This window comes from Aythya ferina (assembly GCF_964211825.1).
Source record: "Aythya ferina genome assembly, chromosome: 5".
Classification (NCBI taxonomy): Eukaryota; Metazoa; Chordata; class Aves; order Anseriformes; family Anatidae; genus Aythya; species Aythya ferina.
Window position 1 is genome coordinate 56,174,840 of NC_140301.1, and position 71,862 is coordinate 56,246,701.

General features: G+C 41.9%; 2 protein-coding genes and 1 long non-coding RNA gene across 3 annotated transcripts; 2 read left to right on the forward strand and 1 right to left on the reverse strand.

Moving 5' to 3' along the window:
• The first annotated feature begins 4,165 nt into the window (after nt 1-4,165).
• LOC311437262 lies at nt 4,166-15,924 on the forward strand. Its single transcript, XR_014693393.1, has 4 exons — nt 4,166-4,594; nt 6,774-6,952; nt 14,690-14,790; nt 15,637-15,924. It is a non-coding gene; the product is annotated as an uncharacterized lncRNA (long non-coding RNA).
• Nucleotides 15,925-16,881: 957 nt separating this feature from the next.
• Nucleotides 16,882-31,932, forward strand: LOC311437261 (nutritionally-regulated adipose and cardiac enriched protein homolog). Its single transcript, XM_084520286.1, has 4 exons — nt 16,882-17,061; nt 19,614-19,740; nt 21,626-21,652; nt 24,359-31,932. The coding sequence occupies exons 1-4, from the start codon at nt 17,008-17,010 to the stop codon at nt 24,556-24,558; spliced, it is 408 nt and encodes a 135-aa protein (XP_084376412.1). The 5' UTR covers nt 16,882-17,007; the 3' UTR covers nt 24,559-31,932.
• A 3,695-nt stretch (nt 31,933-35,627) lies between these two features.
• On the reverse strand, nt 35,628-46,441 carry TMEM179 (transmembrane protein 179). The gene is made up of 4 exons (XM_084520285.1): nt 45,737-46,441; nt 41,429-41,566; nt 39,856-39,934; nt 35,628-37,554 (listed from the first exon to the last, which is right to left on the reverse strand). The coding sequence occupies exons 1-4, from the start codon at nt 46,036-46,038 to the stop codon at nt 37,375-37,377; spliced, it is 699 nt and encodes a 232-aa protein (XP_084376411.1). The 5' UTR covers nt 46,039-46,441; the 3' UTR covers nt 35,628-37,374.
• Between the last annotated feature and the right edge of the window lie 25,421 nt (nt 46,442-71,862).

A 71,862-nucleotide genomic window follows, 5' to 3' on the forward strand; every position in this document is an offset into this window, starting at 1 on the left:
AATGCTTCTGATGGATGCTGAAGGCTGGAAGTTGCCACACTGTCATTTGCATTAAGGCTGGTACATTTAGAAATGAGATTGTATGATCTGATTGCCGTAACAGGGACTGGATTTAATGTCCAACTTATCCCCATGCTCCTAGGTCATCATTCAGCAAATCTTGAAGTTTGCTTCTTCACTATCAGTATTTAGGACTGTCATTTTGAGGAAAACACAATCTTCATAAATGGTCTTAATATCCTGTAGCTCATAAGGTGCTAGGAGGAAATAGTGACAGAAAAGTTTGAAAACAGAATAGATCACTTCATGTTGGAACAAAGAAAACATCTTGCTGGAGCAAAAACAACTTTTGATTTCATTTTCATTCTACTTGCATGAACCCTTGTCCCGTTTCTTCTTCTTTATTGCTTTTATTAGTTATTATTGTTATTATATTAAAATGAACTAAGTCACCTGCACAAGCCTGATACAGCAATGGAAATGGGATGGGTAAAGGGTTAATGGAGAGAAAGGCTGATCAGGATCAGCATAACTGACGGTGATCTTAAGAGAGAGGGGAGATTTGTTATGGGAGCAGTTTGGGATCCAGGGGAGGACTGGGTGAAGAAGATAGATCCTGAAGGTGTGTGACAGGCATAGTTCAGGTGAGAAACTGCTCTCCTCTGCCTTCTGTACCATTGGTTACTAAATATAACAGAAAAGTCCTGAAGCACTTAAATATATAAATACACACACATATACATATTAGCTATCCTTGGGTAATACCTGTCTTGTTTGTTTTTGTGTATGCCTATACCAAGCAGAGAGAGTGCCTTAGCTGGGTGCTCCAGCAGACTGTCTCCCTCCTCACCAGCCATCGGAGGTCAGCAGCTCATGCTATTCAGGTATGCATTTTATGCATATTTAAAAGCCAGTTTTGCTGTTAGTCTTTCTGAAATCATATTTAGTCCAATTTGAAGTAGAAACACAAACTTTGCACCAGCTGCTTTAAGATTAGGTTAGTATCCTCTACCAGACAATGCCTTATTTACCTGTATGAAGGAAAGCTAGTTCCTCTCTTACTGTTTTCTGTTTATGTGAGTATTTTGCTGTGTGATCTTACTCAAATTCATTTTTGGAAAAGCAGGTCTAAATTAGCACTTCTCATTGCACTTAACAGGTCTACATCCATTTGTAGCTGAGACCAGATGAGGATCTGCTGAATTGCTTCACCAAAGTCCACCTCTTACTTCTAACATATGATCTTACCTCCATTTTCCATATGACTCTTTGTTAGCAAAAAAAGACCACCGCAGAAACACAGCCCATCATTACAGTGTCTGAGGTAAAACAGATGGCATTTGCAAAATTAAGGGGACAAGAGAAGCACCAGATGATTAGGACCAGACACAATCAATTCACGGGCATACACAGGCATACAGTTTAGCTGTGAATTTAGCGGCGAGAAGAAGCAGTTGCGCATCAGAAATGAAAAGAAATGACAAAAATAATTAAATAAATTACATGCTACTGGACTGTTAAATATTATTAACCTGCCAGCAGCCTGAAGTATGCAATATTAAGAGCAGTCTATCTGTGGCTTTCTATAAATGAAAAACACATGGTTTCAAGGAAACCATAGTCACTTAGAGTTATCAAGTTTATCTAAATAACAAAAACAGATATAATAGCATCTTAAGAGCAAGTTTCTCTAAGAATAAAGCAGGCCACAAATGGTTCAGTAATTCCCAAGGAGCTGGTTGGGGCTGATTGTGCTATTTAAGCGATGTGTCTCGGAGGTTACTAATGCGAGCAACAGTCTGCCTGCTGCGTTTTAAATTACCAGCCACTGCCAGCTCATTGTTTTATGCGATTCCCCCTCCGGAAAGATATATTTATTCATAAATAGCTGGCTGTTCAGTGAGTCTCCCTCAGCTTTGTCGGAGTCACTGCACAGTGTATTCCTGTAGCCAGCTTGCACCAAAAGTGCCCTATACAAGCTTGTGCGAGCTTTGCTCAGATGTACACAAGTGGGTCACTCTTGAAGCCTGAAAGAGGGTCAAGAATCAGTTGCTAAATGTTGTAGTTAGTCACCAAACCTCTGGTAAGAGAAGAAAAGCTACAGGGGTATTTGGAGGAGCAGTTTGTTCCAGGCTTCTCTCCTGTCTGAGGGCTCTGGTTAAAGACTGCCCTTGGGGATGTGGCACAGTTTGCCACAGGCTGGAGTCACAGTCATGGCACCGGCACAGTCCACGCCTGACTGCATGCTGTAAAACACCATTGTCTGAGGTCATTTATTGCACACACACACACACACACACACAAAAAAAAAAAAAAAAAAAAAAGAGAGAGAGAGAGAGAGAGACTTTCAGCTCTGAGCAGATGGACCAGGAGCAGCACCAGAGCGAAAGGCCACCTCTCCGTCATCACAGAATCCAACAGAATCCAACAGGAAAGGGGATAAAGACAGGAAGGTGCATCCATCCCTCTTCTGACAACAGTGTTATAATTATTCTGATGACTCAGGAGTGACCAAGTAATTGCAGTACTGATGAGACACTGCCAGCTGATGTCCACCACACTGACACCGTGTCCAGAGGTGAAAGCTACACAGAGCAGCAGAACACTTAACCATGGGATAAGTGTGCATGCCAGGAGGAGCAAACCTTTAGGCAGAGAACCTCACAGCCTACACCAAAAAAAAAAAAAAAAAAAAAAAAAAAAAAAGATATGACAAGACTAAGGTTAAATGTGTATTTTTTCTCTCTTACTTGTGTCCTCAGTTTGAGCAAAACTTGAAAGCTTTATAAGATGAAGACTTCAGCATACAGTGAATTTCTTAGTAGAGTTATTACCTCTGGTGCCTGGAGCAAAAGCGCCCCTTGGGGCATTTGACAGGATATAATGTCTGACTTGATGATGGCAGCAAAGAAGTCCTCTCCATGGCAGATTTAGTCTCTTGAATTTACTGATAATGCACTCTCCTCCAATAAATCATAATTCCACTTCACCCACTTAGATGTCTATTCTGTACGGTGCTGACATGCAACAAAATGTAAACCTCCCATAAAAGTAAAAGAAAATGTAAATTATAATTCAATAAACAAAGAGAGATTTCAGAACTGGGAAAAGGCCTTGGATTATATTTAAAACGAGCTCTCTGAAACAAAATTGCAGACAGAGAAAGATGTGCAGAGGTACCCAGGCAGGGCATGCACAGCTGACCTCAGTAAGTCTGCAGCAGGACTTTGCTGTGGGCGTTCACCCCAGTAATTCCTCCTTGTCTTTCCCCTTGCAGCCCAACAAACTCACCGTGGGGAACTCAGTTCAGTGCAAGATCACTCCCACACCTCCTGACAGTACCTATTGAAATATCATTCTGGCTTTCAGGAGAACAAATTCTCTGCCCAAGCATAAGGCAGGTGTGATGGGGCCAGACAGAGGTGTCAGCATCCAAGCTGGTCCTTCCCATCAAGGGGAGAGGAACAGGATGGGACTTGTTCACTGCTGAAGTGGACATTTAAATTGGGGTGGATGAATTGCTCCTAAAGGCACTCCTTTGTCTCACTTGGCTACAGTGGGAGCCTGGGGGACAGCACTGAGGTGGAGGTGACAGCAAACATCCGAGGAGCTGAACGCCAATGGCAGGGATACCTGCTCTCTGGGACTGCCCACATCTCTCTGTGAGGACTCCAGCAGGTAACCAGGGCTCCCCGGTGCTCAGTGCATGGCTCCTGGAGCTGGTAGCTAGGGCAAGCAGTACAGATTAAAGGAAACCAGGCTGCTTTAATTCATCCCAGGGTCTCGGCTCTCCTTAAATCACCAATCTGTACAGTCAACCACAGCCTGCCTGCACATTCATATAAATCAAGCCTGAACAAAATATGGACAGAAGAGCTGAGTTTCATGCACTAATTCAAGAAGCAGCCTGGATGATAGAATGTGAAATTAAAATGCATCCTTCCCCCAGCTCCCTGTTTCACCCCTCTGTCCCATTCCAGCAGTAAACTCCAGCACAGCCAGCATCCCATAACCAGGGGCAAGGTGTGATGGGTGGACCCAGGCAGCACAGCCAAAACACAGAAATGTCCCCATCACCTCCAGGCTCTTGATTTATGTGGGTGGGGAGCTGTCGTGTGAGACAGATGAGAGCTTCATGATGAGGGCCAGTTCTGTTGCGAGGGTCAGTACTATTTCGATGGCTTCAAGATGCTCTAATTATAGTGCTGGGGTGGCTGGAGGCTGCCAGGTGAGGAACGGGAATATAGAGTCCTCCTGTGGCACAGGAACCGTGTGGTAATACTGCTTATTTCTTTGTTCTCGGTTGCTTAACTGACTCAGGGACAAAACCTTGAGGAAGGAAAAGCGACTTTAAGCTTATAATTGAGCCCCAGGAATGCTGCATGTATATATAATTAGACACTTAGGAAAAAGTCAAGGAGCCTCGTGTTTATTACGCTGGCTCCATCTCCCGTGCTTTTGGCACAGGGGTTTTTCAGCTGTGCTCCAGGCAGTTGCCTGAGCTGTTAAATATCCTTCACCAGGATAAACAGCCCAGGAAGCCCTGCAGCTCACTCGAGCTCAGTGCCATTGGTGTCTCTTCCAGAGGGCTCAGGCAAGTACATGACTTTATATATACTGAGCTATTCCTCTCTGCTACCTGCTCCATGCTCTGCTTTGCCTCACTGCAAAACCACTGCGGGGTTGCGCTTTGGTGTTGCGGGTTCTCTAGCAGCTTTTCCCTTGGGTTTTATGCTCTGATTTCTCCTGGTGTGCTCTCTTGGAACAGCCAAGAGAAGCCTTTGGCAGTAGCTTCTCAGAGCTGTCCCCTGCCCCGGGGTCCCTGCGGGTTTTGGGGTTATCAGTCAGACAACCCCAGCACTCAGCTCTGCTGCTGGCTTCTGCAAGTTGCTTTGGTGACTGCTGCCTCAGTTTCCCCTGCTGGGAAAAAAAAAAAAAATAAAATAAAATAAAATAAAAAGGCAGCACAGAGCTAGCTGAAACAGGGTGAAACACGCTCAGGGACTTTGATGAAAACAGCAGTCAGCTATGGGAAACAGATTCCTTGCTATCACTAATAATCCGCCTCTCGGGACTGCAACCCCTCCCTTCCCTGCAGCAGCTTTCCCCATGCCTTGCTGCGCCAGGGTCTCCCAAATTACTCCAGAGATCCCCATGCCCTGTGACACACCTCCACCTCTCCTGTACTTAAGCAGCCTCTCCTCCAACTATCTTTTTCAGAAACTCAGAGGGGCACAATGCCTTCTCTTTTCTTTCTTTTTTTTTTTTTTCCCCCCCAAGAAACTCCCCTTAGATGCTTGCTGTAGGCTTAGGATCCCTCCCCTCCCTACCTGCAGCAGTCAGGGCACTGCTGCTGGGAGCCCTGGGAGCACATCAAATGTCTGATAAATCAGTGATTTCCCTAGCTATTCCCACCTAGGGGACATGATGCTTGTTCCTCTTTTTTATCTTCCTTCTTTTTCTTTCTTTTTTTTTTTCTGTAGTTGTCCAAACAATCACACCATGCGTTGTGATAGTTTCTTTCTTTCTTTCTTTCTTTCTTTCTTTCTTTCTTTCTTTCTTTCTTTCTTTCTTTCTTTCTTTCTTTCTTTCTTTCTTTCTTTCCTCTTTTCTTTCTTTCTTTCTTTTTCTTTCTTTCTTTCTTTCTTTCTTTCTTTCTTTCTTTCTTTCTTTCTTTCTTTCTTTCTTTCTTTCCTCTTTTCTTTCTTTCTTTCTTTCCTCTTTTCTTTCTTTCTTTCTTTCTTTCTTTCTTTCTTTCTTTCTTTCTTTCTTTCTTTCTTTCTTTCTTTCTTTCTTTCTTTCTTTCTTTCTCTTCTTTTTCTTCCTTCCTTCCTTCCTTCCTTCCTTCCTTCCTTCCTTCCTTCCTTCCACTCTTCTTTTTCTTTTTTTCTTTTTTTTTTTTTTTTTCTTTTTTAATTAGAGTAATAAGAAGGAGCTGGGAATCGATATCTGGTGTAATGCTAGTGCACTGGAGAAGTATCAAGGACACTTTGGGATCTGTTTGTTGTACCACTACTCAAGATGGAATCAATAGCCTAAAATCGGAGACACTGAAAACAATATAGTGTAAATGCAGCTAAAATCAGATACACTGATACCCTTTAATTCTAGCCAAGACTGTGTTTAATCAAAACCAGGCTAAATTTATCCCAGATGTAACTCCAGCAACTGCAGTAAACATCAGAGCAGAAAGGAGTTGAGCCCCTTTTCTCTTCCTTACTGACAAACAATTTATGGAAGCTGCAAAACTGCTGATGCAAGCACAAGTACAAGAGGGCAGAAATGCACAGCAGTCCCCTCTCAGTGGTCACCATGGCTGCTGGGCTTCATTCCAGTCTATTTACAAATTATTAAACATAGTGACCACAGCTTCATGTTTTGAAATCAGGAAGACAAAGAATCCATTTTTATTACTTTATTAACCTTTTTTATATTTAGCTGAGTAATAAAACTACTCAACTGTGTGTAGAAATCTCGATTAAAATTTGCCCTAGCTCCAAGAGGCACACAGACAAATGCTCCAGTAGTTATCTAAGTTGGTGTCCTGGTAAAAGCTTTGCTCTGCTATCAGATTCTGTTGTGCAGTACATAGATCCCTACTTTACAGGCAGCACCATTTCAGGAGGTAGTTTGAAAGCTTTCGGGCTCTCCCAATGATTGCTTTGCTTTTCTTTCACAGCAATTACAGCCCCTTCATTTAATTTCAATGGAAACTTTAGTGTTTTAGACCTTGCCCATGCAGCTGAATGATCATCTCTGGATCTTATTTCCAGTCCTCAGGAGGACCGGTTTTGATGACCTAGTCTGATTACAGCATCTTTGACAGCTTTAAAGGAATTTGCTCGGGGGAAGACGACAGCTGCTGCTCTGATGAAGGATTTTTCTGAGCAGGCCTCCCAAGCAAGACGTGTCAGCATGAGATGCTGCCTACGCTTTTCATCATGACCAACAGGTATGTCTAAAAAAGGTTTTGTGTTCTTGCCAGCTTAGGCTGGTGTGGAGAAAGCCTCTATCATAAAAACTGCTTCACCTGCTTTTGTCCAAACTCTGCAGCTTCTTGGCTTGCTTTTCCTTACATTTTATGTTCAGCCTCTCTGGAAGCTGAGGTCCAGACCTTTAGTCTTCTGTAAACTGGCATTGCTCCTTTGGTTTATAAAGTCTCTGGTGCAGGTACAGCCTCTTCACCAACATCTGTAACTCCTGTGTTGCCCTGGTCTTAAACAAGAGTAATGAAAATGAGCATATTATTTATGATCGATAATAACCACTATTAGGAGCAGCAATAAAGTTTATTTGCAGGCTTTTTTGAATAGAACCAGTACAAAGACAATATGGGAAGCTGCTCCTCTAGAGCCTGTTTTTTCATTAGTGTTTAGAATAACACAGGTAACAGTTCAGATCCCCCCCCCACACACACACCAAAAAATACACTTTGTACAGAAACGAGGTGTGAGCCTCTCCCAGTGCATGGATCAGGAAAGCTCTATGTACCTTTCCTAGAGCCATTCCCAAACCCTGTAACTACCTTCCATTTTGCTCATATAAAGTGTCTAGAGTGAATGTGTCATTATTTAGGTAGTTTTGCAATAGAAGATTTTGACAAGTATCTGAAATGCATAGTTTTATATATGCATCCTGGAGCAGCTGCTTTACCTTTGGGGAGAGCAAATTAATGAGTTCAGATACAAAAGGTTTGGTGAATCTTTTAGGTCGTGCACACTCCTTGGGCCAGAGCTGCTAGTGTATAGTCTGTTGGACAGAGCCAAGATTTGGGGAACTCATCCCCAAGGCATCACCACCCCTGATTTCATGCAAAGAAACTCCCCTGTTAACAGGTGGCTCAAAGGACTGAGGGCTGCTTGGTACATGGGACCACTGGCTTCTTCTCTCCAGGGCTAGTCCATCTCCTCTGCTAAACAATGCCTCACATCCAGCTCTGGGCTCACAAGTTTCAGTGACATAAACTACCAGTTCCACCTCCTCTAATTCCTCTTCTTTTTTTTCACCTCCCTACACTTCTTATTTAAGTTGTACTTCTCTAGAAAAAGGAGAAGCAGTGCTGTTTCTGTGTCTTGTGAGTGTTTGATTTCCACTTGGTGAATGCAAGGAGCTGAAGCTGAAGCAAGGAACATCCTTTCAAAGATGGCAGGGTTTTTTTTTGCTCCGCAAACCCCCAGCTTTGATCAGCCTGACACTTAGTAAGTAACTCAGTAAGAAGAGATATTCTCTTATTCTTGTCTCAGGGGTGCTTTTTGGATGTTCTTTAGCTGAGGGACACTTTGTGCATCCAAGAAAAACTTACAGGCTTCAAGAAAGCCTGTCTCTCTCAATTTGCTCACCTATCAGAAACAGGAGAGGCACCCAGCAGGGGGCTCACCCATGCTCTCCAGGAGCAACCAGGTCTGCAGCACTTGCTGCCACCATGGCAAGTGCCAGGTAAAGTCACTCAGCACATCCCAGAGGAACCTAGGCCAGATGAAGAGTGGGCAGGCTTCAGGGCTTAGAAATGAGAACCAGGTGTCCTTGTGCAGAGATGGCTGGATGTGAGGAAAATTCATTTAAAAGAAGGAAGTGTGAAGCAGACAGATACTTTCTTCACTCATGTACTGCAAGCAGAGTGTATTATTCAGAAGATTATGCTGTGTGTCGGTGCATTGTGAATGCCAAAATGCTGGAAATTCACTAGTTGTAATATGCTAGTGATAGCAGACAAGCCAGTGGGAATGTGACAGATGAAATTACTTGGCTGCTTGGCAGAAGCCAGTAAAGCCAGAGTTCGAGAGAGCAGAGTGCCAACCTCACAGGCAGACTGTGCCCCTTGCATTAAAGTGACTTCAGTCAGAGGAAAATAAAATTTATTGCCCTAATCAGGCAAGAAACTTGATATCTGTGTTTTGGATTCAATGGTTCCTTGCCCCAGTCTTTGTGTTTCTCATCACTTCACTTAACCAAAGAGCAAATGTTATACACATGCACTAACAAGTTTCCATTCACTGCAATATCTTTGTAGGTGTGTAAGTGGAAAGGCAGCTTGACCCAAAGTGCCCTAACAGATATGTTTTGCTTTTAATGGAGATTTATCAGTCCCACAGATGTGAGTAGCAGAGATGAAATCCTGCCTGGGTTCCACATGCAGAACTCTTAATTGGAATCAGCAGCACCCATGGTTGTACAGTGGGGCAAGATCAGATCTCCTCTAATGCTCTTTTAAAGCTGATATAAAGATTTGTAGGGCAAGTATGCCATTCAAATAGAAGGAAACTGCTCTGTAAAGAAGACTTATACCATCCCTTACTAATAGTATTTTTTGTTTTGTTTTGGGATGTCAAATACGTCCATCAGGGAAGCTGACACAATTTTCCAGCTCCAGCACTATTAATGCAGCAAGTGACAAAGCTTGCCAAATCTGGAAGCATCAGGAAAAGGTATTTCAGTCCCATAGTCTGAAACTCAGGGCTGATGAGCTGGAGTCAGGAGAGCAAGAGAGGTCTTTTTCTGGTAAGGAGGAGTAGTGGCATCACCTTTCCATCATATTCACTTTAGAGCTAGAATGACTCTTTTGTGGTCCAAAAGGGGTCTAATTTTTTTCCAGCTCTCCAATACACAAGGAGAAATATCAGCCCTAAGTAGAGAGCATAAGGGCACTTCAGCCTCCATACTTGTCCTAGAAATGTTTGCTGCACAAGGTGTAATCCATGCATGAGAAAATGCAAGGCACTGAGCAGGTTTTGCTTGCATTAGGGAATAGCTATGTTGTCAAAATCATGATAGAACAAGAGCTCAGTTTCAGTCCTTCTCCCTTCAGACACCAGTAATTCACAATCTCTATAACTGTCCTGTGAAGCTGATTCCTTTCTTTTGCATTTACCTCGATTTAAAAGAAAAGGCATTGTAATGTCCACTCCTTCATTGAGGTGCCTGTTTGAAAGGCTTATACATTTGAGATTACGAAAAATATGCTGATGAAAATAAAATGCTCCATATTAAAAATAAAAATAAAAATAAAAATAAAATTAAAAATAAAAATAAAAATAAATGAAAAAGATGGTATGTTGAAAAAGAGTTGGTTCTTAGCAACATACTAATTTAAGGTGAGAGGCTTTCTGTTCCTATCCCAGACCAAATTTCTGATAAGAATTAAGTAGAGAAAAGTAGAAAAACAGAGAGGGCTCTAACTATTAACAAGGCAGCTAGTAACAGGCTGGTAAAGCTACTAGCAAGGGCATCTTCTCATAAAATCATCAAATGGCTTGTGTTGGCAGGGATCTTAAAGATCATCCAGATACAACCCCCCTGCCATGGGCAGGGACACCTCCCACTAGAACAGGTTGCTCAAAGTCCTTTATTTTAAGGATCTGATCCAAAACTGTCAGGGACCAAGGCTGGACCCAGTTCCACACTCGCCAGTCCAAGCCTGTCCTGTTCTTAGCCACCCTTCTGTGAGACACCAACTGACCTGGCACAAGCAGGTCCCCCCCAACACTCCTGCAGACATGCTAAAGGATGCTCTGCTTGGAACAAAACCACAATTGAAATCTTCAGCTTACTTGTGCAAAAAATAGCTGGCTTTCAGCCTGACTTATATATTCTAATGAGCACAAGTGTTCTTTGATCTACTGTCTGAATTTTTCCTTGTTTAGTTTCCTTGTCCCAGCTTAAATTGAGATCCAAGTGAATATATGTTCCAGAAGCACTTGGCCAGATTTGGAAATTGTACCAATTATTCTTTGTTAAAACCGTTTGTTTTACTCTGAAAACACCATCCTCCAGGGTGTGGAGAGGTGGAGGAAAGAGTCTCACACGCTAATTACAAGAAATTAAATCCAAAACAAATATCAGCTTTAATAGACTTTAATATATTTAACATTACTGTAAAGTGTCTGCCAATGACAGCAGGATTTGACACTTGCTTTTTATATTCATCATGCAGTATCACCATCCAAGCTCCTTCAAATTCATGCATATTTCACTCATTTGGGCTTTTCTCATGCTTCGATCCATTATTCTCTCCAGTTTTCTGTTCTCCTTTCATGTCACTAATCTAATCTAATCCCCTTCCAAGGTGACACCACAAATGGAGCTCAAAAGCATTTACATCAGGGCTTTCAAATCATCTTATGCAGTGGTGCCTGTGTCTAGGTGCTTTATGATTCCCTTGGCTTCTTCCCTTCCCACCGCTGTAAGTCCCACTCGCTGCCCTTCTCAGGACCAGTCTGGCATTAACAGCTTCCAGGTTTCTAAAATCCATTCAGAACAGACCATGGGCCTGCAGAAATCAACGGGAGCCTTTTGATATCTCTTGGATTTAGACAAGGCTGCTAATCCCCATTTTAGGCTATATCCTGCAATTATCCTAGTCTGATTTCTCTGCTGGTCAAAACTCACATGAGTAAATGAGGAATCATTACAGAAAGCCCCAGTCAACACAACAGAGAGCACAAAGTCATTGCTGCTGAAATAAAGCTACTGAAGATAATTCTGCTTTTGCTGTTTCTGGGGGTTTTTCTTTTCATTATATATTTATTTATTTATTTATAATTTTTGGCCCCTCTTTTTATTTCATGCCAGCTCAGCCATCCACCTGCTGGCTGTGGGTTCATGTTTCTCAGCCATCTCCTGGCTGGTGGCAGCCCTGCCATCAGCAACCACCCAGTTGCTTTAAGGAGAGGTTTCAGTTCCACTCCTTTTTGTTGCTAAAATATGATGAACGTGTGATAAAAGCTGACTCAGAATGACCTCACTCACTTCAGCTCTGTCTCCCACATTCAGCATCAACAGGGCTGACTGATATGGAAACACTGAGCTAACAGCAGTTATTAGCATTCGGTTACTTGGTAACTCTTATTCAATCAATACATGTTTTACATTTTAGATCCCAGTGGCAGGATGAACAGAACGAAGGGGAAAACCTCAGGTGGAATAAACCTAATGGTTTATGGGATATTTCCAAAGTAAAAATGCATGTTGAATCACAAATAATGGCTTGGCTGTAATCTCAGGAGTCTAATTATGAAATGGATGTGGAATCATTCTGTAATTATTTAGAAAGTTCGTTTCAGCAGCACAGAAATTCTCTCTTTTTGCTATATATCATCACAAGTACATTGTGGTTGTTTGTAACATCTACCCAGAAAGACCCATGAATAAGAGAGGCAATTTTAAGAGATGGAGACAGATCCATGCCTTTATAAATCAATGGATTCATGCCAAGGATGAATTAAGACCAGGTTCCTCAACAGAGTTAAATCATTTCTAGCCAGTTACAGCAGAGCAGAAATCAGTCTGCCCTGCACTTGGGACCTTCTCACCACAATGCAAAATCTTGCTATGCATTTTGCATGGTGCTTGTGTATTTGCCCTGGAGAAGAGCTCAGCTGAAAAACCAGAGCAAGCTCCTGCACGCTGTAGATTTGGAACTGGTGCTGCAACCCCAGGTAGATGATCAGCACCCCAAGGTACCTGCTACATCCACAAACACAGCCAGGGTGCTGGCTTCAGAAGTAAATTTTGTTGTGTTGGATCAGACAGCTACATGTGATGTGACCATGACAAATCTAATTCTGGCAAATACTGGCAATCCATGCCTGCATTTCCTGGATAAGTAGCCCCAGGTCTGCCTACCTGCTTCAAAGGGGAATTTACAGCTATAGGTCATTAGGAAAACTGCAGGGTAGAAATATATAAATGCAGAAGAGACTGTCTCTGTGGGAGAATAACCTTGTAGTTCCTTCATATAGCACCACAAGAACTGGAGATGCTGTGCTTTGGGCTGAACAAACTGCCCTTCCTGGGGGACAAACACACTGGGGTACATGGGACTCTGAGCATCACAAGAATTAGGGATTATATGAAAAGATAAACTGATTGCTATCAGTGCACCTGGCTACACACATATGACCATTCATTGCTCTGTCTCCATTGTGCTTCATGGCTGACTTTTTTCCAGTTCCTCAGAAACACCCCATTTTGGAGTGACCATCAGAAGACAGGCTAACCAAGACCCTTCTGTCATGGAATGCATATGGAAATGCACAGTCCAAAGGACTGATTTTTGTCTTGAGGTTGGAATTTATGCAGTGCTTTCCTTTCTGGAAGGTCTGAGGAGTAGAAACAGTGCCGTATGACACCTCATGGGTGTTCTGCACATTTCAGCAGTAAATCTGCTTCTCCAGAGGCAGAAAAAAGAAGAAGGAACACAGCTAATGATGCTCTGTGGGGCAATTCACCTTTTTATTTCCTGATGTATTCCCTGACTGGTGGAAAATCACTCTTGGCAAACACAAAACTTACCTTGCTGCCAAAAGGTGCATCTCTAAATTATTAATCAAGAGCACACAGAACCACGAAAGGTGGAATATTGAACAAAGGCTCAATTGACACTCTGGAAGTTGAAGAAGATATGGAAGACTTCCTTCTAATTTATTTATTCCTTTTCTGTTCTGTTATCCTGATATGCTGCTTCCAGTTACCATTGCACCCTGCACTGTATGGTATTACGTGATTTTGTTTTCAGATTGTTGGAGATAAAGTTACTTCATTATTAATATATATGCACTGTGCATATCCATAAATATTGAATATATATGTGTATGTAAACCTACTAGAAGTGTTAATAGTTAAGATAAACTAAGTCCATTATCACAATGAGTGACTATTTCTATGACCCTATTTGCAATAAAACCAGATTCAATGATATGAGAAAATTGCTAGGTTTCAAAATAATTGAACCAGGCCAGACGAATCCCCACAAAGGCATCATTTACAAAGTACTTTGCTTGTCTAAAATATTTATTCCTGCAGAAGGAAATGGAAAAAGAGTTCATATGGTTACACAGCTATCCTCTGAGCGTAAAATTGTTTTATCATGTTATGTTTATTTCCTAGACATCTTCCATTGGGGTGTTACACGAAAATACTGGCTGTGCAGTTAGTTCCTTTGTGTGGACTGTTCGTACTTATTCACTGGGAAGTCAATCATGTTTTGTTCAGGCTTGTTTTATTTTTCTGCTGAGCAAACAGTTAAGCAACTCTTTTCTTGTAAAAACTTATTTGCATATACAATGTGAGCCATTCAAAGTCGGCACAACAGATATTTGACATGTCTTTGCTTTCTCTCTCATGTAACACTGGAAGTAGTAGAGTTTGTCCTCAAAAAGGGGAATTTGCTTATTAAGACTGCAGTATATTGGTCACGCTTAAGGGCTCCATCAGTAGTTACAGATCTTTTCAGTTTGTCTCGTATTAAAAGCCTGGATAGATTTTTACTATTAAATGGTCACAGCAAAATGCTTCCAAGCAATCTACAGACAAATAATTTCTCCCAGCAATTATCCACTGAATAAATCTGAATAATGAATATGTTCACAAAAGTCACTATGTATTTGTGAACAATTAGCAGAAAGAAATAGAGGTGACACTCCTCAGCTAACAATTCATTTATGAATTCTTTGTCCAGCTTTGGTTCTGACATGTGTTGCGAGAAATGAGATCAAAGCCTAGATGAAAAATTACTTCAAAAAGGAGGGCAATGTTAAGGGAAATTCTTCCAGCTTCCAGAGCAGAAATTGTTCCAGTATTGTAACTATTATTTTTTTACCAATGATTTCAGAAACTAGGAAAGTTATCTTCCCCGAATTCTTCACTTCATGCATGAAACTGTGCTTTATTCCTAATCTATATCCAATTTTAGGTGGTTAAATTGCAATCAAAAGCACTTAGCAGGAATGGATCCATCCCTGTTATGAGATTTGAACTCCTGACATCTTTATCCACTGGAACTTGAGTGCCCAGGTAACTACAAATTATTCAAGCATTTACAACTATCACTATCAATATAATTAACAGGTTGAGGAAAAAAAAAAAAAAAAGCAAAAAAAAAAAAAAAAAGCAAGAATGGTGCTATTAAATGATCATTCCTAACATTTAGATGGGAATCTTTCATTAAAATATTTATAAGATGCCTAATATTTTTTCAATCAAATTAATAGAAAAAAAAATTGTACTTGAGGGGAATCTCTGGAACTGAAAAGAGTTCTGACATTGAAAAGTACAAATGAGCCATTTAGAATTAAAAACAGACAAACAATCAAACAAAAACCAACAACTTTTCTTCTGGGGGTTTTAAAGACAATCTCAAAAAATTCTGATAAAAAAAAAAAAAAAAGGCCTTTGTTTTCAATAAGATCAGATTCATTGAAAAAGATAAGAATAGGGTTTCTCATTCAGGTCTAAAAGATTTAAAAGATTATGAGCTCTTTGCCTCTGTTTTCAGGAATAAGAGGCTACAAAAGACCTTTTTTATGTGACTTGATGTATGACGCTAGTAAAAATGAATGAGACTATTCATGTAGGGTAAGAGAGAGGGAGATGAATATTAGGCTTTGACTTCCCTTTTCCCACCTCCACCTGTATTTTTGGCCACAGTAGGCATATAAAATCCTTCTTATATTATTTAGTAGCAAGTGATTATCATGATGGGAGCAAGGAGGAACCAGATAAGCTGGAGGGTCACCATTTGAAAGGTTTTGTCACCTCTTTGTTTAGGATCTACCATGAGCAAAGTTTTGAAAAATGACTTTTCCCTACCAAAAGCTCAGCTTAGATATCCCAAAAATAACCGATGTGAAACACTTGCAGGACACACCAGAAAGGGGATTTTGAGAACGTTTTACAAGCCTTGCAGCTGTGAGCCGGTTACAGCATGAGGAAAAGCCCTCCAACACACCAATGTACAGGAAAGAGAAGGTAAGGTGTTTTTGTCTGGGAGGTTTTTAGACACAGTGCATTCAGTGAAATGCCCCAGGCCAGTAAAATGTGACTCCCTCCATGCTGACACTGCTTTCAGTGATGAAAAGGGAAAGGGTTGAGGACAGCAGGTCTTCCAAGCATCAAAGACCCATGCAGAGACTGGGTCTTGGTGCCAGTGGCCACATCTTGCAACCCTTGCTTCACAGGGTAGGTGAAAAATGATGGCCTGGTCTAAGCATGCACAGCTGTAATAGAGAACAACACTGGGGTCTTCTCTGCCATTTTGCAGTGAAGTCCCTTGTGAAAGGAGCAATGCCAGGGTCCCACCTTGAGACATTCCATCTAACTTGGAAAATTACACAAAACTGGATTTTTTTTAGACAGTTCACGGCAAATAAATAGCTCCAAGAAAAGAACAACAAAAAAAAATCCTCAAGCTTGTGCTTGTAGAGACAATAAACCACCATATTTCAGCAGTCATGGCAGGTATTTCTGGCTGGAAATTGTATATTTAATGATGACCAGCCTTCAGCATTTGACAAGGGGCTGTTAAAGCCTGTTGAACAGTAAATCACCTCTCTTCTCTATCAATAATCTTATTATAATATCTGTAGAAATGTCTAATGTTCAAATCTCACTTTATTACTCTAATAATGGATCTAATTTGTAAGACATATAAAGTGAGGCCATAACTGTGCTGGAGGGAGATATATGTGAACCCACTACATCTATAACATTTCCTCATGGCTTTTGTCCACATAGTTCTGAACAAGAAAAGGATTAAAAGTAGTGCCACTTGCAAGTTTTTTGAGATCAGGAATGTTTTCAGGAAAGGAGACCAACATCATCATGGAAATGCAGTAATCATTATGGAAAGAACAGCCTCGACTTTACATTTACGCATATAAATATGTAGGTGTTTATCTGTGATTTGCTCCATTCAGCCTCTCTCCAGTTGCCAGGAAAGCCCTGCTTTCCAGCTGCACAACCAGTATTATCACTGTGTGCTATTTTTGGCTGCCAAGTACATTTCAAGCCACGTCATCCTTCCCAAGCCAACACTGGCATGAAGGGCGGAAACTCATCTTTCCACTCCTCTGTCATCTGCTGCTGCTCCCATCTGGACTCTGGCATTGCCTGCTCAGTCCCTGCTGCAGAGGGTTCTCCAGATGATTTTCCCTGGTCCTCCCCATTTCTTTGAGTGAGTGGCTTTCCAACCAAAGCTTTGTGTGGGAGGCTTCATGTTGGCATCCAGAGTACATGTCCCAAATATGTCCAGACCCACCTTCTGATCATAGTGCAGAGGAGCTCCTGGTAAGTAATCTCTTGATGGGTGATAGTGTCCTTGTGCCCAATGCCCAGAATTTTTCACAAGTGTCTTGTTTTTAATGTCATATTCTTTTGAAACTAACAGTTCGGTAGGTTTCCAGTTCTTGTCATACCTGTTAACACTGGGTCTTTGTCTGAGAATGTACCTTTTTTCTTTTTTTTTCTTTTTTTTTTTTTTTTTTCCCTGACACTGTACAGCTTTGATTTCCATAGGTTGTTAAAGCCTAGTAAATATTATAAATTTCACTTCCTTTTTAAGGTTTTCCTTGGCTTGGTGCTACCCCACTACTTAGCTGTTTAATGTTTTTCTGTTCTGATGTGACATTGCTGTTGGGTGTTTGGAAAATCTCATATGGACAAAAGCGTCTCATGAAGTTATGAATCTCTTCAAATATAAGGTTTGGTTTCCTTGGATGTGCTACTGGAGCAGCCCTCTCAGACAAAGCTGTAACCACCACTAGTCTGAGCTGGGCATCTTGTGCTGTGCCTCCCCGAAGCTGCTTCCTTTTTCCACAAAATAATTAAATATTCATTATGCCAGAAAGTATGTGTGTGTGTGTGTGTGTGTATGTAAGGCTACAGCAGAGTGATTAGGGCACTCACCTGGTAGACAAGAGACCCTGTTCCCAGTGACTGCTCCAATGAATATTTAAGTATTTCACATTAAGTATTCATTGGAGCAAGGATAGGAGCAGACCTCTTCCATCCCCAGGGGAGCACCCAAACACTGGGCTGCAAAGCCATTCTTTCATTCTTTCTTTCTTTCTTTCTTTCTTTGTCCCAATGAATATTTAATTATTCCAGGCCAAACAGGATGGCTTCAGTGACAGCAACTGAGATTCCCTCAGTCCCACACATGCACCATAGCTCTGATGATTAAGGTGTGCATATAGGAGGCGTGGGTTCACAGTCCCTTGGATTTAGAAAGAAGTTGACTCTAGATCTCCCATACATTGCATGGGTCTTCCAGATTCTGATCTGCTGGATAAAATACACAGACCTCCACCATTCTGCCTCTGGTCATGAGACAGAGGTGTTATTGATGTTTGTATGACCCCAAGCTCAGAGAAAACATCCTTACCAGTGATACATGATGCTAAAATCTGGCTTAAAAATCCCTCAGGAGAAGGTATCAAAGCTGAAAACGTTCCTCACTCCCCTGCAGTTCCTGCTGTCTGTGTTATGTGTTTCCTGCTTATTGGGTTGGCTGCTGTGGATGCTTTTTTTAAACACATAATTGTCTTGTGAATTGTGTAGGAAGCCTAGGCATCCACTAGAAAGCCATGCCAGTAGGCTTGGTCTGCCCAGCAATGTCACCCCTAAATCCCTCTCTGGATCCAGCACATAGTGGTGTCTCTTCCAAGGCCAATGAGGTCAACATGTGTTTAGTAAAGGGCATATACAATGTGTGATGCACAGGAAAACCCATGGACCCTCCCTGGGCAGTCGGCCAGCCCCAAACTGTAGGTAATGGGCTTTAATCTTGCCTCTGAAGCCCAGATAGGGTGTGGATGAAGTGCTGAGTGTGGGGAAAGCATCCAAAGAGACAAGGTGTAGGGCAAGGCTATCTGACTAGATAAATGTAACAGACATTGAGGAGTAGAAGGTTAAAACAGGAAGAAAAACATGGAGAAAGGGCTCATTTTTCCCCACTGAGTGGGGAAAAGGCACATGAGGAGAAAGAGAAGGAAGAGGTGTAGAAAAGACAACTTTGATCTTAAAGTAAAAATAAAACATGGAGAATTTCTGCCACCCACTTAGGTCTTTGAAAAGTAGAAAATTTGCCATCTGCTGCTCCACTTTCTGAGGACAATGTGTGTCTCTGAACTGAGATGCTTCGGATTTGCTTTGGGGGGGGGTTAACTTTGGGAACATTCCTACACAGAACAGAGTTTTATTACTATTATTGCAGCCCTGTTTTTTTGTCATTTGGCAGAATCCACAGCAATCTGATTTCATTATCAAAGACTGAGTGTGGCTTCCAAGGAAAAAACAGAGCAACAACATAATTGTGATACCAAATGGCAAACAATTGCTTCTCATACCCTTCAAGATGTCCAATCACGAGATTGTTGCATAGCTTCAGTTGTTTAAATGGCAATATCACATCCAAAACAGAGCAGCCTAGCTCAGAACACTTCAAAGGTGCTTCCAATAATGTGAATCTTATCTTTCATATCATATTTGTGTTCTACCCCAGTCTGTTGAGCAGCTATCTTCAATAACTGTTCACTCCAATTTAGAGAAATCCTTTCTGATACCTTGCTGTCTCTTTATCCAAGCTTTTTTTTTTTTTTTTTTTTTTTTTTTTTTCCTGAAAAGACAGCTTTAGTGTACTGAAGATCTATGACAATGATATTTATATTGGCTTGGTGTACGTATTACAGCGATATGACTGTAAATGTCACATCAGATGTGTTTCATATCATGTCCTTCGAGGGATGTGGTAAAAATATAGCCACAAAAACTCAAAACTTCACCTAGATTCATTACTCTGGTTTGAATGGCCATGTGTTGTTTTTTGATCAACTCTTTAGACAGACGACAGTAGCTGTCCTCCTTCAATATTGAGGAAAAGGCCACCAGTGGACCAAGCTGTGGGGGAAAAACGGAAAGCAGAGAGAAGGGTTCGGTTTCGTGAGCCAGAAGAAGTTATTGAACATGGTATGTTCAAGCTATTAGGCTTTCTGGCATGACCTTTCTAGTTCTTAACCTTTCCCCTGTCTGTCCTCATCAGCCTCCCCCTCTGTTAGTAGTATCTGTCTTTCTGAGCTCAGCATGGAGCAGGGGACAGACACCTTCTGTGCTGTGCTCTGCAGAAGTGCACCTGGTCCATTCCCCTGCCTGCCCTGGAGGATCAGGTTAGAGCAGCCTCAGGCTGTTCTCATGGCGAACTTGCGGGACCACAAGGACCATTGTAGACCAAGGGTTTTGCTAAACACCAGGTCTACCCTAGAATACTGCTTTCATTCATAGGGGATCTCAAACAAACCAAATTTAAATGTGCTTACATCAATCTGGGTAACTAGAATGTAATACTGGGGAGGGAGCTCACCTTCTGATGTTTCTGAGCAGCCTGCATGGCAAGGGACAGAACAGTAAAGATCTGAGCCCGACTGGCCCACTGGGATTAAAAGCAGCCAGGATGTAATGTTTTCTGCAAATAAGAGTGCCCAAGGAACAACACAGCTAACATGACTTCTGGTCTTTCATTCATGAACCAAAATAACAGCTTGTAGGTAGGTCAGCTGGGAGTGACCTGAAGCTGAGGTCTAACACAAGGATTCAGTTTGCACTTCTGCACATGCTAAATGCAGATCATAAGCAAATAATTGTTTTATTCTGGCTTTTACTAACAGACCCGACTAAGACAAATTGTGTTTATTGGTAGGAAGCTAAAATTGTATGGTTTTGATACATCTGCCAGCACAAACACAGGTGACAGAAATTTCCATGTCAGCCACCTGTCTGGACTGCTACTCAGCTTCTAAAAACAAGGCTTGGCATCCACTGCTGTGTCTGTATACAGACTTCTTGTTGGTTTTGCAGTGTACTGCTTCTGGTGCCTAGGAGTTAAAAACTGTTTCTTGATAAGGTTGTTGGCACAGCCTGGGCTTTCCTATACAAACTGAACACATGGGAAGAATCAGTGAGTCAGCCCTTAACTCTTCAAAGCTCTTTTGACTGCCCAGGAGCAGGATTTGGATGAGATGCAACACCTCTTTCAGCTCCCTGCCAGGGTCTGTGCCCCCAGATCAATGCTTGGCACCCCACAGTCAGTCCAGCTTGGGATGGGGTTTTGGCACCCACCAGCTCTGACCTCAGCGCAGCTGTGCTCAAGCCACAGGAAGCTGCAGGGATAGGAAAGACTCTGACTCTTCCATGAGGACAGGAGAAATGTCACAACTCATAATTGATATTCTGTGTTACAAACAGACTGTGATTTAGATGATTTGCTGTTTGTCCATGCAACGTTATTAAAATAGAGACTGGTAGGATGAAAGGTGCTGGCACCAGTGGAATTTTTCCATGCTTCCGACTTTTCATCCTGGACTGCATCTGGGCCCCAGCCACCAAGCAGAGGCAGTTCCAGGATGCTGTTGGATAAGAGTTGCATCTTACAGTCGGGTCTTACAGTCGGATTTGTTTTCTATATTTCATTCTTTTCTTAGCCTTCTGGTGTCTCTCATCTCTCTTCTAGAAATGATGCAGAGTAGGAAGAGGTGTTTTTTTTTTGTTGTTTTTGTTTTTTTGTGAGAGCTGACTTCTGGCCATCCTGCAACAGCAGCAATCTCTGCTTATGAAATTCCTCATACAATATTTTTTCTCATTTTCCTGAAGTGCACCTATATCTACATATTTGCATGGGGTGGATAGATCCTCATCTGGCATAAATGCATTCAGCCAAAAGCAGTGTAAGGAGTTGCCCAGTGTCTGCAGGGTGACAGGCAGTTTCAGAAATACCATCCAGTGCATGCTTTTCTTTTATCTTCAGCAAAGAGACACCTCCTTTCCAAGTGTGTAAGAATATTTTTATTCTGTTTTCTAGTTATTTCCTGCTGTGACTACGTAGTGGGTAAGTCAAAGTTTCACATTATAACTTTGAGGCATTCATGGAACTAACCTGAGTTTGCTTTGTGGTGGCGGGAATGAACTCTGCAAATAAAACCTCCAAATATGAAGGTTGGCAGCTGTTGCTTTTTCTTTCTCAGCACATGAAGCACAGAGAGTTGATGAGGTCTGCTGCAGTATTTTAAACAAGACATCTAGCAAGACAAATAGTGGAAACAAAAATGAAATCCCTGAAGCTATTTTTAATTTAAATATAATTAATATATTTTATGGCAATGAAATAGGTACAGGTTTTTCACTAAGATATGCAGGGAAAGCACCCCAAGCGAAACAGTAGTTCTCCCTGCTGACTTTCTTATTTGGGGAAGAGACAATTCATTTATACACTGGCGGTGGGGTAGAAACAATAAAAATAATCTTTTTTTTTTTTTTCTTTTTGTTTGCAAGGATGTTTGAGGCCAAGCAGCCTCACAGACCCCCAAGGAAATGTGTGTATCTGGGTGTTATTATGATGGCGATCATCTCTAGAGGTCTTGGCCAAAATCCAGCCCCTTCTGCATGCAGTGCAGTAAGAGGGGAAGGGGTACATATATCCATGTATATGTACACACACAGAGATGTAGTGGTGGGAGGCCAAAAGGAACAAGGTGCTGTGGGCGGGAAGGAGTCTGGTGGAAAAGGAAAGACCAAACATCCCTCAGGTAACAGTGGAAATGTAGGGCCAAGGCAGGACCTGAACCATAATCTCTTGAATGCCAGTCCAGTGCTCTTCTCACAGACAAGTTGCTTTTTTTCTTACGTGTGTGGACACATGGCTAGGGCTGAACATGCTGTTCCAACAAACAATTCAACAAATTTAAACACCTTTTTTTTTTTTTCAATTTGCAACTTAGAAAAGAGCAAACACACACTCCAGCACACATTTGTAGCAGTGTGATTAAGCTGTGTGAGCATAGCTCAGAGCTATTTTTGGGTTGGGACTGTTCTTCCACATTATTTTTTTATGTCTCTGGGCTAAGCATATTCCTATGTTGAAAGGATATAATGAAAAAACAAGTTTGCATCTGAAATAACCCAAAAATTTGACATAGAAAGTAACTTTCATGAGATGAAAAACAGTTTTAAGCACTTCAAAGTTTTAAGCACTTAATAGAAACAGGCTGATTTGAAAGGCAGTCGAGCATTACAGAAGTTTCACTCTCACAAAACACACTCATCAGACAGGTTCCATGCTTTGAAAGGCAGGCAGCCACCCAGCCAAGAGCTGTATCATGTGGCCCGGGAGATCAAACAACGTAAATGCCACCCTCCAAATCAAAAAAAACCTCTGCATAAGCAGAAGGTGGTGAGTAATTCACTGGTTAAATACTTACATAAAAACCATTCATAGAATAATACCAAATAATCAAATTTATAAAAATTGAAGTCTGCTCATGGATAATTTGCAAACAGAAAGAAAGGATAAATTCAAAGGAATAAATTATTTGCTGCAAATAATTCAGTCAGACCTATTATGGGACATTGATTTGGTTTCTGGTTAGCTATAAAATGACTGCCTATTAACATTTTACCTTTTCCCAATACACTTTTTGATACATTATTATGGTTTCTTGCTTGGTTTTACGACTTTTTACTTTCCTCTCTGTACATCTGTATGACAATTTAATTGACTGCTGTGTATTCCAGGGCTGATATTAGAAGCTAATTTAAATATGTTATAGCTAATGTTGGTCCTTTACCCATAATAATCCTTGCCACATTTTTATCTTCTTATTGATTATGTGCATATGGCAGGAAAATAGCTGCACACTTTGGATTTCTATTCAGGCGTGAATTCACTGCATTAAACATGCAGTGAATACTGCATGTTTAATACTCAAAGTGTTTTATAAAATAATACTGATAGTGCAATGAGCATGCAGCCAAACAAAGCAGACAGATCTGAACCAAACTGCATCCCAGATACCCATGGATGGATACACACATACAAGGGCTGACACCTCTAAATAGCTGCATGGACATCAGAGAGCTAAACGTAGCCCATTGACTTCCACACATGAACTATGCCTGACCTATAGCACTTTAAACATCCTTTAATTATATTTTAACAGGCAAGAAAAATGTTTACAGTGTCCTCCTGCATAAGAGCAAACACTGAGGATGTTCCAGTGTAATTAGCACACCTAGCACTTAGAGAGAGGTTAAGCCAGCCAGAGCTTTCTAAATGTGCCTGTGCCTTGTCTCAGATGTTTCTGTAATTAGCAGAGGCCCCAAACAGGCTGAGTTACCAGGGAAAAGGACAGAAATCTAGATCTCTCTTTATGAAACATTTGTAGGCATTAAATAATTAGGTAAGGTGGCTTAATATTCTCCTAGTAACCTAACATTTAGCTTTAAGGTATAAAAAATAATTGCTGGAAGGAAAATTGAGATTATGCATTAGCTATGGTAATCCTGTTCATATTGTATATAATTAAACTCTTTAAATGCACCATTAGATGAGGGCTTTTATACTCACCACCCTGCATCAGGAGGTGTGACCTGCTATCATTTAACTGGTGCCTAGAGAAGTATTCACAACCGGAGCCCTGTGTACCCTGCTGTTCCCAGAAAAGTAGGACAAAGGCATCAGTGGGGGGTCAGGTTTGGGAAGTGTTTAAGATGACACTAAAATAATGCTGCTTTCTTTTTCCTCCCCACCCCTTCTCAGTCCATGACAGGTCATCATCTGGCCTGCCTATGCTCCTGGGGCTCTCCTTTTGCGCTGTGCTGATCCTGGCTGCGAGTCTCTACTACACCAGCATGAAGCAAGACACCAAAGTCCTGGAGGAATTTCAATCCCGACTTGTTATCTTCTTTCTTCAGATAAGACACATCGCTCATAAATGCTGGACTTGGTTTATGAGGTAGTAGAGATGACCTCCATCTGCAGTGAGCCTGGCAGACATCTCAGAGCACTGGTAACCATCACGCAGCAGATCAAAGCTCCCTGTCCACTCAGTCCCTATGCAAGGAACACATGAGCATCCAACTCAAAGAACAAGAAAATCACCCCTCTTGTGCACTTTCTAGCAGCTACTTGTTCTCCTTTCCTTTTTTTTTTTTTTTCTTTTTCCTTAACATTACTGAATGATAATAATAGCACCAAGATGTTCCACCAAATTGATGCTCCATCATCCTTAACAGCAAACAAGTGTCTGAGTTTTGTCCCCCGAAAAGCTTATAAACTGCTGTTATGAGGAGCAGAGGCAGAGAGAGAAATTCATTGATCTGTGCAGGCAGCAGCATGCTGAATAAAAGTCTCCCGAGTCTCAGGTCAAAGCATTAAATACCAAATCATCTTTCTCCTCAAGTCTCCTAAGAGCTATTCTACAGAAGTTAAAATAAAGCTGAACTATTGCACAAACACTGCTCTGGTGGCCAAAGGCTTGTCAAGCTGCTACATTTATATACCTGAAATGATTGTTAGTAAAATCACGGCAAATAGCTTTCTTCTTTCCCTTCATGCATTTTTTCCTCCATGGGCAAGAGCTGACTCTTAATGTTTCACTTGACTCCCAGGTGTGAAAAAGAACATGAAAACTCATTTAATTGTAAACAGAGCATTTGCCTAACATAATACATAGCAGCATCAAATCCCAGGTTAATTATCAAATCAGTGGCTTAATCCTCTGGGCTTGATTCAGTCCATAAACCCCACGAGCTGAGCTTACAAGATTTATGGCGGTGCTTGTCTTCAGTCAGAGGTTTTGCTTTTATGTCTGTGTGTTCAAAACCTTATGTAAGGGTATTACGGACTGTTTATGAAGGTGTGGGGTCAAAGCCCTGTTATCTCTTTGTTGTAGCACCATACAGTGCAACCTCTCTGGAGCCAATCATTTTAATGGAGATCAGGCAATGAATGTGGAATGATGTTCTGGGTGTCTGAGAGGACATCAAGCAAGTGCAAGCTTATGAGCTTGAGCTATGTTTTCTTCCTAAACAAAAACATCATGTCACACTTTTCAGGCCTTAGATTCTAGTCAAGTAACACTTGATATATGCTTAGGTTTATTCAGTGTAAGGATGACAGCATAGCCCATATGAGCTGAAGAAAAAGAAAAGAAAGAGAAAAGAAACAGGGCAGAGAATATGGATGTGATGACTGCACGACCTTGACTAGAACTCCTCTGCCTTTGCAACCCACTAAAAACAAGAAAAACTGATGATTTATTCTTAATTGACTTTTTTAAAAAAAGAGAGGACAATACTTCTCTGCCCCACTAATCTTGTCCAAGCAGCCCAAGGACTTAAACCAGGCAGAGGATAAAAAGAAACCAATTATGCAGCCTTCTCTCAGGAGCAGAGTGGGCAGCAACTTGTCTGAGAATGAGTACAAAAAAAAAAAATGCAGTCAGAGACAGAAAGAAGTGGCTTCAGCAGCCCTTTTAATGTTTTTCCTAAGACGTCAAAGGCCACAGCAATTGCACCTGACAAGCTGCTGGCCTGGGACCCAGAGGTTGCTGCGGGAGCATTTGGCTCCATGGCTCTTTGCTCAAACCACTTGTGTATCCCAGCTCACAGGGTAAGTCCCCTGGTGCTTCCCTTCTCTTTCCCCACCTCAGCCCTGCTAATAAATCAGAAAAGTTTTAAACTTGTGTGCTGGTGAATCCGTGGTGGGAAGGTTTGGATTGTGACACACATAGGGCAAGGGGGTGATTGCAACTCCTGTTTTCACTTCTGTTTATGACCTTTTTAATGTTGCTGTTGGAACTCTCTGCAAATCAGTGGTGTACCTTTTGGGGTCTGGAATGATGTGCCCTCCTAGCACTCAGTACATACAAAATGGGGACCTTTTTTGGAGGGTCTGTTCCCACACTGCAAGTGGTGGCATGTTGTAATAGGAGGGCAAAGCCTGGGCTGACAAAAGCTGGGTCATCTTGAGAAGGAGAGCAGTACAGGGAATCCTTCCTGAGTGCTGTCAGCCTGGTTTTGGTAACTTGAAAACAAGCCAAAGAGCTAAGATAAAAAGGGATCTCCTCTTTAGGACTGGGAGGAACAATGTGAAAACAGTGTGCATGGACACATCTCTGTGCTGCTCCCCAGGAGATGGGCATGGGACCTCCTTTCCCTCAGCCCTGCTTCAGATGGAAAATGGCCACGTTCTCCTTTTTATCAGGTGATAAATCAGGGCCAAGGCTTATCAGTGTGAGTGAGGCACACTCTGAGAATGGCTATCACAACCGGGCTGTCAGGGAAAGTAAGCAGAGGAGCAGCTATTCCTGGCTCTGGGTGAGACAGTTTTGGGCACAGGCAAAAGCAGCACTTGAGCTGTCTGCAGAAGCCTCCCCGTAGCCTTGCTGGCCTCCTGGGTCAGAACTGTTTTGCTGTGGTCTGTCAGCTCCACGACAGACTGCAGAGAGCCAAAACAACACATTGCAGAGCACCACCAGATAGTTTGAAATAAATAAATATTAAACCCCATCCCTGGGACAGCAGTGTCCTTTTTCAGTTGAAGAAACTGAAGCTGAGAATCTCAAACCAATGTATCTGTACGACTGAAGGAAGCAGATCAAAAACTAGCCTGGGAACAGGGGTAAAAATTCTGACCTCTAGGCCTGCATTTAATTTCTGGTTATCAGGTTCGCTGTGGACTTACCTGCTTTATTTCCTCCTCACGCTGAAGCTCTTGTCCCCTTGCTTCACCCACGCTGCTTACACAGCCACACAGATGCACACACACACCCTTTTCCCACTCTGTCTTCCTTCTGCTCTTTATCCATCACACATCTATCCTCAGTGCTGTGAGCTGGGCAGGATTTCTCATTACTCTTGCTCAACAATTTTTTTTCTAGATGTGACCCCTTGGTGAGTCTGTGAGTTTGGAGGAGTTGAAAGGATCCCTGAAATTATAATGAATCAGTCATGTTGGTTACTATTTCCCCTGATGGTTGTGCTGGCTAATATTTCCCTGCAGTACAACTCCTGAGAATTGCCTATAAGGAGGAAAACAAAAGGAGAAGGACCATATAATTTACTACAAATGGACTGAATGCTCACATGAATTCACTGTGGTGCCAGCGTGGAGACCAGCTATAAAAGTCAGGAATCCTGAAGTCAACTGGCTCTGAGCAATTATTTAGTCTGGCTTGGAAATGGTCGTGTTTTTGCCTCAAAGAGCTGGCGGAGGAATATGGAGGACAGGACTCTTGCAGCAGATTTTGAAGCAGACAGTGAGGATGTGGGCTTGCCATGAGCAGTGTCTGTGCTGGTGAGAGTCAAAGGGCCAGAAGGAAGCAGAAAGAGGTTTATGCATGAAAATGGGCTAGTGTGAGGGCCTAAGGGCAGAAGTGATGCCTAATATCCCTTATGTAATGGGTGTTAAATTCCCCATAGCAGGAATCAGCAGACCGTAGCAGTGTTGCTTTGACAGTGTGCAGTACATTCCTGCAGCAGGAATGGAGGGCAGCTGCCAACACCCTCTTCAGGCAGTTACACCCCATCAGCAGCACCTGATTGCACGAGCAGGTGAATCCATACTCATACAATTGCAGGAGATAGAAAAGGACACAGCAAGATGACACTAGATTTTTTTACATTAACCTTTTAATGCACTTGGCATTAGTGCTGGTAAAAGGAAGTTCCAGAGACTGCTTACAGTCCTACTCCTTTGCTTCTTCTCTCCAGTTCTGCTAGTCTGGAAATAACTCATAGCAGCAACTTTAGTTGACATTTCTGCCTTTTGTCACTTTGAAGCAATCAGAAAGGTTGGCAGCATGTGGCTAGAAAAAGAATATTAGCAGCTGCCCTCAAGAAATAACTCAGAAGCCTCCAAGATATTAGAGTGGACTTGTTCCTTATTAATTCCTTGCTCCAGGAGATCTGCTGGGAATCTTTAGACCCACCCCTAAAAAAAAAGTCTGGGGCTACAAAAAGAAAATTAACCGATTGGCATTTAGAAAATGAACCTGCTGTGCAGCCTGTGGTACCCGTGCAGCCTGTGGTACCCCACTACACTTGGTAACACGTTGGCTTTCATCTGCATCCCATGCAGGTGAACTGCCCTCTCCTTGCCTGCTGCAGCTTTAGGGCTCACTGCTGGAAGATGGTACCAAGAGGGCTCAGCATAGGGAGGTTGGTCATGTCTAAGACCATGCAAGCTGCAGCATGGTGATACCAGGGAATGAGGGAACAAACTAAGATGTCACCACTGACTTTGGTAATTATTTTTTAACTTGCACACAGTAAATTCAACTCACTGTCAAAAATCCAAACACAGAAATATTAACTTTTCAAGTAGTTTATTCATATATATCACCAAATCATAAAAAGCCAATGCACCGTCCAGCAAAAAAGCATCAATATATAAAACATTAAATCATTATCATTAACACTAGAGTATACCACTTACACTGAACCCAGTCCAGCTCCTACTAAAGCCAAAGGAAATTTTGTCAATGACTCTACTAGCAGAAGGATTGGACTCACAATTTTTATTTGCCAAGTGTTTACAAATGGCTGTATTAAAATGCTAGTAAAAAGCTTTCCTTTTGAGACTGTATCAAAACAATAAACCTAACTCCATTTCGATTTCTGTCAAATGCATGCAATTAATGCTCCAAATCAGCACTTGTTACACTGCAGAAGAGCATACAAAACATGAGAAAGAAGATCCAAAACAGACCAGGCTCTACCCTCAGCTTGTGCAGACTGGCATGGCTCCAGCGAGGCTCACAAAGCTAAGCTGCGTACACCAGCTAAGGATCTGCCCCAATCCTACTTTCAACAGTTAAATGAATTATGGAAACCTGGAGACTTCCAAAACAAATTGTGAAAATCTGCGTGGCCCAAGCTAAAGCTGAAAGCAGTGTCAGCACTGCCTGCCCAGGCTCTGCCACGCTGGATCCCTCATGTCACAGCCTGAATGCTGAAATCCCTCACGGGAAGAGCACTAATAGTTCTCCACACTATCTATTTTTATTCTGAAGTATGGCACTCTCATGTCCCTCTTGACTGTGCTTGTCCCTGATAGGAAGAGATGTGAGAAAAAACGCCTGATTAGCCTGATGGCAATAAAACCCTGTGAAATTATTCCATAAATGTTTTTAAAGAAGAAAGAATCCAGGGAAAGGAGATGTCAGTGGAAGAGGTTTATTATTTTTCTTTGAATAAAAACCTGCAAAAGCCTGCAAAACTCTTACAGCAGTATATTTTAGATCATAATATATTGATTTCTCATTTGGGCTGAAAAACTGCAGTAGCTTTACTCAGAGAGTATTTGGCTATAATATGCCACCTGTCTGAGCTGGCTGTGGACCCTGTGCAGTGGTTCTCCCCCCAAAGGATGCCCTTCAGCACTGAGCTTCCTGAAGTCATTTGGCAAAAGGACTGCTTTCATCTCTTAAAAACTTTGGTGTAAGGAGGCTGTTAGCACCTGTAGAAGCCAAATGGTGAGCACACTTTCAACAAAGAGGATTAAAATCGTTGCAGCAGCCTAGGAAGTGTGGCAAGGGTTAATTAACTACATCAAGATCCAGCGTGTTGCAGGAGGATGTGCTGTATTTCAGGCACAAATAATTGCACCTCACAGTGTTAAAAGGGAAAAATAATTCCTTCTTCTGCAGGAGCAAGTGGGAGAAAAGCTCTGGAGTGTGTTATGTGGGATACCATGACAGATTATTTTAAAACATTTCCCTTCCTTAAAATCTGTGGATTAATATCCCACTTGTCTGACTGCACCAGGTTCCTCAAGGGAGTGCTGGCACCAGTCTTGAGAACCTTTCAGAGCAACATGTCAGACAAATCAGGCCTGGCTTGTGTAAAAGGAAGAGTTTGGCGTCGAACCCCAGAGAGCCCAATGAGAAAAGAGAAAAGCTGAAATGTTTTTTCTTATTTTCTTTTCCACAAAAAGTAAAGTTTGCAATTTCTCTTGCATTTGTAAACACTGTGCAGAACCTGTATACAAACTGAAGTCAAACTTGCCTAAATTTGGAGGGAAATGAAGGGAAAATAAGGAGTTTTGCCACAGGGCCATTTATCTGCCTGCGTGAGAAATCACCCAAGAGGTCAACTGCAATGATGGATCTTCATTCCCACCTCCTGTCAGGGTATCTCCACCCTCACTTTGCAACATAGGTGGGAAGAAAGAGGGATCAAAACCTTCTCATATTTTGTTTCCACCGCAAACAAATAATTCAAGTTATTTCAGTGAGCTCTTGCTGCCAGGTACTTTATCTCCTTGATAAACACCATAACCACCAAGCTAAAATGACAGTTTTTAGGAATTTCTAGCCAAGTAGAAAAGTTCTAACAGGAAGATTTGAGGGATATCCAGAATAACAGCATGGTGAGAGCATTTGCCATGCAGATGGAGGCTCATGCCTCCCCAGGAGGCAGGGAGGTTAAAAACCTGTGTCTTGCAGCTCCCTCCTGCGAGGGGAGGGCTGGGAAAAGAGGGCCACAGCCCATTTAATGAGTAGCTCCATGCTTCTGCCACTCCTGTGAAATCCTACTTGCCAGGTAACATAACTTTCCATGTCTAACAAGTCATGATTGCTGACATAAATTTAAAAAAAATAAATAAAATAAATAAAAAACATTATTTGACCCATTAAAAGGGCTATTCTCAAAGGCTTTCTTGGGTGCCTATGCCCATTTTATAGGAACAAGGATCTGACAGGAAGTTAATGAGATAAATCCTAAATCCTTAAGCTCAAAATGAAAATAGAATTTAGACTTACATACATTCTTTTCTTTTGACTGTTTTATGCAAGAACACTTCAATCAGTTATAGCAGCTAGGAGAGGTAGAAAGGTTTAAGCACTCAGGTGAATACGTTCACATTAATCTATGTTTGCAGTATCAGTTCGATTACATTCTTTGGCATGGACAAAAGAAACTAAAGAGAAAGCATTGCTATATAAATACTCCTCCCAACAACAGAATGGAAAGATGCTATCAATTACATGCCTGCCTTGAAATAAACAGTACTTGCTATATATTAAGTAAATCATTGTCTAACCTCCCAGAAACAAATGTTAAATTTTTTTGAGAGACTGCAGTTGTGTTTTTCTCTTTTATGCCAGGAGTACATCACAATGTTTCCTTCTACGCAGTTGTTAGATTCAGAAATTGCATGGAATGTTATCGCTTAAAGCAAGCAAACAAACAAACAAAAACTAGAAATACTCTTAGGTTTGTACCTGTGAATGCTAAAATATAGTTCAGGTTAGGTTTACTCTTCCTTGTGGGGAACAAAAATAAAAATATATACTTCTGGAGGGTAGACCATGAACAGAAATAACTCTAAAACAATTTCAGTGCTCATGAAGCCATATGAGCATTTTCTCACTGCATGCAGGTGTGGAAACTAGCCAGGCAAAACCTAATTCTCCTCCCAGATTGCCTAAGCATAAGAAAAGGACGTTTGTGGCCTCCAAAGCAAACATTCCAATGAGATAAAAATGGGCTATTTCCATCAGCAAGGGAAGTGGTCTGAGATGCGAATTTAGGGTCTGTATACAGAAACAATTCCCATTAGTTCAAGGATGTTCACATCCAAGCCATTGATTTAGAAGAGAAGACAAAAGTTTGTCAAACTCCAGATTAGTTTGTCATGGAAAACTGTAAATCTGATGAGTCTGAATGATTGTCTGGATATGTGTTAAATTAATAATTTAAACAACAAAAGCGATGCAATACATTAGAGGTGTTTGGAAAATGGGGAAAATAAAAGCCTCTTTCACCCAAACACACAGTTTGCATGGACTTTCCTGCACTGAACATTTTGCAGGTGACATCATCTCTGAATTTGCACATTTTCTATTTCTTTTTCTAACACCCATTACACAGACTGATGTGTGATTTGAGGTTGTGCAGAAACCTTGTTTCCAGCATAAAGCCTATCCAATGGCCTGTGGCTCATACTTCCTTAGCAATGGGGCCACAAATCCTGAGTCCGCATCAGCCTGAAGAGACTTGTAGGCAGCAAATAATGTTGCCATTCTAACACATATCAGTCATTTGGGAGCCTGTAGTGAACAATTTCTGGATCTTGGGTAAAAGGACCCTCTGCTAATACATTAATACTGTAAAATGTGTGCTGCTGTTCTCTGAGGCTCTACCTCCATCCTGAGTACTACACAGGTTAAGTCAGCAGTGTGTTGTGTAGGTGAGGGAAGGCCTTGAAAGGACTCTGTTCCTTGCAGGACTTATACATGACATTACCAAGAGCCTGGGGAGGATTTAAAACCTCTGCAAACCCCCATTAGAAACCCATCTCAGCCCTTCGGAGGTTGTGCCCTGGCTAGTGCTTTCCCACTCTGCACACATCACACCCGCATCCACCTCTGGATATCATCACCTGTGTGTCACACTACACAGACCCTAATAACAGCAAGAAAAAGGCAATGCTGAAAGTTAAGGCACCCTAATGACTACTCCAAACCATGCTGTCTGTATCCATACTGCAGTATGGCAGTGCTGTTATTTCTGAAATTTATCTGTGTACATTGTACATACATGCATACACCATCTCTGAATCCTGACACTGAATGCTTTCATCAACAAAGTCTATCTACTTAAACACCCATCACCGGTTATTACAATACCCATTTTTCTAAGGGACCATAGAAACATTGCCATAGCATGCATATATCCTTAAGTTCTTAAAGTAAATCATCAGGCTCTTATTTTTGTGATTCCTACTGGAAGTTCACAGCTGAAAAATGCCTCCTGAATTAGTGGGATAGGATGTTATGAACATTTATGCCCTCATGAGGAAATTATGTTCCAAAAATAATTGGCTTTAATTGTTTCTCCATTACAAAAATAAATAAATAAATAATAACCAATATTGATCTAAAATCTCAGCCAAGATGTTTTAGTTTGGCTGAGATTTTTCTAACACAGCTTGCACTGCTGGCAGGGAATTGGTAAGGAAATTAACCACAGATGGTAGCCAGGACACAGGGAATATATTCAATATAACAGAATACTGGCAACACCCCAGTGTCTCAGAAAGCAGCATCCACTTGCTTTTGACTGTCTAAGGTTCAGCCTGCATTACTAGCAATTTGCCCAGGCCAAAATAAGATCCTTTGACTGTGGCTTTAACATCACAAGGAACATGCCTAGAAAATCAGAGCAGCCCACACTCTTCACCTGAATGACCCACAGCTTTGCTACGGGCAGCAGCAAGCAAGCTGCATGGCCAAAGGCCACAAAGATCTTTTCTCTTCCATCATATGAAAATAAATATACACAAATATAAATATCACATAATGTTCATGTTCTTTGAATATATCTCTTGCTAGAGTGTTCCCAGATGCCTGTTTTTGGATATGGTAAAATAAACAAGGCATTAAAATATCACAAATATCAAAATATTTCACTAAGACAAAACACTACTGCAGCCAAACTCTACACTGCTTGTCAATGGATGACTCAAAGAAGAGGTCAGAATGGAACAAAAGAGAGATGTGTATACGTAGGTATACATAATGTTGCCATTCTAACACACGTTCAGTGAGTTGGCCTGAGTGTCCAAGCTTTAGGGGAAGAGTTGCAAAAAGCTAAATGCAAATCAAAAAATTCCAAGGAGGCTCAATAACTGCATCCTTGGATGGTTCCTTTCCTCCCTCCTGTCAGACAGGGAGCTGCTCACCACACACTGCGTTCTCACCTGCCCAGGGGCTTCCCTCAAAACCAGCTTTGCATTTAAGCATCAATTAAGCTCACAAGCTGGGTGCCAGCCTCACTCCACCTGCTCAGCTGTGTGAAGCTGAAGAAAGACCTCTGTCATGTGGGACTCAAGGGAGAACCTCAGCCTCTTTCATTTTACAAGCCAGCTCCAACGACCATGCTTGTATGTGCAGGCATTGTAATCGCACTAGGGGTAAAGGAATTCATCCAGGTAAATGAATGAGACAGGCCGAGCTTTGATGAAGTTAATGGGTGAGTCTATACATGTACTTGTTTTGGGGTGGCATTTCCAAAGGCTGAAGTGAGGTACTTCTTTCCTATTGGCTTTTTCTTAGCAGTAGGAACCTGGCTGCCCCAGATGCTTTAAAGATCCCGCTTTCTGTCTATTGAGCTGCAGAACAATGAAGATAGTGTCACCGAGACAGTGTCAGGGTGATAAATTTTAAAAAATATGAAAACCACAGAAGCCAATGAGAGGAGAAACTCCAGACCCAGTGTCTGCTGCTTTTCATAGAAGTAGAAAGGAGGAAAAGACACAAAGACACAAGGAAAGAGAGGTAGAAGAGGCTGTCAAGCGACTGGACAATCTCACAATGAACAGCAGCATCTTCCTGCTCAGAACCTGTGACCAGGCTTGAGCCCTGGAGCCTCAGAGGAGGAATATGGGGAAGGCACTCACTGCCATCTGCCCGTCAGTTCTCAGGGCCCCCAAGCAAGACCAGTAACCCACATGTTACTGCAGCCTGTGTGATTGAGCATATACAGGCATTGTACTAACCAAAGCAGGAGTGTGATCCCATGCAAGGAGTTAGGCATGTACTGAAGGTATTTATGGCAGGATACATCACTGGTGAGTCTTAAATTCAAGGCAAGGTTGGAAAGGGAAGTAGTGTCTGTTATAGTCAGAGAAACAACTGGGGAAACAGAGGAAATAAGGTATCTTTCACGTCCTAAGCACTTCTTCCTGGTTAAAAGGGAAAGGTCATGCCCTGGCATGGGTAACTGCAGGAATGTCCTTCCTATTAGACAAACCAAATAAATAAAAAAATAAATCTCTAATAGTCCTGGTCTCTGAATTTTATATTGGTATTAACTAATGTTAATGCCAATTAACCCAATGCCAAATTAACTAATGTTAATACCAATTAACTAATCTCTGATTCCCCCTTTAGGAACTTTTCCTTTTATTTCAGTCCCAACTACAAAAAAAAAAAAAAAAAGCCACTTTTGTAAAGCTTTCAGAGGAATTGCATTCCCCTGTGGGTTGAAATCACAGTGAAAAACAGAATCTCCCTGCAGACAGCCATGACCATCTGGGGCTATGAGAGACGTTCACAGGGCCATCACACTGCTTAGATCACATGGCCTTTTTTTTTTTCCTAAACCTGAGGGAACAATTTAGTTGTTAAATGTGATGCTAGATTTTATGCCCTAAAATCCTTACAAACTAAGGGATTTGTTATGACTTCTAATTCAGTTTCAGCTACTTAAGTGGGTGCTTAACTTTATGCACCAAATAGTCCTCAGAAGACAACAGTAAATCTACATGGTTGTGCTTGTCCAATGCTTGTGCTCTGATGGGGAGGAAACCCCCATACTGCTTACGAGGCAGTATAGATGTACATGGTTTGCACTTGTTTTGCAATAAATTCAGTGTCAGTTCAAGCTCATCTGACACAGGCAGTGTTAGGGTGCTCCCTGAAATTCTTCTGCTGCTTAAACTTAACTTCTTGCTTAACTTTCCTGCTGAAAAAGGTCTACCATGCATCATGTACCAGGGTATAACTGCCTAATTCTAGCACAACTTTACTTCTCTGCCATGCAATCTCACACTCACCTAAGTAATTCCTAATTATCAGACCTACTTCTCATCCACCTTATTCACTGAAGTGCTGGCCAAGCAAAACTGAAAGCAACAACAAGGTCACAAGTGAGCTTTGTGAAAGTAACAGTTCTCCCTTTTCACGGCAAAATTCATCAGCCCTGGATCTCTTGCCCAGGAGTGGGGAGAATGGGTCCATTCTGCACTGAGTACCTATAAAATAGCTCAGCTGTTCATGCTCTTTGCTATGTTGATAGATATACACAGATACCACAATGCAAATGTTTACAAAAAATTTGCATATTCTATATGAAATAAATAGCACAAGTAAACTCTAATACTCAGAACTAAATAGTATACAATATTAGGGACCAAGTTATGCTTATAAATGCACAAGCATTGCTACTGTGAACTCAGCTTAACTGCTTAGTACGCAAGCTTCAGGAGTTGCTAGCTAAACTACACTTCAGGAAGCCATAATAAATGATGGTCATGCCAAAATCTAAGAATAAATAAAAAACACAAACATTCTCCTCCATCCCTTCAAATGGTACACAGCTTTTTACAGATAACATAATGGTTTCATGAAATTCGTTAAAACTGTCTCATAGTAAGTATCATCTGGAACACAGGTCTGTATGTTCTAAGCAAACTCAAAATCAGAGTGGGAACAATAGGTTTGTCAGCACAGTGACCACACATAGCAAAAGCAAAGACAGCAAGAGTCTGTACTTGGACCAGAGCTACATCCACCCAGAATAAAGTGAGAATGAGAGCAGCTTTATTAGCAAAAGGGAGGAGAGAGAGACAAGAGGGACCGGACGCAGCTCCAGTTATTACTGTTGTTGCAGAACAATATGGAGGAATAGCATAGATTCTGTAGCCTGGTCTTGCCAGCACAGTCCTCAAAAAACAATCACTGCCCCAAAAGCCAGTGATAACACAATGAAATTCTGCTAGCAACAGCAGGTTACAGATTGAGCTGCTCCCTGCATTTGCAGGACAGAAAGTTTGCTATGTCAATGGCACGTGGGGCAGTTCATTCTCTGTATCCTCATATGAATATTCCTACCGACAATTTTTCATTGAGAAAGTGGGTGATTCATAAGTACAACTTTTTTTCAGGAAAAAATGCATCTCTCACACTCAATACTCTGACTCAACATCAGCTTGCACTACTGAATAATAGAACCTAGATCCTGCCCTGGAAATTTGCTTATGCTTTAGATCATGGCACTTTTCTCATCTTGCAAAGAGGTTCGTGAAGAGGATCTTCCTAGCAACAGCTCCTTCTCATGGATCAGGCTATCTAGCAGGTCCTCCTGTCTGTAGTTGTGATAAACCTTCAGGAAAGCCAGTATGGTAATTCCCAGCCAAGTCAGCCAGGCAGCCCAGAGACCAAACTAGAGAAGTAAAGAAATGACAAATATCAGTACTGTTTCACAAAGACAAAACCACCTGTCCAGGTGAAGATCAAAATCTCACCTAGACGAAAACCCATGGAGTCACAACAAGATATGATTTGTGAGCTTCTGGCCCCACTTCTCAATCCCGTCAAGATATTCTGAGCTTAAAAGGAAATAAAGCTTTAAGTAGTAGGAAACTTGATACAAAAAATACTAGGTTTGATCATGAAGAATTCTGCATAATCCACATGCAGCTGCTGAACTTCCCCAGCATCTGATGTTCTGGCCATCCCAAAATTCTTGGGATTATTTCTCTTCCATTACTTTAGAGTTGCCATATGTCTTAATACTTTTTCCAAAACTTTCTTCCTGAATCCTGTGGGCCTCTCACTACCCCCAGAGAAATATAAATTTCAAGGTGTTTCCATCCAGAATATTGTTGAGAAAATCCTACCAATTGAACTGTTACTTTCTGGGGTAAGTGGTTCACATTAGCAGGAGCTCAAACTGCAAGAGAAACCCAATCTGACACATCCTAGTTCCTGGTGACTCATATATATTTGGCATATGATACCTGAGCTTAAAGCCTCAGATCTGCAGTAAGTCCCATCACTGACTTAGTCACTCTTGTTTAACTTTGTAGAAATAGTTACATTTTGATTGGCTCAGGTACTTGAATGTTGGCCTCCCCCGTCTCAGAGGAAGCTCATTTGTAGTAATGTAAATTTCTGCTTTCTGGCAGAAATTCCATTTTAATTTCATTATACTGTTAGGGAAAAAAAAAAAAAAAAAAAAAAAAAAAAAAAGGTACTTAAATTCACATATTTCAGTTTTGACATACTGCTTTTTTTATTATTTCAAAAAATAAAAATAAAAATGGACAAAGAAAAAATCTAGCACTTCCGGGAAGTAGCAAAGCTGTTTACTTTAATAGCCAATTTAGATAAATTAGGGCCACTGTTATGTAAATGAGAGTTTGAGTTCCTATATATCTGATGCATTTTAGTAAGGCCCTGCTGAAGGAATTTATTGCACTCACAAGGAAATAAGTTTGCATTTGCTGGTAAATCTAGTCTATTCTTGGATTTTTCATTCTGCTGATTGAATGAAACTTATTTGCCCTTCTTAGACAGACCCATTCTCATGCCTTCATCCAACTCTGCTTACTACACCCCGGTTATCAGAAAACAATGCTGAAGGATTTTGCTCCCTGCTTGGTTCTGTTTTCAAAGTCTCCCTCAGGCTCCCCTTTGTCACAACTACATTCGCTTTTGAAGACAAATGGTGTTTCCCTGCAGCTGTTATGCTCCCAGACTCCTCATGCTTGGGTATTTTGCAGAGCTTAAATGATGCATCGTTCAGGCTAGCTCTACCCAGGTCTGGAGGAATGTGGATTAGAGTGGAGATCACCATCTGGCAGGATATATGTATAGATTATCAGCTGTCCATCCTGATATCGCAGTATGAATTATTCAAATTGGCTACATGCAGGTGTGTCTGGGATGGGTGTCTAAATGCCATTGCTGGGTACAAAACCCACAAAACTAGCTCATGTCTAAGGGTCACAGTTGCCTTCAAGGAGTGTCCCAAGAAAGGTAAGGCTTCCTCCCATGAGGGACAACTGAAAAAGCATGTGTATGGGTGCAGCCTGCATGGATGGGGCTATCCTCCTCAAGGGACTGTGTTAGTATGTGTTCACATGCTCAAGTGCTCAAATCTCAGCATTCACTGGTTTTGAGTGTTGACTCAGAGCTGGCATATTCAATAATAATATGACAGTCTCAGAGGTCTAATTCTCAAAGATCAGGAAAAAAAATCTTTCTAAAAGATAGCACTATTTCATTATTTTCAGTGGACTGATACTTATATGGGCTCAGGGGTTCTTCTTTTTATCCCAGCCTAAACCAGGACAACAACAAACTCATGGAAGAGAAAACTAACAGCCCCACAGTCTGCTGCAAGTCAGCCATTCTCTTCTTATTGCTAACAGCAATAAAGAGCTCCAGGACACTCAAGTGTCCAGGACACCCAAGCATTCACAGAACTCATGCTTTGCAGAAACAATAAATTTTCCATGATGAGTAAGAGTCAAGTTTTGACATATCTGTGTTCAGAACTATCTGTTTTGAATGTAAAATGCAAATGTACCCATTCACGATCATCTTGATTCAGCACATACTAAAGTCAGTGGAAACATTCCCATTGATTTCAAAGGATCGCATTTCAGCTCCAACAATCCCAGATCAATGAACAAATGGAAAGTGAACTGGAAGAGAACTGTGGCCTAGTCTGACCTACCTGTGCAATAGCAAACTGGTCGTAGAAAGCAGAGTTTTCTAAGTTCAGTTCAAGATCTATATCCTGTAATTCTTCACAGCTACCCAAGGAAAGCATTTGGAGGGAAGAAAGAAAGTTATTTCAGAAGTTCCAAATAGGCAAACAAAGCATAAAATGAAGCAATATCTAAGTGTTTCAAACAATCACAATGGCACATTCTATGATTCTATATTTAAGTCATTTCACTAATTAGGTTGCTTGCAAATCTTCTCTAAAGCTTGAGTAAAAGAATCAAGTAAATACTTTATTTAAAAAATGATGTGTAATTATCTAAGTGATAACACCAGTCTTCCATAAAGTGGAACTGTGATAGTTATTATGAAAACAATATACCTAAGACCCTCTTCTCCCACTCCCCCAGAGCCTCCCACTTATACACATCTGGCATCAGCCCAGCTTGGTTGCTTCCCCCTCAATGAAACAAAGTGTATGAGCCTCCGTTACCTTTTGACATCTGACATCACCAGAGAAAGCCTCAGAAGAAGGGATTGTATGGGTGTTTTTGTTTCGGATGCTCCAGCAAGGAGACGGTACTCTGATGGTAAGATAGAGGCTGCCTACAGATTTTACAAATAACTTGGACTTTTACTGGTGTGAAAAAAATCCCAGGATTTTGAGGTTGTCTTTCTATCTCTTGGTTGATTTCTGCAGCCTCTTCTCTGTCCTTTTCAGTGCTGTCGGTCATCTTGGGTTCTTATCCGAATATTCGATTAGGTGTTTTTTGTAATGGAATTTTTAACCGAATATTCGAATAATTCGATTAGCGTTGCAGCCCTAAACAGAACATTTACTATGGCATTTTACAACATATGACAATGTGCAATATAAATGTATGCTTTAAGTAGTACCTTTATTCAATATCATATGACATAAAATGTCACCTTTTTATTTCTCTTCATTGTTATTTGTTTGATACATAAAATTTACCTCAACCTATTAGTTTCCTATTCAGAGCACAAGCATCGTGAGATACAGCAGAACGTTTTAGTGCCTGTGCATTTTGTGCCCTGTCAGAAAGTATCAGACCTCTATATTTTGCTCTTAAAATACTTTCTGTACTGTGGCTTTCAGGGTGTGTGCAGCACAGCGCTGAGGCCAGGTTTTGGGTAACGGTGTGTTGTAGCACAGGCAGAACAAGGGACTTGGCTGCTGTCACACAGGTCAGTGGCAGAGCCAGGACTTCAAGCCAGGACCCTGATTCCCAGGACACCCTACCACCTCCCTCCCTTTTTCAAGCCGAATTTCCAAATACAGCTCTCTTTTGGAAATGAAAACTTTGGAATTAATGGTTTTCCTTTGCACATGTTCGTGACTCTTAAAAAGACCATGAAACATGATGGAAAACAGTTTGTTTTGTGGGGAACTAAAAGGGAAAAAGTTTGGTTTGCTGTTTTTGTACCAGATGAAAAGAATTTGGACTTCCATATTCTCCCCTTTGATTACCTTGTGTGTAACAACTACAGTTTGTAACACCACTGTACATCTGTGCATATATGAAAGATAAAAAGAAGAAAATATATTCTTCAATACTAACCTATTTGGCATGCTTCCTTTTTCGGTAATTGCATCACACCACATGTTAAATCCTACACTCACTATAGTGCTAGCAATAAACGTGATAAACACCACAAAGGCGCTGATCAGCAGATTCAGGAAAGCATAAAAGAAAGAGCTGCAATAAAAGGGAAGAAAAATGTAACTCATAAACAGCTGAAACACAACATCAGCAGTCTCTCTAAGCAGCATACACCAGACAAAGATATCAGTTTCCATTTGAAACACGTCTGCTTTAATTAAGAACATCTAATATATTGAAAAACTATGGCTTATGATCTTGAGTTACGTTATCTTCTTTTGTAAGCTCTTTGGATTTAGATTTATTATTTTCTTTAACCGTAAGAGGATGTGGCTTTAAATCATAAATACTAAGTGGTGATCGTTCATACACAGCACGGCTTTCATTAGTTGTAATGATGAAAATCACCATTGTTAAAATAAATGTCATTAGCTCAAATTATATAGTAACTGAAGCTAAAATTATTTCATGACTAAAATGATAATTGGGACCAAAATTGCCTACTAGAGGGAAACTAAAACTAAAAATAAAACAACACAGTACTGATAGTTATAATCATTTTAAGCAATGTAACACAAGGTACTGGCATCATAGGACACGAATCTCAGTTTTATGGGCAATTTGCAGAGCAGGCCAGTTTCTCCTGGGACATCTCTGGCTTTGTTGTCAATATGTTATTTCTGCCAGCCGAATGTCGGTTTACATCAACCCAGTTAGTCTGCATAACCAGAACCAGCTCTAGGCATATGCTAGAGGAGGTAAGGGGTGGGATGCTCAGAGTGGCACCATTAGGCAAAGGAATTGTCCAACTATTTTCCAGCCTCACGAGTTAGTCTTCTAGAAGGATGGACTGGGATTCACTGAAAGAAGAACGGCCCTGCCTAACTCTGCCACTTAGTTCTAGTTTGTGAAAACTTTCTCATTCATCTGGCCAAGCTCTTTGGTACTTGAAGCTGCTCTAGGTGGCACTTGGAAAGTCTCACTATCTAAAAACTGAACATCTACTCTAGGTTGGAGAAAGACTGTCAACTCCAGGAGGAAGGTCATCCGGTTCAAGTTAGATTGTAAGGACAAATATAACAAATTGTCCAGCAGTGCACCTCTCATTGTTCTGGGGATAAAAGGAGTCTACTCACCTCAGAGAGCAACAACAACAAAACAAAACAAACAAACAAAAACAAACAAACCAAAAACAACAACAACAACAACAACAAACAGACATTTATTTCCACAATTCTCTCAATATATTAAAAGTTGAGAATCTTTTTGAGTCAGTGGCTGAATCCTAGCAATGTTCTGGGCTGGACAATCTTAATTTCTACAGGTTACACATCCTAAGGCATATGTGACCTTGGGAGAACTTCTTTAAAATTAGGTGAGGCAACATTCGCCAGTTGGGCTAGGAATTCTGTTCCTGGGTTGACGTGTATTTGAAGGGATTGTCTAGGTTCTCTCAAAAGTGTAGCCATCCGATCTCAACACCAATGCAAAAGAAGCAAAATCATTCACTTGCCAGATGTGCCCTTACAGACTGCAGTTGGAGCTGGATGATGGGACACCTGACTTGTAGAGGAATGTTGACATCAATCCTATTCTTCTCCTTCAGCTTCACTGGACTGTGAACAGATCAGCTCAATGCTGCAGAGCGCCAGGGTCACCCACATAGCAGATGGAGCTGGTATGAGCACACCACAGTTATGTGTGGTCATTGTCCCTGCCCTGATTTCATATCTAACCTAGGTTTTAAGTGTCACTAAAGCCATATCTACTGTGTGCACCTTAGTACAGTATGCTGGCCTGAGACACAGAAAAGACTTGAGCTGTCCACCAAATAAAATCAGGGGTGCCACTAGAACTAATAACTGCTCTAGAAAAGGAAAGGTTCGCAGGCATATTCGGTGAATTATCCCAGGTCCCTGTCTGCACTCCGCTTCCTGCCCTGCAGTACAGAAGTTTGCCAAGGTCCAGACTCTGACTGTCTGCCAGCAAAGCAGGTCTCAGAGTCGCTCCCAGTTTGCACTGGGCAATCACCATCATCACCACCACTGTGTGTGGGGATTCCTCAGTCCAGGGCATCTTGGTAGAGAGCCAGGGCAGATCTGGCTCTCTGCCTCACATATTTTTCTGCTTAGATCAGAATTTAAAGTTACACATTCCACATTGAGTGGATGTCCCTTAATGGTAAATGCCCTGTAAAACACTCGAAGTAGAAATTGCTTTTCAGCCCTCATTGTGAACTGTCTTAGTTGGGCCTCTATCTTGCAGCTGTGTTGAATAGTTCCAGGCCCAGATCACAGCACTTGGTTTTCCTACTCCTGCAGACAACTCCAGCACAGCCTGCCCATGAGGCAAAGGGTGCTCAGACCCTTCTGAGAAGGATAGGTGTCAGTCCTAATTATCTGAAGCACATAAAGACTAGACACCTTGCTGGGATGCAAGTGCATCAGGACAGCTCACGGTGGAGCTGGCCCAGCAACAGTGGTCCTGCTCAGCAGCGCCAGTAGAGATGTTGTCCTGGGGCTGCCCCAGTTGCCTCTGATCAGAAATGGCATTTATAATTTATGGTGAAGAACTTGAATCTCTCCACCCAAACAGACCTGCTCTCATGCCCATATGAAGTGTTAATAAATGGCTGTCTAAAATCAGAGCAGCGTGTGTGTAACCTGCTTTTCAGAGAGACAGATGCAGACCTGGGCATGGGACAGACCTGCCCTCTTCTGAGGAAGCTGCTATTTTAAGCAAGTTCCAGTTCACCCTGTTTTACCCTTCTCTGATGCTCTACAGCTACTCCAACATATAGAGTTGCTCTGCTGTTGCTCCCTGCCACATAGCAGCCTCCTGTCCCCTTTCTTGCCTGGAACAACTCTGCTCAGCATTATACAACTGCTACTGCTCAGCCTAGGGGAAGGAGCCTGAATGCAGCTCCTGAAGAGACAGTTTTCAGAGGCCTGCCCAGCAGTTTAGGACTAAATAACTACATTTGGAAGTAGGCCAAACATCAGACCTAAATTTCACTATTTCACAGTGTTTACTGCTAGTTTCTTAAAAAATAAATAAATAAATCTGATTCTGAACAGTAAAGCTGAAAAAAAAAAAAAAAAGTATCTGGATATCTGGATTCCACTAATCTTCTATAGGTATCTGATGACCTGAGGAAACTGAATTCAAATGTAGTAAGTCCATGGTTACACTTAGCTCTTCTAAGGTAAGTATTAATGTGGAAATAAGCCTCTCTTCTATACTTCCTATAGGGTGTTTTAGTATTAGGCAGCTTGAGTGTGGTGAGAAAGGGCCAGGGAAACACCCCAGCTACCCTGTCCCAAGTACTACCACACCAGGCTGTTGTACAAGCCCAGGGTTAAGAAACAGCCACTGACTCAAGAAACTTCTAGTCCAAATAGACCTGGATATGAGTGATTTACCCTCCCTCTGGTAAAGGAAAATGGCTTTCATAGTCTAGCAAGCCACCAGTGCATGCTCCTGCCTTCCCACCTCCATACAATTGGGTGCTTGGAAGACCCCAGAGCACCCACAGGTTGGGTCACCTGTGCCAGGGTTGTACCAAAAGCTGCAGGACATCCCTGGAGAGCTGAGCACTGAGCACAGAACTGCTGAGCTGCTGCCCCGACCACCAGGCCCTCATTCCAGATCTGAGGCACCCTGGTTTGTCTGAGCAAAGGAACCGACTGCTGGAGCAGCCCTGCCGCAGTGTGCTCAGCTTCACTCTCATGTCGTAACCAAGCAATCGCTGTTCTCTGCAATAGTTGCCATGTCCACCACAAAAGCAGAATAAAAATAGGGAGAGAACCACCGACTGCTCCCACCTGCCCCCCACCACGCACAGCTGCATTGGCTCAAGGATTCCCAGATCTACAATCAGGGGAAGGCCTCTTCCTGCCAGGATGTGTAATGGGACCACAATCAGGAGGCACCTGCAGTCCCCAGCCTCCAGCATCACCCCACAACCTGCAGCACCCTTCGTGCCCACCATGGCTGAGCTGGCCAGACACTGCACCCAGATCCCAAAGGGTAGCAGGAGCACAGCAATGAATTTGACCCCCACCCCAAACCCATCCTCTGGAAGGGGACACAGACTGCGAGTACACATGGGGTACGTGTGCAGGCAAAACACCCCCTCACCCCAAACCCCTCTGGGCAACAGGACACAGGTGGTGCAAAGTTCAGTGCTTCAGCCCCGAGGCTGCTGCCACCTGCCCCAGCCTGCAGGAAGGGCTGGCACCCCCTGCCCTCCCCAGGGGTACTTACTCCTCGTGCCCTTTGCAGAGGAAGAAGAGGGTCCTCCAGGCCTGCACTGTGGCCAGCAGCAGGGAGAGGAGCCCGGTGAAGATGCTGAAGCGGCAGGCGGCCTCGGGCCCCCACTCCTGCACGGTGAAGCGCTGCCGCTCCACCGTCAGGTTGGCGTTGAGCCACATGCCCTCGGTGAAGAGCAGGCACCGGCCGTGGAAGTCATTGCTATTCTCGGACAGAGGCACCACCACGATGAAGCTGAAGAGGAAGGCCAGGAAGTAGCAGATGCACTGAGCGAAGAGGAAATTGCTAAGCGCCATGTCTGCAGCTCCGCGCAGGCAGAGGGAGGGATGGAGGGAGGGATGCAGGAGGGAGGGATGGAAGAGGGAGGGATGCAGGAAGGAGAGATGCGGGAAAGAGGGCTGCCGGGGGGGAGTGATGTCGGGGGGAAAGGATGGAGGGATGCAGGGAGGAAGCCTGCAGCAGTAGGGGGTGGGGAGGGAGGATGCGCAGTGCAAGGATGTGATGCGATGTTATGCCTCCGCTGGCACCGCCGCTGCCGGAGCTGTCCCCTCCGTCTGTGTACTGATGGCTTCAGGGCTTGAGCAGGGAGAGAGAGGAAGAGGTGCTGCGAGGATTCCTCTTCTTTGGGAAAGTCTGGCTGCTGATACACCCTGGCACCCAGCGGGTTATATAAATCGGTGTCCCCCAAGCGAGGCTGGGTACCACCAGGCTCTCAGCAGGGTGTCCCCTTAAGGACGCAGACACCTGTGTCATCTGTGCTGGTGCCTTTGAAACACAAAAAAAAACAGCCTCATCCTGGCTGCTGGATCCCTGTGGGCTTTGGCCCCTATTTCAAAAAAATTAACCAAAACACTGCACAGACACTGACATCAAGTGACCACCCTTGCACACCTGCCCCAGATGGCACTCAGACCACAGCCTACACAGGGGAAGCGTCCTGTCATCTCTTGGGTCCTGTATCTCTGTTTCTCCAAACCCATAACTGAAGCCATAATGTACCTCAAGCCAAAAATCTGGCCAGCAGCCTGAGCTGGTGGCAAGAAGGGTCATGGGTTCCCACCCCAGGAACTGCAGACCCAGCGGTTTTAGTCCCAGACCAGCTCTTGTCCGTCTCCACCCCAAGACATTGCAAGTGGCAGCAAGAGCTCACCAGAAGTGGAATAACTTTGTTGAGGCTTGATGCCAGCCAACCCTGAGCTCAAGGAGGACATGGAGCTGAGAACACCAGCCCTCGCTCTGGGCACAGCAGTGGCACTTGCAGGGCAGGGACAGTCAATGCTCACACCATTCCCAGGGACAGAGACACACTCAATCCCAATTTCATTTTCCCATCTAAGTATAACTCCTCTTCCCAGCATAAGACAGTGCAATTCTTCTCCAGTTCCAGGTAAAGCCATTTTCTAACCCAATTTCCCAATCATATTCAGCCTGAAGTGAAAGAGCTCTCAGCCACTTCTCCTTGCCAGGGCTGCTTCTGCTCACTGTAGGCACTGTCACACTTCCCAGGTACTGTTTAGCAGAGCAGAAGAGGAACTGGGACACTGATTACACCTCACATGGTATTTCAGGCTTGTGCTTCCATCAGGGAGCAAATCAATTATTCTTCTGTGCTGCGAAGAGGTTACAGTACTGAGGCAGAGGCTGGGGGGATTCTCACTGCGTATGGTCATTCAGATTCATTGTAATTTATTTGCAATGTATATAACCTTGAAATCTTGCTCTGTCCGTACAGGGAGAGTTTGCTTGTTTGTTTGTGCAGAACCTGCTTCTTGAATAAAAACTTTTGTCAGTTATACCCCTGTTTGATGAAATATGACAGGCCACTTTTCTGATCCTTACCCAACCCTGATCATCAGAATTTGTATTGCATTTTTTGCAAGAAGGGTTAAAGAGCACTGGCCTGACCCTGTGGGGATAGACATGTACTCCTAACAGAAAAGATTTTGCTGATATTTCAGTCTGGATGTAAAGAGGAAAGTTTATTGCTCTTATCCTTACTTCCAGGCAGTGCTGGGTTCCCAAAGGGTTTTGTCCTTTATCTGCAAAGAAATCAGACCTAGGATGAGCTGGAAAACTCCTTCTTTGAAACCTGACACATCACATTAGCCAGATAGTGTTTTCTGAAGTTAACTTGGGAGGTCAACAGCAACATAAAAGTTCGGTTATTCCTTACAACGGAGCCCACAGAAGGGGCCAGCAGATGCCAAGGGCTCTTTGCCTCTGGCAAACCCAATGCTCAGATCTCACCACCAGCAACCACAGGGCTCTGCTGCAGGAGGGCTGCTGCAGAGGTGAACGTTAGGGTCGCTTGCAGAGCGCATAGTTGTCCTTGCTGGTGAGCCAGCTCAAGCTAATATTTCTGTGAGAATTTCAGAAAATACAGCTAGACATTTGCAAATGTTAACAGACATGTAAAACACTGCTGCTCTTTGGAGGGTGACAGCAATTGGAGCGCAGTGCTTGGTGGGGTGGAGTGGCCACACACCAGAGTGCACAAATGGGTAGAATAACCTGTCACTGCCACTTGCCTGACAGCTGCCTGAATTCCACACACTCTTATCTCATGTAAATCCTAAAAAGAAAAAAAAAATAGTTAAAAAAAATTACACTAGGCAGGAACTTAGAATCTGAAACATGGCACTGTTTTAGTGGAATAAATATGATGGTGTTTTATATAGAAGACTTAAAAAGGTTTTGTGGCCTTAAAATGGTGCAACTGAGGGAGAAAGGTACAAGACAAGGTGAATGATCGTTCATTCTTTTTCATAACACAGGAAATGGAGGGCAGCACATAAAATGGCCAGGCAGAAATTTTAAAACAGAGGAAAAGATGAACATTTCTCACACAGCACATAACTAATCCATGGCACTTATCACAATACACTAAGGAGGCCAGAAATAAATACTATTTCAAAAAGAGATTAGAGAAACTAATGGGAAAAAGCCCTTCAGAGCTCCCCACATGATGCTGGGGAAGTAACCTGCAGCTCAGGAAGCCCCTGACCAGCAGAATGCTGGAGGGTACAACCACAAAACTATTGCTCTGCAAATCCTCCATTCCTCTTAAACCAAGCATATGCAGCTGGCTGTCACTGGAGACAGGATCCCAGGTGAGAGGGTCCTTTGGTCTGACCCACTGTGGCCATTTCAGGTTCCCATGACAATGCCAAAACATTGCCACCTCAGTGCCAGGCAGACAGCCAACCTGGATAAATCAAGATCAGATGTACCAGATTTGTCTGCATTCCCTTCAGCCCCATATCTCCTTCTAGTCATCTAGCTAATCCTCTGTGGACCAAGTACCACTCTATGAGTTGGACTGATGTGGGATGACTGATGGGGACTGTGGTTCTGACTCTGCTGCTCTGCACTTCCCCTGAAGTCATTAATTATGCCATCTGACATGAGCACTGCTCTCGAGCCGATATTTGTGATGTAAGTGATGAATTTCCTCCCCTCCTGATAGCTCATTAGGACATGTTTTATTATGGGAAAATTTGCTGAGAAATTAATTATTCAGGCAAAAACATTGTTGTGAGCAACTTTATTTATTTATATATTTATTTTACCTTGGATATATCATTTTTGTGGTCCAAGAAAAATAATAGCTACATATTTAGAAGGTGGCTACCATCTTGATACCAGTAATGTGCTGTTTACTTCTGGAGAGGAGGCACACAGTCACAGCAGTATCTCTGCAGAAGATGCCCAGGGAGAAATATGTCTATATTCAAGGCAGAAAAAAAGAACAGTCCAAATGGCTGCTTTTGTGACAGCCCTTCAGTCACCCAAAGGCAACTTCTCCCTGATTTACTTGAGCTCAAATGGCTGCCTCAGCCTCTTTTACCAAATAGTTTAACAAATGCAGCTTGCCCATTAAATGCAGCAAACCACCCACAGGCTCTGGAGTCTGTTTTGTTCAGACTCTCTGGTCAGTTTTATTATTATATTAATCCATTATTATTATTCCACAAGCCTTGACCTACAGCATTTGTCCTCAGAGACTAATAGAAATGTTTGAGGCATCCTGCATATCCTCTTATGGTAGTCACTGTAAATGCCACTTTTTGGAAGAGGTTTCTCATGGTAATCACTGTCTTCAAGAAGGTGACTGCCACCAGTTCAGAGGGATTATAGACAAAGCACCCAACTGTCAGCCACCTGTCACATCTGCATTTCTTCACAGCTACTGCAGCATCATGAATCTCTCAGGGCATCTCATCTGGGAATGTTTTGACATTGTGCTTTTTTTTGTGCAAACATTACTTTTTTTAAGTGCTTCTATTCTGCTTGGAAAGCTGTCTTGTCTGCGAGGAGGTTATGGGCAGATAGGGTGCCATGTTGACAGGCATTAATGAAGCAGTTATCAGGAAGCAACTGAATGCCATTAATGTGTCCACACACAAAAGCCTCGGTATTTTGATACCCAAAGGAAAACAAACATATCCAACCCTGTTCATGTTCCGATTAAAAATGTTAGAATGTGGCTAAAATATACAGGGAAAGGAAAGGAAAAAGGAAAGGAAAGGAAAGGAAAGGAAAGGAAAGGAAAGGAAAGGAAAGGAAAGGAAAGGAAAGGAAAGGAAAGGAAAGGAAAGGAAAGGAAAGGAAAGGAAAGGAAAGGAAAGGAAAGGAAAGGAAAGGAAAGGAAAGGAAAGGAAAGGAAAGGAAAGGAAAGGAAAGGAAAGGAAAGGAAAGGAAAGGAAAGGAAAGGAAAGGAAGAGGTATGCTTGAGTTTTTTCGAGCATCATTAACCCTAAGCTCTGAACTACTGCATGCCAGACCTCACAGAGCACCTCTGGGGGCTGTAGCAGCTAACAGGAGCACACTCCCTAAACAGTATTTTCTTTGGTTACCTGCCTCTCCTGTCCTTGGTGAGAGGACAAGAGTACTGACAAGGAAAGTAGGACAAGCTCTAGCAAGGCTCTGGTCCCAGGTTCTGCACAGATGCAGAGAGGACCAAGAAAAAAAAAAAAAGCTTCAAGAGCAAACGTACATTTTCTTCTGTCACCAAAAACATGTTAGGAAAACACAGGAAACTTTTTAGAAGAACAGGAGGAATGAAAGGGAGGAAAAACTACAAGAAGAGAGACCAGCAAAATAAGAACTCATTAAGTCCAAGCAATCAAAACCCAGCCAGAAGATGAATGTAACTCTGCCCCACTTTAGATTAAATGGAGTCATTACATATTATATCAATATCTGACATCTGCAGCTTAACCTGTGACTGCTGAAGACTGCAATATCATCAGATCCAGGGGTCAAGCAGTCACTGAGGTCTTGTGCATCTGAGCAGTGCTGGGTCTGCTCTGAACTCTGCACCTCTGGGTCGGTGCACCCCATCCTTAAGTGCATTCTGCACTTAAGGATGGGGGGCACCAAGCCAAACCTGAAGGCAAAGTTATAGCCTCACCAGGAACACAGCAGCAAAGTCCCTTGTGTTGCCCATCCCCTCTGTAACTACCTAGGGCAGAAGGTACATTTAGCAGGGACAATTCTTATGACACACAGAAATCCATCAGTCTTTTTGCAGAAGCAAATCTAACACCCAGAGCCTGGTGTGGGGGGTGCCAAGCACCCATAGTGCTGGTGGTCCAACTCTGAGTCTTCTGGAAATGAGGCTGAGCCTTTTTTTCTGAAGATCAATTAAATGTTTTCCAGCCTTAATAAGGCTTCAAAAGAAAAAATAAAATAAAATAGTAATAAGAGTAATAATAGTAATAATAATAATAATATTAAACCTTCAGACTCTACTGGTTTTGGTTTTCTTCGTAAATCCATTTACATGTGCAGCCACTGACTAATTTTTTCTTAAGCTCAAGTCATTTCGCTGGGAAATTCTCAAGGTCAGCAATCAACAGTCCATCACAAAGACAGCTGAAAAGCAGCAAAAAAAAAAATCTTTCTGTAAACTACATCATGTTTTTAAATGAGTTATTGCTATGATTAAAAAGGTTTTAGGTTGCAGGGAGAGACATATCACAGAGTATCTTTGCTGTTTATTCTAATTAAATTTAAGTTGAATGACATTTTAGGAAAAAAAAGCAAACAAACAAACAAACAAAAAATTGCAAAGCCTTGCCCAAGTAACTCGGTGCCACGTATCAGCTCAATTGGCTTCAATGCTATCACACTGATTTAGACCCCAGGACATTCTGCCCCACCTGTCTGCAGCAGTTTCTATTCCACACACATAGTCATACATACTAAGAGCAGCTAATGGATAGCATGCCAATTAATAGCATGTACTTGCTTTATGTGTGACATATTGTACCATGCATTGATTTTTAATCTGCTCAAACTAGCATTTTTCATGCAGAGTGAAAGTCTGATGTGAAAAATAGCCTCTTCATTTTCCCTGACAACTATTAACACAGAGCTTGTCTTCAGTGCTCATGCTGTAGGCAACTGCTCCTGCCAAAAGTAAATGCAAAGACTGAGGAGAAATCCAGTTTGCAAAATTAACCTCTGTCTCAAAAGTGAATAAATCAGGACAGAGAAGCATACACTTCACTCCTGGAGACAGGAGGAACTTCACTGTGCCTGTTTACCTCTGACAAGGCAGTGAGCAAAAATTCTAAGACATTAGGGGCTTTGCAACTTTCTGTGGATGGGACAACTGTAATGGGAAAAAGTGGACTTATAATGATTTTGAAGCCATAAACTAAAGCTAAATAGAAGGCCCTGTTGTCTTTTCCACCACGTGATCATGTCACTGTCTGCATTGAGCATCCTGAAGACATGCTCTATCAACCTGAGTTAAGTCCCACCACTGAAGTTCATATTGGACAGGTAGCTGTGGGAGCTGGCAGCCTGTGCCTCTAAAACAGCAGGCACAAAGATTTAGAGGGAAATGAGGTGACTGTGGCCCTCAAATCCCCCCAGAGTATATCATGGCCTCATTAATCACATCGCCTATATGTGAGATAGAGACAAATGTTCATCAGATCAGTTCCTCAGATGAAGGCACTGGTACTAACCTAATTACAGCCAGCAGGACGTCTGACCTGCTACATTGTCTCTTGAGGCCACTGAGAAAGGTGTGGAAATAAATAACAAAGAGTCCCAGATCATTATATTCCTGGCTTGGTGCAGTTTTCAACTCAGCAGATGAAATTGCATAAAGCAGGTGGTTTTGCAGAGCTCCATTTCCATATTTCAGTCCAAGGCCAAAATACCTGCCCGTGTGCTTTGGGGAGTTTGTAGCTAAAGCATGTTGGCTGGCCACAGCTTACCACAGACTTCACTGTTCCTGGATATAGGGTATGCATCCATTTGGTTATTGATAATGAAGATAAAACTGGATATATCTATTTTGTTTTGAAATTAATAAACACATGGATAAGAGGACTCCCAAATGTCCCCTAATGTTATCACTTTCTTATCTTGCAATGTTACAATGTGCTTGCAAAATATAGTCCTGCAGAGCTTTTGGAAATGTTAAAGGTTCAGCTATTGACTCCCCTTCCCATTAGGTTTGTAAAGTACAGAAATCAGTTATAAAATGATTTGGTAGGCGTTGTATTTAAAACTCTGTTCTGAGGGGATAGTATATGGAATGTATAAGCACCCACTACTTGGGTAAATCCCAAAGTCCCCAGAAGATACTGAGCAGGTGAGGTGCAGCTGTATCATGTCACATCGTTGCTAACAGCCTCAAAGGCTCTGTAGGCTGTTATCAAAAAAGGGTAAATAAAAATAAAGTAAGATAATGATTAGTAAGTCAGAAACTCCCATGTGAGTTCAAAATTAACTACTTTCTAGGTTCTAACACAGAGGTCCCACCTTGTGTCAGGGACATATGCATTTTACAGTGATCAAAGCAGAGCTCTGAATACTTGACATAGGAGATGAAATACAGATCTGTGATTTGCAAAGTAAAAACACAATAACAGCAATAACGAGACATCAAAACAGATCTTAATGTCACACTCCTGGGTGCAACCATAGAGATACCTTATTTGTGGCAGAGATGAAAAGACAGGGAATAAAAAATCATTATTGTAACAACTACTTTAATAAGTGTGGTGTGTTTTTTTTTCCTGTTTCTTGTCATGTTTGGTATTCATTTTCTTCATGATTGATCAAAAACTGACAAATAATGTCTTTTATTACAACGTACTATATAAGCAAGATTTTAAGAAGTGTCTTGGGGTGTTTGGACATCACACTAGTGCTGTATCTACACAGACAGTAACAGACAGTCCTATTTGAATATGTACATACTTTGAGCTTGCCATGACTAAGACAAATATAACTAATATTTTCATTGGCAAGTATGCTGCTAAGAGAAACAGGAGCTACTAGCTAGGATACATTCATATATGGCTTGCAGAGCAGTGACAGATTGTGTCCAGCCTGCTTGACAAAGGAATGCATGTCTACCTGTGTCCTTTTCTGTTGGTACATCTTAATGCCTATCACTCTTCAGAGTGGGGAAACTGAGCAATATGCAGAAATAAACACATCTGGAAACTCATACTGAGAATGAAAAAAATCAACTCTCCCAAAGCCAATAATTTTGCCCCAAAGATTTTTCTCCACTGCTTCAGTAGCCATCAGCCATGCTGCAACCCACCTTCTGTGGGACCTCCTCTCCCTTCTGCTCACCAAATGCACTTCCCACAGACAAAATAGTGCAGGAAACACAGCAAACAGAACAAGCATTAGTGAGCATGCTGAAAGATGTCTAAAAAGTTCACTCGACATCAATTTATTCTGCAAGGGTCTGAAATGTCCACTGGCATAGTGCTAATCTGAACAAAATCATTGTAATCAGAGGACAGCCAAATGCAGTACAATCAAGTTACAGGACCATCATTCTTGGGTATTGGAAGTTGACTTTTAGCTTTGAAATGGTAGCAAAACATTTGGATACAGGGCTCAGCCTCCATCACCAGGAGCTCCCAGCTGCTCTGTAGATGGGTGCAGCTGGTACATCCCTGCCCTGAGCACCACGGACACAAATCAGCTGGAACCTTTTGGTCCCAGGGCCAAAGATTTTTCCCTGACAGTTTTTTTTCATCAATCCATCCACATGTGAGTGTTTCTTCCTTTTTCTTTCCTTTTTCTGTCACAGATTAAGTGAGTGGCCACAGCCAAATCACTTCCCTGCTGTCACCCACTGACATTTTTTGCTGGATTCACCTGTATTGGTAATAATTTTGGGGGGACATTTTCAGTATGCTCACACAACACCTGGTACAATGACCCCTCCTATCTTCTCCTGAGGATTATAAAACGATAAAAAGGCACAAAGAAAAACAGCTGTAACTTAAGTGTGCATAAGTCCTGGCTAGCCTAGTTGGTAAAACATTTATCTCACAGATTTATCTTGAACTTCAATATCAGAAGCTGTAAGGCTGTTCCCTTAATCTTCCCCTGTACACACAATCTCTGCTTGATCCTACCTAGGGCCAAGACTCCAGCCTGGCAGAGAGGGAGAAGAGCAACCCATTAGTCAAGAAATTGCCTAGGAGCAACAAACAATGAGATTTATTTTTTTTAAATTGCTTTAAAAAAGGCACAGTCAGAGCCTCATTTATGTTGCACAAGGACTGTTGCAGGGTCTGGCCAATGCTTGCTGTGGGACGTCATCAAATTGAAGAAGGCACAAAATTTTCAGGGAGAGCTCCAGATGGAACTTCCTCACATATCAGTTGTGGTGGAAGGGGGCTGGCAGGCAGAGACTTCCTTTAAGGAACACCTACAGGACCTTTACCTTTTGTGAGTTGCTATTTCCAACTGCAAGACAACCTCCAGGAGTAAGGCAGCGGTGCAGCAGATGCACATGAATTGTCACTGAAGCTAAAGTGATGTTAAAAGTGTGTGGGTTTCAATCTGAAGACTGAAATTTCATTGACTTTATCTGGTAAGGTCTTCCTTTGTTTTCCCTGCTTATTTTCCCCTGGCACTGTGTGATCCATGCCCACGAGCTGGTGAAATACCAACGGCTGCACTCACTGTGCAGAGGATCCCTTTCTACATGTGCTTTTTTTTTTCTTTTTCCAGACCAGCTTTCATGTAAATTCTTGTTTAAATAAGTGCTCTGCCCCCAGGAAGTACAAAATTTGTCTCTTAGTTAGGAAGTTTCTGCACTTTGAAAACATGCTATATAAATGTGAAATATTTTTTATTAACATTTAATGGAGAATTAAGTGCAGTATTGACACTAGAAAATGGACTGTATTATTTTTATGCTGTGATATGCAAATATACTCATTGTTATTGCAGATTAGCAGAATGAAATTGCTAATGTTTTTTAATAATGTTTATTATATTCCTCTGACAAAAATACCCATTAAAATACCACTTAAAGAGCATGAAGACAGCAGATATCTGAAATGAATTCTGATTTTTTTTTTTCTATTTAAAAAAAAAAAAAAGATAAGTTTTAAAAATTCAAATCTGCTTTTTTCTGGTTTTACAAATAGCCCACCAAATCAATATTTCAGGAGACTGAATCAATATTTCAGTACACTGTGATATAAAGTAAAAAAAATTGGTCTATTAACATCTTTTTATTAGCGTGTCAATTGCAGTGCACAAAATTTGCACATATGGGTAAAGAAATTGTTTCCTGAAAATGTGCAAATTGCTACTTCACTGAATGTAAATGAAGTGCTAATTGCTCTTTGCAAACAATATTTATGCAAATTATGCCCTACTGCTTACATAGCAGTGTGGATTTTACATTTACATTTCTTGCTTTTTTTTTTTTTTCCATCCATTTGACAGTGCCTGGACATCAGGACTTGGGCTATTACTCTCTTTTTTCAATACATTTTATGGAGATATGAATGAGTGAAGAATGGGAAAAGACCTGCAGACGGTAATATATCACGACTTAGAGGGCAGAAGATCTAAATCTGTTCTGTTATTGTGGTTCATCACTCACTAAGCAAACTATTTGCAATAAATTATTCATATCAGTTTTTTTCCTTTTATTCTGTTTGCCTTTTGACCCCAGATATGTAGGGAAAATCTCCACTAGAGCCATTAGAAAAAAAAAATCAAAAGTATCTTTCATGAGCAATCCTTTCTCTGTGGGATGTTCTTAAATAAAGAGTCTGGGAATTTTTCAGCAGTCAGTCCTTTATTACAGCTCATCCTCTGTAACCAAATACTTCATTTAAGTAACCAGCACCCACTTCATATTGCAAATTTTATAGTCAGCAATGCTGTTGCACATACTTTCTGCTGGAAGCTGAAGCATGGTGATTGAAAGGTGGTGGCAGGTGATGAGAGACCACTCTAAGAAACCTCTGCTCTTCAAAATATACAGAAAATAACAAAGTAATAAACACCACTAGACCAAGTATTTAATTAAAATGAATACATTTAGACTTTGGGTAGTTTTGTTGATTCATTTGTTTGCTTGTTTTTCTGATGTTAACCTAGTTTTATTAGTTTGTTTCTTCCTTTTTTTTACCCCCTTTAATACATCATTAATTCTGACAAGGCAAAGTACCTTGTCTAGAATAGTCATAAGAAAGAGGAACCTTTAACTACTTAAGGAATATATTTTGAAATATTGATAAACATTGACTGTAAATTTTCATCGTGAATCCTTGAAACTTCCCTATATACTTATCAATATATCATTTCAGGAGGTGAAAATCTTCTCCACTTGATATTAATAAATTTGCCTTCTGTGGGGTTCAAATTAGCCTTTCACAGTTCAGTTTCTTAAAATTTGTTCTGTGATATAAATCATGATTTTTTTTTCAGTTTTACAATGTTTTTATTGGTTACTGGAATTTCAAGATCTCAGATTTCAGATCTCAGGGTTTCAGATGTCTCTGCTATTTTGCACCTTAAAAAAAAATCAAAGGCAATTTTTTTTCTTTTAAAGTTTCTTTCTAGGTGGAATGGATGGGACACACTTCCATAGCACTGAGGAGTGCATAGGACAATGCAATTTAAAAATAAATATTGCTGGAGGAAGGGAACAAATACGCCTGGGGGAGCTGGCCAAGACTCTCACAGATGATTTGGATTAGTTTTTATTGCTCTCTGGAGGCAGGCAAGCTGTCTTCCCTTGCACAGCCAAGTAGTCTGAGTTACCCTTTTTAGCTCCATTGCTATTCCTGCCTGAGATTGGCCGTGTCACTCATGTCCACAGGATAAAATGTCAACTCCTTCCTTGTTTTGCTGCAGTCACAGGTCATGCTGCATCCTGTGGCCAGTAGGTTCACCCCAACCCAGCCAGCCCTCCTGAGCCACTCGCCCAGCAATGGGTTTTCAATGGGATTCCCTAAGAGTTTCCTTCCTACAGGGACGATCTGTCAGGCACAGCCCAAGTGTAAGCAGAAGCAACAGTTTCACAAAACAGCATGGTGTTTGCAGCTCCTCCAGCTCCAGCTGAGGAGCTTCTCATGAAATATCAGTCAGGTCAGAGGGTGCTTGTGTACCATTCCTTTGCACAAGTCAGCAGTGTCATTTCATCTGGGTTGATGTCAATGAGTGACAAGTGAGAAACAAATGGGAAAAACACATTCCAGATGTACTTCTCTCTCACTCTCTCACACACACCCATAGCTAACTCCTGGAAAAGTGTCTCCCAGCATAGACACTAAGTCAGAGTTAGGTTAACATGGTATAACAAAATCTCCAGGCTTGGAGCAGGGGGCATAATAAAGGCAAATATGGTGCAGCAAATCATGAGGGCACTGCTGTGAAATGACCCTGCACTGAGTACATCTAATCCTAATCCCAAGAGAAAGGAGACCTTAAAAATTAGCAAGATGTCCCCAGCCGATCAGCAGGTAAACACCCATTTGAAGAGGAAGACACACAACAAGGGAGCTACACTAATTCACCAGAACAGACTGTGCTGTTGGGAACTCTCACAGCTTTTAATCTTAGAGCATCTCTGAAGGTTTCTCACCATCAAAAGCTCTTCTTCTGCGAGTGTTTTCAGACCCACTCATTTCTTTGCCTCAGGAGTAATGAGAAACAGCAATCATCTTTCTTTTTTTTTGCAGAGCTTTTCCATCTGGGATAACTTGAACTTCCCTAAAGAAATATTGTACGTTTTTCTGTATTGCTGGTACAGTTCATGAAATACACCTCTTCTAAGACAAGCATGAAATCTCTTCTTCTGGCCTTAGAGTTTGCTTCTCTATCTCTGGAGCTATCCAGTGCTTAGAAACTTCTTGGAGAAATTCTCAAACATCACTCAAATTCAGCTCTAGCTCAGCAATCAGAATTTCCTAGGGCTTGGATATTTACCTGTGATCCTCTGGCTCACTGAGCTGCCTCACACAATCCACTCCTGCTCACACCATAAAATGTCTTAATACAAACACCCTAAAATGTTGTAATTAAGCCTATCCTGAGAGAGCTTTATACTGATGTGTTTTATGTTGTGTGCAGGAGCAAAATAAGTCCTTTTCCTTCTGTCTTCCTTTTGATGTTGAATACAGACTGCTGCCCTTTTACCTGAAACTGGGACTAGAGATAGGCAATTGCTTCTTTAGCAATGGCTGGACTTCAGTTTTCAGTAGTGCCTCCAGCAAAATCATTCCGCACAGGCTCTTAGTAGTGACAAAGCACAAATGGAGTTCCCTGTATCTCATCAAAACCTAACTCCCAGGAATACGAGAAAAGGAGTTCAATTGCTGTAGTTTACCTCATGCTTGGAATTGGCTTGGCAAGCCCCAGAGAGTTCTCCAATTGCTGCTGCCTTAATTTTCTCCAAAGATCTTGTGGCCCTGGTGCTGGAGGTGGGTCTTCTTGTAAAATATTCTACCTTTAGTGAGTCACTCTATGCTTATGATCACATTTTTAATTTCTCCAGAGAACATTTATTAAAGCTTATTCATTTTCAGATCAAGGTGATCTGTGTTGTGAGTCTGGAGCCATAGGCTGCCATCCATGGAGAGGCAAAAGATGTATCAGACTCCTCAGTCCTTTAGTACCCAACAAAGTTAATTTTACAAGCAGGGCTGGGGACAGCTTTGGTGCCAGCAGGACACGGGCTGGGACCTGCAGCCTGCACAGCATGTCCCCTCAAGCTGTAGGGCTCTCCAAACACACGCTTGCTGCCCAGGCAGATCAGAGCCATGGACACCACGAGCCTGATCTGCAACCCTGTGCACAGCAAGCACAGCTCTGCCTGCCCCTTGGTCCTGTTTCAATAAATGCTTAAATTTGAGTGTGTCCTGTGTCAAACACTCATCAGACACTCGAGCACTCTGTATAATTGGGGTCAGCAATAGCCTGCTTTCTGCATGGATACAGCAGCTTGGGGCCAGGGAAATGTTATGAGAAGAGAAGTGGCTGCAGCCTGAGGGAGAGACGCTATTAGCATCTTCCTGCCAGAGCTGGGCTCCGTCTGCATCCAAGTGGTTTGGACAAGGTGAGATGAGGGCGAGCAGTAAAACTCTGGTGGGGCTGAGCAGGCTCCAGGACCAGGGTCAACCAACAGCAGCAGCTCCCTAGGACTTCGCAGCCAGGTCTTGTCCCACCAGCCCAACAAGGGAGAAGGGCAGGCTGGGGACAGCCCCCACAGGGCATTGGGCACCACCACAAGGATGGAGGTCAGCCCACTGTGGGTTCTGGCCTGAGGGATGCTCTCAGAGCATCTCTGAGCAGAGAGGCAGAGCAGGGCTGCTGGAGCCAGCCTCATCGCCCTTCTCCTCAGGTGGGTTCATACAGTGATGTGTCCTTTTCATTTATTTTGAACAAGAAATCTTGTGTTTGTACAGGAACCTTCACAGTACACAAAGTGCTCTTTCTTTATTGAAAAGTGTAAGAATATGAGAATTTACCACAGACTCTGAACTAGAAAATCCTTGGGTTTAAGGCCATCCTTAGTTTTAAAAAACAATCCTTGGATCTAATTTCTCCCCTCAGACTTATTTTCTCTCTTAATTTTACTCCCCACACCTGAAACACTCTTGTCAGAGTGCAAGCACTCAGCAGCAACATCAGACCTTGATATTTCTCTGTCTGGTGCTCTGAAGTGCACACCTTGTCCTCAAAGCTAAAATCAACACCTTCACAACAGATGGATAATATTGATGCAATATTATTACATGAAATAACATTGCTTCTTTTACTCTGTATTTTCTTTTGTTCTTAAAGAAGACACAGCACAAACAGCAATCCAGGTCCAGCCCTTTCTCAGGTCCCCAGAATAGGGCCACTGTCAGGACTCCTATAAAGGGCCCATCACTTGCAGGTAAAGTGGTTGGAGAAGTGTCACCAAGGGCACACTTTGATCTTCAGGTTTTTATTCATCTGGGCGATGATATGTGAGGAGATAAGGATGTTGTTTGCTCTCAGACCTGAGATTGAATTTCCAGTCCTGGCAGTTAGAGAGGAAAAAAACCCAACTTATCCTTGGAAACACACAACATCTCATGTGGCAACCACTGGAACACAAAAGCATACTGCTATTTTTAGAGCAGATTCTCTGAGTACAACGGCAGTTTAAAATATACACTAAAATAGCGGTCCCTAGAGCCTACTAATGCCAGTCTCCTGAACCAACAGATTCCAAATAGCTTTAGGAGGAGTCAGATTCCCCAATACCTCTCACATGGGTGTAAATCCGTGCACACATACACAGACACACGCACCAATGTCAAAGGAACTATTTGGGATTTACATTGTGGCCACTGCGAACATGCTCTGACCCAAGTGCACAAGTGCAAAAGAAAAACGTGTTTCCCAGCCACATGAATATTTTATTCTCCCAAGACAAGGCCTCTGCGCTCATCAGCCGGGAGCAGAGGGGATGCTGCCAGCTCTGCTCGCAGGGCTGGCTGTCAGACTCCCCGCATATGCCAGCTCTCAACAACATCACTGCATTGCTGCAAGCCTCCAGGATGGAGACAGGAAAGGGCTCAGAGATGGGGGAGCATAAGAGAGTTCCACCACAGAGGATTTTTGATAGTGCTTCACAATTAGGAGTCCCGAATTCACTCTCTTCATTCTCAATGAAGGCTGCCTGGAGGAGTGTGCTCTCCCAACTTTGAACTGAAGCAGCCTCATGCTCTTTCCTGCCTTGTTAAAGTGATTCAGGCTTTCAAGTTATCAATTAAAAAATAAATAATAATAATATAAAAAAAAATCTAAAGAAGGAATTGGTTATAAAAACATAACGCCCTTATGACTGAGGTATTGCAAGGGAGGTGCTGGATGCCCACACAGCAGTCAGCATCTACCACTGCCCACTCTAAAGAAGAGCCCATGCTCAGTGTCAGGAGATAGTTAAGCAGGGAGGAATGAGATTCCTGAAATGTGAGTGCATTGAGTGAGAAGCTGCCTGAGTGAATGAAAACAGCCTGGATTTGGGTGCTGTTGTGTTAATTCCTGACCACTGGGAGAGGAAATACCTGGCGTGGCAAAAATCTCCCATCTCCCTGATCAGGTTTGCACTCCACGGATAACATACGTGCTGCAGAGGCTCTTGGTGTTGCCTTTCTTTTCTATGTCAGGCAGCAATTGTGCTGCTTTGTTTGACTTTGTGGCAGAAGTTACCAATAAAAATGTGTTATCAGGAGCATTGTTTCACTGATGTGACTCAGGGTCATCAGTCTAATTATAACTGCAGCACCTAATTTGGGAGCCAACCCTGTCAAACCCCAGCATGCAAAATTTCAAGAGATTGTGTAATTAATATAATTCATTCAAATAATAAATTAGACTTCAGGGTTTTATATATTCCAGTAACATGTGCCTCTTTTCTCCATTTCCATTTCTAGGCTGCAATCCTGGAGATGTTTTAAAACAAATATACAGTTTATTCATCATGAGATGAATAAACATCATGTGTGCAAACATCTACCAAAAGCCAAGGCTAGCCTTGGTTTTAATCCTACAGCAAATATACAAATAACACGCTTCCAGAGGGAGTTGCTAGCTTTAATTACCCCCAACTTCTGATGTTTTATGTGATGTAGTTTCCAAAGGCCACTCTTTCTCTTGTAACCTTTTAATTTCAACTAATTTCCCATGATCATAGGTTAAATATTTTTCTATAGAGATGCACAATACATGATTTGTCTTACATTGGCTATGGATAGAAGCTTTAAAAACCTGGTGCTATTCTTTTTAATAGCAGCCTATGTGACTGCTTTTCCTACAGCTGTACATAGCTACACTTTACCCCACTTATGCAGTATTTCAGACAATGCCAGCAATGATTTTTGTTGGCTGGACTTTAAGTTGGGTAAGTTTTTAGACCCTTAGATCTCTGTTGTCAATTGCTTGTGGAAGAGAGCAGATTGAGCAGATTATTCAAACTGCTTTGATGTGTTCAGTTAAAAATATCTCCCTATTGGCACACCTAGTTATTTTGTTTGTTTGTTTGTTTTATAGAAGGCAACCTGGTAGACAGAAGTCAATCTGTCATCTGTTTTTCATGCTAAAGCGTTCCAGCCTATTTAACTGTTCTATTGTCTTTTATTTATTTATTTATTTATTTATTTATTTATGAGTATGCGTGTATCTATCTTCCTTCCTGTATAAGATGCAGAGCACAAATATAAAAAGCTTTCATGCAAGGACAACTTCAAAACTGCTTTCCACCCCACATTCCCCAGCAATGTGGCAGGAAAAGCCTCAAGGTTGAGGCTGTGAAGGGAAGAGGTATCAAAGAGATTCTTGCATTTCCAGGATCTCTCTCACCTTCCCCATCTGGGGTGAAAACTCATAGACTTGGGTTACACACTACTGCAGAATAGAAACACGAATGAGAGTACGCTTTCCTAACTTGCTCTAATAAGCAGCTGTGAAGTAACTACTTTTGCTAGTGGGGGACTAACTTCTTAAAGTCTCTCCTTGTAGTCCTAGAAAAGCAGCAATTTTGTTCTCATTGTTCCTGCAGCAGAGTTCATAAAAGAAATGCTCAGTGGGCTGTCTCCAGCTGAGTTTGATTTTGTACTTTTTACGGTGCTAAGTATCTTCATTTCAAATAAAAAACCATTTTAGCTGAAAACACGTAACTGTGCTTTGTGTCTAGAAAACATAATGCTACAGTGCAGTCTTTGGCTCTAAATGTGCACCTATAAATATCTTAACCAGGCACTCAGCAGCACGCTATTGTTCCTGCTTCATGGCCGTACAAATCTGAACCTTGGAAGCAAAGGAAATGTGAAGTGGATACAGAGCAGGAACATATTCCATTCCAGCTGACAATTCAAGGTTACTTTTGAAGTAAATAATGTGTTGCTAAACAGATTTCTCTCTCTTTTCTGATAATAAAGTTGCTACATGCTGGATTTGACTGCTTTTCATTAAATACGAGCCGCACAGGTCAGAGGGTGGGCAGGTTCAATTTGTTCTCCTGGTGTACAAGTACCAAACAGCTTTCTGTTATGCTGAGGGAATTAAGCTAACCTTCGATCTCCCCTAAGCACAGACCACATGGGCAAGGCTTAATATAAGGCAGGCATTTTCTCCAGGTTTCCCCTTCTGCAAAACCTCTCCTTATTCTCATGTGTTTTAGAAGCTGGAGGAAGGAGTGAGCATCAACATTTCAAAACATTAACAGTCTCAGCATCTTTACAGGATGGAGAAAAGCTCCAAGAGCCAAGGGCATCCCTGCTAAAACAGGACAGCTTCAACAGACTGTTCAAGCGTGGCTGAGAGCAGCTACAAAGCCCAGGTCCTGCTTCGAGCAGCTGGGCAGAATCTGACTGACAGATGCATGTAACATTTACTGATGTCAAACCCACAGAACATTTTTTCTTTTGCACCTTGCAGGTCTTCCTGTAAAAGGAATATATAACCTTTCAGGCTGTGGTGTCATAGCATCCCCTGCAAAAGAGTGCCAGGAGGGAACTAAAGGTGAATATTTTTCTACGAGATTACTCCTGTGAAGGAGCTTGCATGGCACCTACAAGCTAGTAGAGAATAACTGCAACTAGCTTTCTTTGGTATCTATAATATTCATCTAGTGTCACTTTCTCCCACCTCTCTTGTTTTCAGCAGAATTTGTAGCTACTGATGAAAAACAAAATGAAAAGTAGCCTGATAATTTGATTGTGCCTTTGGACATGAGTGGCCAAGGAGTGGCCCTGCTCTGTCCATGCCATCACGTTTTTTCCTCTAATACTTATTTTCCACCATTCTCTTTTTCATGCTCCTGCTGTTTGCCTTAACTTGTCCTGGTCCTTAGAGGACCTACTTAAAAAGACACTTAAAAAGTGTAAGAAGCTACTTAAAAAGACAGTTTTCATTATGCATGTATAAAATAAACAACTGTATTCTTCCAGGGGAGTAAGTTGACTCAGTGCAAAATCACAGGAGCAATACATCAGGACCAGCTAGGAGATACATGTCTACAACACCAAGCCTGGGGTAGAGCAAGGAGAGTGGGACTGGCTCTGCCAGCAGCAGCTCAGCCCTACTGACAAACCAGCGATTGCCAGAGTCACCAAGACAGAGTCTGTCCTCCAGGCTTTCCTCCCTTCAAGTGCCAGCACAGGAGGGGGAGAAGGACTTTGCCATTAATAAAAGGTCAAAACAAGAATGACTATTAAATTTATGGATAAGAGTGAAATGGGAAAAGGCGGGATAACTGAAGGTCAAAGATGCAGAATGAGCAATTTCTTATTGAATTTTTTTAAAGTGTTTCTAGGTTGCATGGAGAAAAAAAAAATTAAGTTGCATATTTGTAGTATCTAATATTTTAAGTTTGCTTTAATAGTCCTTTACATCATTATGATCAGTGCTGTAAGTGCATAAATATCTCCATCTCTTCAACATTTGCCTCTTGACAGGTTACTTTTCTACCCACAGAGATATTGATGAGACACTTTTGTGCTCCAGATATGTGCATTTTTCTGCATTTTCAAATAGGAACCACCATTATCTTTTTGCAAGATGAATATTTTTTATACATCATTTACTAGTGACTAATGTGTGCTTCAGCCATGGGCTCCAAGGACCGTCATTTATCTTCCATAATGACCACAAGTTCTTAAACAACTAGCAACATACTGGCTGCGAAAGATGATCACAAAAGACTCTTAGTTACAGTGAATGGAAACAGAGCAAAATGAATGTTGATATCTTTCCCTTTGGAAACAAACAAACAAAAAAACTCCTGTCTCTTGTGTGAAATGCAACATGAAGTAAAAGAAGTCTTTAAATCATGCGGGTTTATTTCTGTTTCTGAAGCCAACTCCTCATATAGAAAATAAATAAATAAATAAATAATAGATTCAGGGAAAATAAAAATTATGTTAAAAAAAAATCTCAAAAATTAACTTTATAGTATGCCAGCTGCTTGTGATTTCTTAGTGCTGCTGATTATTTTCTGAATAAACATTATATGCAACAGTATTTGTACATACATTTAGGACAATGCCATTGTGACTACAGGACAAAATATTCATGTTAAGCCCATGCTTCGAAAGCAAATCAATGCAGTTTGCCCGAGCAAAATATATATCATTTTAAGAAGTCAGGTTAGCCGTGCAGCTTTTTGAAACACAGAAGCTAAATTTGTGCTAGACCATGCAGCCACGTCTCCTGGATGCGAGTTAGCAAGCAATGAATTCTCCCCTTGGGTTAAATGTGAACAAGTGCAATGGAATTACAGAAAGAGCTCACCACCCAGGCCACACAAGCTGAATTTTGGGAACTCTGCCCTGGCTATACCAGCCAGAATGTATCTCAGCAGGCTGCTCTGCTCCTCCATTCCCTAGATGGTAGGAAGGTGTTGGTTCCTGCAAGCATGTTGTGTTCCCCACCGTTGTCTGGGTCATTCCCAGTGAGAATGTGGGCTCAACTTTTCAGGTGCTCCTAGTGATTTCAAGTGCACTATTTGACCATGATTTTCATGGGAAGGAAGCTCAGCACTTGTATGAATGTCTTCTTACAAGTACTCCTTTTCCACAGTTTTACTGGCGGCTCAACAGACAGTTTCCCCAGTGCCAAATAAGTTGCAGCTATGCAACAATTTTACCACATGCTTTCAGATGCCATAAAACAACTTTATCTTCATTCTGTGTCTTGGGGTTGAGTTATTTTTTAGTATCTATCCTCCTATTAATAAAGAGCAATGGAGTGATAAATGTGTATTTTACGCAATACACATCACTATACATGTATATTGCTGCTTCCAACAGCTCGGCCACTTCCTGCTGTGTGCAGGCTCTGTACAGCCTCCTCCTGTAAGCAGGCAAGCCTACAGAAAGCATAAGTCTGTGGAGCCTTTTGTCAGCACCACTGGCCAGGTCTGTAGGCAGCCTGCAGGGCCAAGCACAGATCTAAAGAGAAATCTCATTACCTTCCTTGGAGACATTGCCCTTTACTAAAGTTCACGGATGTGCAGCATGTATTTGCCAGTCAGGTGTGCCAGCAATCAGTTGTATTAAGGATAATATTGACATCAACTGATTATGCTAATGGTTGCACTTCACATGTGTAAACTTGGCCAGTGTGTAATTTCTGGTTTCAAATAACTCACAGTTTGCTATCCAGTAGGTTTCTAGTTTATTTCTGATGTTCCTAAATGCTTGCCCTGTCAACATTTCCATATCTGACTGCTCAAGCCTGTCCATACTAGAGAAGGGGTTCTGATATAAGTTCCTTTTTCCTTAACTACACAGACACCTTTCATTGTTTTTGGGTGCAGAGATCCATACCAGTAGATTAAGATGAACATTTCCTAAGCTTATCAGTAGCTAGGAATGCTTCATTTATTGATTATATAGACACAAATATCTTCAAGAGATCAGAGACTGAGAGTTGGGAAACCAAAGACAAGAAATTCAAGACAAGAAAGTCCCTGAGATGAACCTTTCCCACTTTTCAAAGTTACTAAGTGAGGAATATGATTGCAATGAAACATGTTTTCATATTACAGTTTGTTTGCCCAGGTACACTTCTTTCACTCCTCCAAAACATAGTGACTGATAAAGATGGATGGGCTTTGACAAGGCACATCAGTCATTTTCAGAAAGCTGATGAGGCCCCTCTGTGCTTGGTGTTGCACAAGCACAACAAAAGTTCAGTTCGGAGAAGAATATCCTTGTCTGCATGTGTGTTTTGTAGCATCGGTAATATGTACCCTGGGAGCATTTAATCTATAGTATCAACACTATTTATGGTGTCTGGAGTTTTACGTGGCTAAAGTAATTACTGTGATAAATGCCAGCAATATTTTAAAATTAACATTGAAGTTTCCTTCGATTTAGAAGCAGAAGACACTTAATTGGCAAAGATGGGATTGCATTAAATTCCCTTGCTCTTTAGGGCCTGATTCTGCATAGCCATTGCACAGAGGGGTCTTTATTTTCATCCTGACTTCTGGAGTGGCCACAAGACCATTTCTGGTGACTGTTTTCTCCATTCACCTCCTGACTGATCTTAATTCCACCTTTTCCTCCCTATGTAGGAGGCAACACGTCCCCTGTGCCTCAGAGTATAACCTACAGCTTACCTGACAGACGGACAGATAAGTTTGTCCCCATCTATTACTCCTCCACTGTGGTGACATATAACCAATATCAGAAGAGAGACACAGAAAAGGAGCCCAGCTTTCTTCAAACCACAACAAAAGCACACAAATGAAGACCTAGCTCTTGTGGTGGCAAAATCTCCAGGGTTCTCACCACCTGGAGGTCACAGAAGGATGTGACATTTACTCACATATCATGAACTGACATCTGAGGTAGCTTAGAAACTGCCACCAGTAACAATAAAGGAGCATAAGTGAACGAGTTTCTAAAGAAGCAGGTTCAGCCTCTGCCATGTACTGCTCTGTCATTACAACAGCCCTATTTGCATTCCAGGGGAATTTTGCCTCAGAAAGAAATACAGAATTGAGGTCTTAACATCTGTGTGGCACCCCATGCTTGGTATTTCAAACCAAGGATGGGCAGTGGGTGGTTGTGGAGAGTCCTTCAGCTCTTGCAGAGCCATCAACAGGCTGAAGATCTCCTGTGTCCTCCTACATGTACATGGGTTTCTTCAGCACATGGGAGAAGGTGCTGCAAGCAGCAGGAGGTAAAGATGATGCCTTTCATATCCATCCTACAATGAATGATGGATTCATATCCATGCTACAATGTGTTCATCAGGTTGTTTAGGTTATGAACCATACTTTCTATTCAGTCTATGTACTGTGCCTCTGAGCCCTGCTCACAATCCCTGATATTGTTAATAAAGAAGTGGTTGTGCTATTTCAAAATGAGCCAAAGTTTCAGGCATTGAACAGAGTCAGCAGATATCTGATACAATCATACATTCAGCTACAAGGTCTTCATTTAACCTGAACACAAACTGCAGAGCCTTTCCTTTTTTTTCCTCGGGAATTACTCCTGTTTTGCATTCCAGAACACTTGTCACCCTGGTGAATATTAATTAAAAGTTGTAATTAATTAAAATGTCAATTAATTCCTTTATTTTATTCTTCAGGGTAATCTTGTATTCAGTGCAAGTGAGAGCAGCAAGTGAGCTTACGAGAATGAAATAAAACAAATCTCTGCCCAAGTCCTGCAATGTGGATCCTGAAAGAAGTGATCGTCTGGCCAGCATTTGGTCAAGGGAGAGAGGGGTTAGGGAGCACATGCATGAAGGCACACAGACAAGCACGTTGTGACAGTTTGGGGACCACCTATGGCCAATTTGCAAATTCCAGCTGTAATTTTATGAGCCCCCTGTGTGTTTACGAATTTTGATTGTCATTTGTTGCAGGCTTCTAACTTATGTTGGAGAGATGGGGCTGCACTTTGATGGCCATCTCTGAAATAGGACGTTGTTCAGATCCAGATACAGTGAGCAGCCGTGCTTCAGCAGAACAATAACTGGATATGGCCTCAGCAAAACTAAATCCAAATTCTACCTGGGTAGAAATCAGCAAGGAAATCACCATTTTGGCCACAAAGGAAGATGGGATGGAAGTTGAAACTGGTGTTTGGTTTGGTTTGGTTTGTGTTTTGTTTTTTGTTGTTGTTGTTGTTGTTGTTTTGTTTTGTTTTGTCTTATTTTTCACTGGCGTTGAAAGGACTTTGAATCAATGTAAACATAAATGTGGGATAAAACCGAAAGAGACAGGGTTAAAAGTACAGCACTTACTATGAAGAGTATGTTCAAAGCAGTTCTCTTTGGATAGCAACAGCCTCGCTCTGGTATAGACTTATCCATGGTGTTGCTTGAAACAAAAACGATACTGATGTATTTTCACATAGAAAATTAAAAATGAATTTTCTATCCAAAATGTCGCCACAGAAATCATTACTTTTCCATATATACTATGGGAATTGTTCTCAATCTCTTCCACAGACACTCCAGTCAATCTGTAACTTGTTCTGGAAAGAGAGCACTAATTGCAGCATTAGCCATGGGAGTTTAATAATGTAAGGATGAAAATTCCCACATACATAAAGCCAACATCGTGGCATGTTGTTTACCTGGAATTGTTGATCTTCTGCTCTGTTATTGTTTCATTTCCTTGCAAAGTTTCTCAGAAACCACAGTTATTGTATCTTGCTTCCTCCTCTTCCTCTCCAGGGGCAGTCCTTTCCAGATCAAGGCAAACAATGAGTTTGTACAGCATCCTCTCCAGACATTATGAAATACAGCTTTGTAGACCTTTCCTGTCAGCTCACTCAGATACTGAGAGACCTGGGATGCTTTTTAGAATGTGCACTTGCCTTTAATAATAACTGGGTACAAAATGTAGTGCAATGTAAATACAGTCTTTCCTTCTATATTTTGTGTTTTCCTAATGGTATATAAGTTACATTATCAGTGAAGACAGGATTTATTGGACCAAAATAAGCCAGAAACATGACTTCTGCATCTGAGCAAGTCACCTTGACTCTCTCTGCAGGCACAGAAGCACTTCCAAGGCATCAGTCATCTCATTCTAAAACAGATGAGATGAGCCATGGCCTTAAATATTTTTCCCTCTTTGTTCACCGTAGCAGGGGCCTTGCACAACCAGCTCAGAGGTAGATATAGACATTACAAACCTGGTGACATGCCACATTTTCTATACATCTTTCTTGGACAGAGAAAATCCAGGAAAGCAACTTCACTTTTGCTTCTAATTTCACATCTGTGGTCTTAGTCCTGTAATGGCTGGATTTTCCTTAATAAAGGAATATTATTTGGGGTAAAAATGCATAAATACTTTCCTTTTTGCTAGTCTTGGATTTTATTAAAAAATTCTAGAGAGAAAAAAAAAAAAAAAAAAAAGAGATTTCTGAGGAGCTTTCCCAAATTGTGCATGATCTATGACATCTTGAAAGTCAGACTGTCCACTGATGTGGTTACAGGGAAGCATGCAGAAAGCATGTGCTGGATTTGTCCATGTATAAATTCACTCTAGAGTTATGCTCAAGGACTAAGGATCACACAGCTGGGAGATCAGCTAAAATGAGCACTGCTGCTGAGAAAGAAGCATATGCAACTGGGATACATCAGGTGCCTCTTCTAAATTTAAGTTTCTGTGGCTGAGCACTAGAAAAATTCTAATAGTGGTATCAAAGACAGCACAGGAGTCTGGATTTCATTAGCAGCTTGCCCTATGGATTGTCTGATTGATGCTTTCTCCTATACCAGAAGCAACGTACATCTCACATACAAAGGAAACATAGTTTGCAAGGTATGCTACAACTTACGCCAATTTGCCTGTAAACTGGATCAGGCCCTTCATGTAGCTGGAAATTAAAGTGCAGCAGAGCCAAGGTGTTGCTCCTGACATTGCCTCCAAACAATCTCTGTCCCCACAGGTTTCTTCCCTGCTCCTTTGAGACAACCCACCCTGACAATGCACATGGAGCAGAGGGAAGGTGGCGCACAGAATGATTGTCTTGACAGGATTCTTTAAATAAGGTCAATTGACTGGAAAAGTGAGTACCTGCCTATGGCTCCATAGTCTGGAAGGACCCAGACTACTTTGCTGTGCTTTCTTATAACAGTATTTGTCCAGTCTTCCTCCTGTGATAGCAAGAAATGACTGTCTAATTGGAGAGGGCAGAGCAGCAGATTAGCACACAGTACACTGAATAACATTCCAACATCTGCTGTCACAGATTTGCTGACAGCTGTTTCTACAGAGTAGCTGGAAAATCTGATAATCCTGAACATGAAATTTCTTGTTATCTGTGCAAAGGCAAGTGCCAGTCTCCAGTGGGAACCTAAAGGAC

What these genes read in the sequence shown, in the direction of transcription:
- LOC311437261 (XM_084520286.1), top strand. Translation starts at nt 17,008, where the DNA reads ATGTCCCAAATATGTCCAGACCCACCTTCTGATCATAGTGCAGAGGAG. An exon ending in AGAAGAAGTTATTGAACATG is followed by an intron (nt 19,741 to 21,625) that starts GTATGTTCAAGC and finishes TCTGTTTTCTAG; the next exon opens with TTATTTCCTGCTGTGACTAC. An exon ending in CTGCTGTGACTACGTAGTGG is followed by an intron (nt 21,653 to 24,358) that starts GTAAGTCAAAGT and finishes ACCCCTTCTCAG; the next exon opens with TCCATGACAGGTCATCATCT.
- TMEM179 (XM_084520285.1), bottom strand. Translation starts at nt 46,038, where the DNA reads ATGGCGCTTAGCAATTTCCTCTTCGCTCAGTGCATCTGCTACTTCCTG. An exon ending in CTCTGCAAAGGGCACGAGGA is followed by an intron (nt 41,567 to 45,736) that starts GTAAGTACCCCT and finishes CTTTTATTGCAG; the next exon opens with CTCTTTCTTTTATGCTTTCC. An exon ending in ACCAGTTTGCTATTGCACAG is followed by an intron (nt 37,555 to 39,855) that starts GTAGGTCAGACT and finishes TTACTTCTCTAG; the next exon opens with TTTGGTCTCTGGGCTGCCTG.